The sequence below is a fragment of the Cavia porcellus genome, unplaced genomic scaffold, assembly GCF_034190915.1.
Source record: "Cavia porcellus strain 051 isolate PalLab524CR breed Dunkin Hartley unplaced genomic scaffold, mCavPor4.1 scaffold_3, whole genome shotgun sequence".
Lineage (NCBI taxonomy): Eukaryota > Metazoa > Chordata > Mammalia > Rodentia > Caviidae > Cavia > Cavia porcellus.
In genome coordinates, this window is record NW_026947486.1 from 80,920,710 (window position 1) to 80,991,520 (window position 70,811).

Here is a 70,811-nt window from a genome sequence, read left to right on the forward strand (position 1 = left end):
AAATGCTACATCCCATCCCCTTACAATTTTTTTTACAATTTTGAGACAGAGTTTCACTAAGATACCTAGGCTGGCCTCAAACTTGTGATCCTCCTGCCTCAGCTCCTGAGTAGCTAGGATTAGAGGTGTGTGACACCACACTGAGCTGTGAGGCACTTTTCAATAAAAGCCCGAGGGAAATTCCTGTGAAGAATAAATCCTATGCTATGTTGGTATAAATTTTTTTTGTGGTGGTAGAGATGGAACCTATGACTTGCATATTCAGGCAAACACTCTACTGCTGAGGAATACCATTAACCCTTTATAACCTTTAATGGTTAAGGATTTATTTGACATGTTTGTGTACCCTTTATGTCTCATGCTGCTGGCTATAATACATCTTCCTCCGTCCCATAAGGCTCTTCTGTAATGAAGCCCTAAATCATTGTTTTTGGAATTTGCATGAATCTTGATTCAAAATTAGAGACATATTGTCAGGTGTGGTAGTGCATGCCCGTAAGTACAGCCCTCTGGAGGCTGAGACAGGAGCATCACTGCAAGTTTGAGGCCAACCTGTACTTTATAGTGAGTTCAAGGATATCTGGAACTGCATAGCAAGACCATGTCTCAAAAAAATAGAGACATACTTGTTCTATTTTTTCAGGGCATCATTTAAAAAATAGGCCAGTAATTCTTACTTGTATAAAACTGTGTAAGTCCCTGTCAGAGTAAACTGAGGCACAGTTGAGACCATCAAGACAGGCAGAGTTTAAACAGTGTGTGAGAACTTTATTGCAGACCAGATGTGGCTGGGCCAAGGGTGAAAAGACCATTGGCCCCAAGCAAGGGGCGAAGGCATGTTTTATAGGAGAGTTTAGGTAGGGAAGAGAGTCATTACTGAGGAGGGTACAAGAATTTTGAGTTTCTGAATAAGGGCCCTAGTGCTAGACAGACAGGATGGTGTTGGGTACAGGAGGGTGCTAGCAGGCATAGCATATCTCTTGTGGTTTTTCATGAAATCAGCTCTCTGCAGGTTGAGCTGTGTGGAGTAGCTGCTAGCCAGTTGAGCTGCGTGGGGAAGCTGCTGGCTTCCTGTTGAACACCATGCTGCTGCAGATGTAAATGAGAGGTCTGCTTGGGGAGGTTTTTTCTCTTAACTGGGTGGGGGTCTAGTTCAGAGACCTGACATTCCTGTCTGTTGTGTTATGGGAAACGAAGAAGGGTAAGGGGTGTATTTTCCCAGAACTTCTTCAGGTGTGACTGGGGGTTGTGTGGGCATCCTAAAAAAGAGAGACAGAAAAAAATGAAGGGAGAGAGGGGCTGGGATGGTGGCAACATGACAGGGTATCAAATCTGGGCGAGGGTATAGAGTGCTAGCACCGTGATGATTTTTGGTTCTTGCTACAGGTCGGCTTTGGATTCCTGTGGGACAGCAGTATAATGGGCAGTCAGGAAGAGCTGTAGCTGGGTGTAGTTCGGAGACCTGACAATTTTCCTTTTTGTCTGAACCATTTCTTACCATCTGTTGATTTGTATCTTATTAGGAACTTTCCTCATGCCAGAAAACTGAAGAGATCAATTATATTTGGGCTGGTGAGAATCAGGTAATAAAGTTTACAAGCAAGTATGCAGTTTTGATTATGATCCCAAAAAACTGTAATCCCAAAGGGAACAGACAGAAAGTAAAGAAGACGTTGAAAACAATGAACATCACTTCCCCCAAGAAAACACAAGCATTTTCCACATAGTTGAGAGTTTCTTTGGTATACTGTGTCTTTCCTGCTGTGTGCCACCTGCCTTCACCTCTAAGAATTTAATATATGGATAGAGTTGTTAAGGTCTCCAGGGTAGGGAAACTCAGAAGTTCTCATCCCACGATGTGTCTTTTTTTTTTTTTTTTTTTTTTTGTTACTGAGGATTGAACTCACCTCACACTTGCCAGGCAGGCGCTTATGCCACTGAGCTAAATCTCCAGTCCATTAAAATCTTAATTTTATTTATTTATTTATTGGTGCCGGGGATTGAACTCACAACCTCGCATTTGCCAAGCAGGCACTTAAACTGCTGAGCTAAACCCCTGCCCCCCCATCCCATGCCTATAAGAGCACCCTGCTGTCACTGTGGCTATGGACTGGCCCACAGCCCTTCCAGCATTTGTTATTGGTTGATTTCTTGATAATTACCATTCTTTGTGGTCTGAGAAGGAATCTCAGTATTATTTGAATCTGCATCTCGTGAATGACCAGTGATGTTGAACATTTTTTCATATATTTATTTGCTGTTTGCATTTCTTCATCTGAGAAGTATTTATCTTGTTACAGAAAAACCAATATCAAACTGAATGGAAGACTTTTGCTCCAAGGAGTTAAAAGACAACTGTTCATTATCCTAGTGGATTGGTGGGAATCTCAGTTCCAAATCATTAGCACTGAGGCAGTTTTGGGTTCAGTTTAAATACAGTTTGCAAACAGTAAGTACACGATATTACATGATTGGTTACATAGATTGAATTAAATCAGTGTGTCAGGTAAACAAACTCTAAATACATTTTCTTAAAAAGAATTTTTTGTCATAACATAGGAACATCCTGGAAATGAGGGGAGGGGGTTCAAACAGTTAAAAAGTATCTTTGACTGGGTTACTTAGCCCTCAACCCAAGTCCTTGAAGGCAATTGCAAGCAATATCTTTTCTTAATTAAGGAAAACAAAAGCTGAAAATAGTTATATTGGCCCAGTGCATTATCAGAAGAAAAGCAGCTGGACCCAGATAGTCAAGGCTGACTGAAATTAGTAGGCTAGCTATGTGACAAGGAGCATAGTCACAGCAGGAGATGGGCCTGCAGGTACACACTGGGAGGGTCAGGCTTTTACTATGAAATAGTTGTAAGTTTGCTATTTTGTAAGTGTGCCCTTACATTATAATTGTGCACCTTAGTCCTATTCTCAAGCTCAGATGGAGGTTGTGACCAGCCCCTCCTTCCCCCACTTCCACTCTCCTTTTATCCTCTCTTTTATTAACAGGAGCAGTCGGGAACATGTAGGCTTTGTTCCCCATTGGTTGAAATTGCTGTTGTCCTGGCAGCATTTGTAAACATTCTGTCTGGGAGTCTTGGAGAAAGGCTGCTGAGAGACTTGGAGGCTTCTTCAGCTAGCGCTGCTAGTATTTCAAACAAGGATCTCCTCCTCAGGTATCAGGGTTGCTTAAGGGTTGGGGTGTCCACAAAAGGACCTGTAGTGGTTCTCCCTATTCATCACCTAGACCCCAAACTTGACTATGCCCCCTTCTCCTCACCCAGTGTGCCCTCTTATAAGAAGGGAAGGGAAGAAAATGAACTAGAAGAGACCAGCAGGAGGGACATTCCATGTGAGGATAAGACCTGGGCTTCTTCCTGGGCCCTACTCTCCACCTGGCCCCTCCTACTGGGGCACAGAGCTCCCTAGGGAAGGTCTTACACTGATCATTTCATATGTAAAGCCCCTAGCTCTTTTGCTTGGTGTTGGAGGTTATGGATTTGGCTTCTAGTCAGTTGCTGAAAGCTAACCCACTAAATGATCAAGTCACCAAATGGGCCATTCACCACAAGATCCAGTATGACTAACTCACTGAAGCCTACCCAGCTGAACAGTTTACATAAACCTCTTGTGCAGCTGCCCTTCACTGAGGAGTTGATAGTTTGGCTATGGCTAAATTAACATGGCCAGTTTCCTAATGTTAAGGGTCTTTAGCTCCATTCACCTCCTAGCCTTTAGCTCCTTCCTGCTCTAGAATGGGCAGCCTAGAAAGACTCCATTCCCCATAGCAGATACTCCTGTCTATCCACTAGCTATGGCAAGAGCAAACTGAGGCAGAGGCAGACTGAGCTTAAATAATATCAGGGCCTGAGTGAGTGCTGGTCAATATTAGAGGAATTTTAAAAGCTGTTCCAATTATTCTTGGATCGAAGGCTATGGGAACTGGGCTGCCTTGTGCAGTATCCAACAAACAGCCTTTGGGCCCAGTGATGATGTTGAGAAAGGGAGTGAAAGTTGCCTTTCAGTGAAAGAGGCTCACAGAAATAGGCTGAGTGCATTCCAGACTCCATATGCAAATATGAGAACAGGGCTCCGTTTCCCTTTTTGCATCTTGGACCAGCATTGTAGTTAAGAGCATGAACTATGGGCCAGACTGTCTGGGTGTGTAGCTCCTTATTTTCACACGGTAATAAGAATCTCTCTGTTTGTGACTCCAGGTCCCCAAAGGAAACTGTTTGCACATTAAAAGTAGGCTAGTAGGTAAAGGGAATATGTACAGAGGTGTGGCCAGAGTACAGGAAACAATGCAGAGCCTCCTGGCTCTGGTTACAGTGCAGTCCAGTGGGGGTCAAAGGGCAGGAATGGTTACTCCTCCCAGACTGAGATGTTGTAGGGGACAAGGTCCTGGAAAGAAGCTGGAGCCTTCTCTAAACAGACAGCCACAGGTGACCGTGAAGGTGTGGAGTTAGCAAGCACGCTGTTCTGTCAGCCTGGTCTCCCTGTTGTGTGTAACCTCTTGAAAGCCAGAGGGCACTAGAGAGCCCGTTTGCGTGGCTTATCCAGGCTGGCTTTCCAGCCTTCCAGTGCAGTGACAGAGCTACAAAGGGAGGGAGTGTGGCAGGGTGAACGGAAGGTGTCCAGTAGCAGTCTCATGGAGCTTTGGTAATAGATAAATGAAATGCAGCACAATGGGCACCCCCAAATGAGGAGCTGTTATTTATAGAAAAAAAATAGCTCCCTTTGGAGAGCCATCCACTGTCATAGGACAACCCAGTGCAAGGATTGTCTGTAAAGAATTTACAAGTGTGCTGAAAGTAAAGAGTTTCTCAAAAGTGAAAAGACTTATGAACAGCAGAGAATGAAGTAGAATCCAAGACTCAAGGGAAAAGATGGAAAACAGACTGAAAATGTGCAAAGACTCTTAGTTCTGTGATGCACATGTGTTCACTCTGATTTTCATATTCCCAACAGTTGCTGAAGACATCTGGAAATTTTTTTTTTTTTGTGGTGATACCGGGGATCAAACTCACAACTTCGTGCTTTCAAGGCAGGTGCTTATGCTGCTGAGCTGAATCCTGGGCTACATCTGGAAAATTTTAGCTATAATTTATGATAAGCCTTGCTAGAACTAGAGCACTTAAATTTTTTTTTTTGAGACAGAGTATGTAGCTATGTACTCCAGGCTGGCCTTGAACTCAGCCCAGGCTGGTCTTGAACTCCCAGTGATCCTCCTGTCTCAGCCTCCTGAGTGCTGAGATTATAGACATTCATCACCATGGCTGGTATCAAATGTTTTCTTGATGTGATAAACCTCAAACCATAAAGCAGCAGCATCCTTAATGGTGTAACACCAGAAAGCATGCCTACCAAGGCCAGCCATGAAAGAAAGATGCTCATTCTTTAACTTCTAGCTAGCAATTTCCAGAAATATTACCACAACTAATGCTCATAAGAGTTCTATATTTCAGGACAAGAGATAATAAAACATAATACTTTCCCTCCCTCCCTCTTTCCTCCTTTTCTATTTTTCTCCTTCCCTTCCTCTCTGTTTCTGTTTTCCTTCCTTAAACCCTGGGCTTCTGAACTGAACTTGAACTTAAAAGAAAAACTAACCATTTTAATTTAAATTAATACTGTTTATAGAAGATAAATACAATTGATGGAAAATACAAAAACTTTTACTGTACCAGTTTTACCTAACATTTATAAAAGCAAAATGTGTGCCTTGCAGCTAGAGAAAGCACTAAGTATAGTAATGCTATACTTGAACTTGTAATCTTCCTGTGTCAGCCTCCTACAGTGCTGAGATTACAGCATGTGCCACCACACTTGGCTAAAAATGATAGATTCTTACCCAGAAAACCCAAGAGAAAAACTGAAACACCAACCCTTGCTCTGTTGTATATTTTTACTTTTTGAAAAGTTTTTTGGCACTGACGATTGATCCCAGGGCCTCCTACATCCTGGGAAATAGTCTTGCTTCTTAATTTGCTATTTTTTTCAACCCTGGGGCTGGGGTTCAAGGTCTTTTACATTATAGGCAAGTGCTCTACCACTAAGCCACACCGCCAACCTCTTAATTCAGTATCTCTGTTTGTTTATTTATTTATTTATGTTTGTAGTACTGGGGACTGAACTCAGGGAATACTGAGCTATATCTTGGGTCCTTTTTATGTTTTGAGACAGGGTTTCATTAAGGTGTCTGGGTTGGCCTCACACTTGTGATCATTTCTACCTCAGCCTCCCTAAGTTGCCGGAGTTACAGGTGTGGACCACCATACCTGGTGAGAATATACTATCTTTAAAGAGTCCTGTGTCCCTAGTTGCTCAAAGTAGGGCATGGGGTTCTTTAAAAGACTCACCTAGAAATCAATATTTGGAATTCTAGCTGGAATCCCAGAGAAGTTAGGAATCATCCCACTACATTTTTCTTTAAACCTGCATGATTTCGAGAATGTAAACAGCCTTGATTTTCAGGAAAAGTAGATCTGAGCAGCCAGGTATAAAGGGCCTGCTGTGAGGTCTCCTCCTGGAAGGCAACAACTGTAGCTTGTATCTGATATCAGGAGGCATTCTGGACTTGAGAATATTCCCAAGCATGTAAACATGCATGCAGAGTGACTCATTCTATTTCTTTTTTTTTTATTTAAGAGGAAAAAGAGAAAAACACAAAACAAAACAAAGCGGTGTAAGGGTACACGTAATACAGAACTACAAAAAAAAAACATAACAGTAAGAAATCACCTGTTAGTAGATTACATATTATCATCTTGAAAATAGTTGCTCAAATCACAGTATCAAAGAATACAAGGTGGACATTCAAACAGGGAGACTGCAAACAGCTGTGTTCAATGATCCAAAAACATTGATATAGTCAGCTATTTAACACCCCTAAACACACTTGCTGTTATATCCATTAGAGCTCTTTTTCTTTTTTTTTTCTTTTTTTCCCCCTCTCTTTTTTACAACAAAATTTACACATTTTGGATTTTATTACTCCTTAGTGCTTATTACTTTTTTTGGGGGGGGAGAGAATACAGTCAAATATGGCAAAACAAAGCTGTCAGTCAATACCAAGGATAGACATAGCACATGGTGTAGAACAGAGTACAAGTTTATCAACAATGGTTATCAACGTTGTCCCTTGTTTCCTTAAAAAGAATTGTCTATCTCATTAGATATTATAAAGTTGGACAAAACAGTAGAGAACAAGACCAATAAAACTTAGGCATTGTAAACATTACAGGACTTCCAAAGAAGACAATAGTCAAACCAGTTCATTCTATTTCTTTATCCAGGCCAAAAAAAAAAAAAAATGGATGAGACTACAAAGTCCAAAAGTCAGAGGGTAGTAACTATTGATGAGAGATCTCCACACACGGTGACAACAACGGATACACAAGATGACAGGAATGTGACAGATGCAGAAAAAGACGACGAGACTATGATGAATGCAGCTGTGACTGTAACTGAGGATATCATTAAGCTTGCTGCTCAGTCCTTGGAAGATAGTAAGCCTATTTGTTTGCCTAAAGAATTGTCTCTCTATGTAACACCACACAACTAGGCAACTAACAAATTCACACTTTCTTTGCAGAAATTAAACACTGCACTGAGCAAATCCAGTGGATCACTCACGGTGAATTCACAGCTGAAAACGGCCAGAGACAAATTCAGGAGCTCATTTCTGTAAGTTAGTTGACCACTCCAATTTGGTACATGAGAAGGAGGAAAAATAAAAAGATTGGCCAAAAGTTTGAGGTAGCTTCTGGGTATGGTAGTGCTCACCTGTAATTCTAGCCCAGTAGTCTAAGGCAGGAGGACTGCCACAAATTTGAGGCCAGCCTGGGCTACATAGTGAGTTCAAGGCCGGCCTGAACTATATAGCAAAACCCTGTGTCAAAAAAAAGTTTGAGGTAGTCAGGTATGGTTGCACACAGCTGTAATCCCAGCTTCTTGGGAGGCTGAGGCAGGAGGATCTTAAACTGGAGACTAGCCTATGCAAAAATAAAATTTAAAAAAGAGCTGTGGATGTTGCTCCATGATAGAGTACATGCCTGACATGTGTGAGGTCCTGGTGTACTACAAAAAAATGTTTAAGGTTCAAAACCTCGGGGCTATCAAAGGTGACTTGAATAAGCAAACATTGTCTTTATATGGGTTCCAAACTCAAGGTGGGATAATCTTTGAAGGTGAAAGGCATAATTGTGTTACTCTGTGTTTGTATCATCTTATCCTTACATTTCCTTAGGAAAAACGAATATTTCCGGTTATTTGCTATGCTGATGCGTGCAGTGGGGGCCTCATGGCCTAAAGAGGGAGATGCTTCTCCAAACGAGGAGCTCTTCACTACCAACTTGAGTGTGTTCATGTTGAGAGTGGATGTGGCTGGACCAAGTATCATTGGGTGTGTGTGATGCTGGGGATAGAGCCCAGGGCCTTGCACATGTTAAGCACATGTTCTACCACTGAGCTACGTTCCAACCCTCAGGATCAAAGGTCTTTTAAAATTGAGACAAAATCTGTCACCCTGGCTGACCTGGAACTCATGATCCTCCTGCCTCAGTCTCACTGTGTCACACCTGGCTGGGATTATAGGTATGTGCCACCAGACATGGATGCAAGGGTCTTTTTTATTTAGTGTGGAAATGTAATGCGCAGGAAAGATGTACATACCTATCAGCTCTGTTTCCCCACAATCTGTATCTGGCACTGACCTCTCTGTGTGGTTTATTCTGCCAGATTTGGGGAGAAGACCCTGGGTTGCTCCACATAAATGGCAGGTAGATAAAGAAAAAGGTTGAAATCAGTTGAATTCAATGGAGGAAAATTCTCCCACCCCTCGGACAATTTTCAGCTCTTTCCATTCCTCCCAGGAGCCCTTCAATGCCTACAGGTTCCTGGACACCCTGAGCAGGTGGGGTTTCTGGTAGAAGTTAATCTTGGACCTTCCTGCTCTGGAGCAAGTCTCCATCAGGGGTTGGGGCAAAGGGTCCTGCCAGATGCACCCAAGGTTCCTGAACCGGAACAGAGGAGGACACAGAGATGGGGAACATTGCCCCTGGAAAGCCCACCTGCCATTCTGAGTAAAGGACAATGACAGTAGTCAACAGAGTTCCCTGTCTTCCTTCCAAATTATGGCTCAGGCCATCACTGCCCTCTCCCCACCTGCCACCTTTCCCCAGCCACACTGACTTCTCTGATGTTTTTGAACTGCTGCATGTATCTCTGTCCCAGAACCTTTATGCTTGCTTTTCTCTCTGCTCAGAAGCTGCTCTCCTGACTTTAATTTTCAGGACTCACCATTTCACCTCTCCAGATCTTTGTTAAAATACCATTTGTTAGTAGAGACTTGAGGCCTTTTCTAGAATTGTAGCCTTCCCCCTTTTCTGACTCATTCTTTCCTTTGCAGCTACTAAGACACCAGAGTCTACTGATTTATCCATCTGCCTTCCTGCCACCAGCAGAACATGTGGCCCATGACGGGAAGACACTTTTGCTCAGTGTGCTGTATTTGGCCACATAGGACTATCAGCTATGCTATAGATGCTCAATAAATCTGTTTTGGATATATAAGGAGATTTATTATCTCATTATCATTATTTCCTTACAGATGAAGAGCCAGAATAAAACATTTGTCTCACTCTGTGGGGCTGTTGTGAGGGCAGAGACAATTAGAAAGTAGATGGATAAAAAGCTAAAAGCTCTGTGTAACTCAGGACAGAAAATTACCCTGTTTTCAGCTCTACTAATACACAGCCCTAGAAGTTAGAATTCTACCATCTAAGTGTAAGACATTTCGGATGAAGGCTTCTCTCAAGCTTATTGTCAACTTCTCCAAGTCTACTGCATATCAGAGAATGGTAAATTAGGAGTTGCCATTTGCTGAGCATTGTTATGTGCCAAGTACTGTGAAACATTTTGCCATGCATGATCTCTTTTAATCCTCATAACAAACATAAATATAGGTATATCACTGTACCCATTTTACATATGAGGAGGCTCAAGGATCATAGAGGTTGGATGATTGTCCAAAGTCTCTCTAATTAAACAGTAAGATAAAGGTTTAGTTATTCTGTCTGATACATTCTTTCAACCATTATAGGAAAAGTATTTTTGGATGATAAAAAGGATAGTTTTATTAGTAATGAAAATTATAAAATTCAAATTCAAATGTTGAAAGGTACTGCTATATGAATAAGAATGTTTAAACCTGGGGTGAGAAAACATGTGTATTTGTGAGACAGTAATAGGCTGTAATTTTATATTGCCAATGGACACAATTATTGTTTGTTCTCTTCTGGAACATAGTCTGACAATAGGAATATACAAATGGGCTCGTCAGAAGAAAAAAATTGGAGAATTCTGATTGTCTAATTCACAGTTAAGTTATTTTTATAACAAGAACAAGGCATATCATTATTCAAAAAAAAGTAGTGAGCTAAAAGCAAAAAGTAGAAAAGGAAAGTTCTCCCTACACACCACAATACCCAGTTCTGTATTCTTCCCAGCTAACTTACCACGAGTAACAGTTTTGTGCATGTACTTCCAGGTGCCTGCTGATTTTGAGCAACCATTGTAGAGCAGCATAGAGACACAGTTTCTTGGAAGCGAGTATATGAAGTGATGTCATATAAAAACTATAAAACTCAAAGATAATACACTCTCATTGGTGCTACATAAAAATCTGCTGTGTGTATTGAATTAAAATAAGAAGAGATTGCCCTGATCAAGATAGTTGGATGTAATGTCATACCTAAGGCTGCCTTCATTTACAAAAGGGAAAATAGACCAAGAATCAAGCCAAGAGGCAAAACTCTTAGCAGGAAGGTACAGGATGGGATGAAGAAAACACTGAGCTGGTTGCTTAGAAGTACTAGGTACCAATCCAGGTATGATGCTAGATTGTGTCTACCCACTTCTAGGCCCCAGAAGTCTCATCTGAAAAATGAAGTGCTTTGTTAGATGATCTTTACAGACCATCCTAGTGCTACAAAGCACTGAGTAGACTTGAGAGGGAGATATTTCCTAAGAAATACCATTAGTCTGGTCCAACACATACTACAAATCAGGTTCAGGGATGCATACCTGTAGTCCTGGAATGTCGAGACAGGAGGATCACTGGAGTCTTCAAGTTCAGGGCTAGATTGGGCTACATTGTGAGACTATCCCAAAATAATAAATAATGTACAATAAATATATGTGGAGTAGTGACTAGTTCTAGTTTGATGGGAGTATGAGCTTTCTGCTGGGAAACGTGTGACATGAGGGTAGAAAGTTGTATTATTAGGTGACATAGTGAAACATTTATTCAGTGACACGTATTCAGTGACACAGTGAAACACTTTCACTTTCTTCAGCAGGCAGTGGGGAGCTGCTGAAGGTTTTGGAGTGGAGCTGATGTGATCAAAGCTGTGCTAAAGGACAATAACTGGCTTCAGTGTGGGTGGTAGTGTGGAGAAGCAAGGTTGAAGATGATGAAATCTAGATCGGAGGTTGTTCCCCGAGTCCAGGCAAGAAATACTGACAACTGAAATACAGTACTGGCAATGGGATTGGAGAAGGACAGATAGATGGCAGACATATTTTGGGTACAATAGACAGGACTAAAGTTTGTTAAAATATACATGAATTAAGGAGAGACTGGATGAATACTGATAATATAGTTGACCTGAGTTGTGTATTCTGTTAACTCCAGGAATATGCTCTAGGAACTATTCCTTTGTTTCTTGACTCCACTAATAAGATTCGTGCTTTCAAAGGGAAAAGCTTTTCTAAAGATGCAAACAGAGATTCATTCCTTTCAGAGGGATATGGCTTATCTTATTGCCTGACTCATTGCTCCTCTTATCTTACTAACCAGCCTTGGCTGCAATGAAGTGAGTCCAGTTTTGACAAATGCTTGAAATCAGCCCTATTGCTTTGTAGACACACCTGTGGGTCTCCTATCTTCCTGGAGCAGGATGAACAGAACACGTGTTCTAGTCACTTTCTTTTCCCCTCCACTTTTGTTTTTTTCAGGCAGGGTCTCATCATGTAGTTTTGGCTGGTCTCAAACTCACTATATAGCCTTTACTGGCTTAAAACTGTTGTGATACTCCTGCCTCAGCTTCTGAGGGTGGGGATTACAAGCGTGTACTACCATGCCTATTTTCTAGTCACTTTCTAATTATTTTCCACTTAACCACATTTTGTTTCTAATGTGACTTGTATCTAGATGTCTTCCTCAAAGCCTCATGCATTCTGGGGTTTTGGGAACTGGCTGGATCTCATGTGTGTGATACATGGATTAAGGGTGTGTGATAACTGAATGGGTTTAGCATAGTTCTGGGTGTGGATAATGGAAGCCTTACCCTGGGTGTAGGTGGCACTAATCAATATAGGCTTATAGTTTGTATGGAATGTAAAGGGAGAAAGGGAAAGGCAGGCTAGGTGCTGCTTTTTGCCTTCTGCCTGTTGCACCATGAACTGTTTCTCCTCTGTGATTCTCCTCTTCCATGCCACTCTGCCTTGGAGTCAGCTGACTATGAAGTTGTCTTAGTTACTTTTCTCCTTGCTGGGACAAAATACCCAATACCCAAAGTTAAAGATGAAAATGTTTATTTAGCTTGAAGTTTGTAGAGGTTTTAGTCTATAATCAGTTGGCTCCAAGGTAGAGTGTGGCATGGCAGTGGGGTAACAAACAGGTCATGGTGGCAGAAGATAGCAAAAGCAAAGAGATAGCAGGAGCAGGCTTCTTCTCCTCCCTTATACTGTATGCAGGCTCCCTTCCCCAGGGCAGGTGCAGCACTCACACCACCAATCCTAGCACTGGACAATGAACCAATCACAAAGTCTAGCTTTCGCCACCACCAGAAATCTCCCCCGCCATGACCACATGAGGCTTTGGGGGAACATCCAGACCCAAACCATAACAGGAGTGAAACCTCTACAAACTGAGCTGAAATAAACTTTTCTGCCTTTAAATTGTGAATGTTGGGTATTTTGTCTCATCAACGAGAAAAGTAACCAAGATACTTTCCAAGTAAGGATGTGGAGCACAGTGTGTGTGTATATGGATGATGCGGACGTTCATATACACATCTAAGGGTGTACCACTGAAACCCAAAGTCTGGGCTGAAGTTATGTTTGCATTTACTCTTATTTCATTTCTTTTTCTTCCATTGGGAGGTAATTAATTGGGAATTGACTATAGTTTGAATCCCAATAAAATATGTAGCACTTCAGAACAGGGCTGTAGCCCCCCTTTGCTTTCTTGCTCTGTAAGATTTTTTTCCCTCTCTCTCTTTCTTCTATGACACAGGCTTGTGAGTATCATCTTGGCTGGTCATACAGCACAGAGTTTATGAGGAAGGAAGATGTAGATCATTCCTTCCACTATATCTACCGTGTGAGCTGGAGCCTGTCAACTGCTCAGTTACCCATGGCAAGAGTCTACGCCATTGCCTACTTCACTATCAAGATTAAAAAAAACAAACCTCCGGTAAGCTCTTCCTTTGGGCCCTGTTCCCTCAGTAAGACTTCAATAGAATAGAGATTCTGCAAAACTGAAGAGTCCTATTTCATCCTTATCTGGCCCATCTGCAGCAAGCTACAATTGATTACTCTCTCCTCCATGACACTTTCCATTAGGCTTCCAGAACAATATACTCTCCTGGTTCTCCTCCTGCCTGCCGGCCATCCCTCCTCAAGTCTCTGCTAGCATCTCTGCCTCACACCAATCCCATCATGTTGGAATGTTCCCAACAGGCTTTGGGCCTCTCTGTGCTCACCTCCATGATTATCTTATACATGGTTTTAAATGTCACCTAGAGCCTGTGATTCCCAAATTGATACCTCCAGCCTAGACCACTCTAACCTGGAAACTTAATGAACAATTCACTTATTGTATCTAAAAGAGAATTTTTGATTTTCCCAAATTACTGCACTCTCGATCTCAGTTGACAGCCAAATCCTTGGCATCATCCTTGACTCTCATTTTTTTAAAAACACCCTTCATCTCAGTGCATTAAGAAATCTAGTTAGATAGCGGGACTGTGAATTCAAGCCTTACGGGGCATCTTAGCAAGACCCTGTTTCAAATAAAAATAGATTTAATAAAGGACTGTGTATGTAGCTCAGTGGTAGAATAACCCAGAGTTATTCTCCAGTACTGAAAAACAAATCTGGTTGTCTCTACCCTCAGAAATATGCCCAGAACCCCACGATTTTGTACCATTCCACTTCTATCACCCTGGTCCAAAGGACCATCCTTTCTCATCAAGGTTACTGCAGTAGCCTACCACCCAAGCTCTCTGATTCCATCCTTGCACTCATTATTATCTCTTGCCGATTTAGTAGCCAGAAAGAGTGAGCCTTGTAAAATGAAAGTTTCCCACTTAAAACTTTCCAGAAGTATATTTTAAACTTGAAAGCACATACAGATGAAGTGTGGTTTTTGTTAAAATATTCTGATTCAGCAGGTGTAGGGCAGGGCTTTGGATTCTGCATTTCTAACAAGCTGCCAGACAATGCTGATAGCTCAGGTCCAGAGACTTACATTTGAGTAGCAAAGATATACAAGGGCTATGTGATCTAGTTCTTTGTTATTCTGCTTTTTCACGGCCACTTACCCTCACTTATTCTGCTCCAGCTACTCTGATCTTGCTACTCCTTAAATAGGCCAGGTATAACCTGTTCCAGGGCCTTTGCACTGGCTGTTCTTTCTGACCTGAACACTCTCCCCTATGCATGTGCATTGTCTGCTCCTTAAAATCTTTACTTGCACTGTCTATCCTATCCCCTACTTTTGTCCATAATACTTTACTACTAATATTCTATATAATTTATTTTGCTATTATCTGCTCCCATAACAGAATATAAGCTTGATAAAGGTAGAGATTTTTGTCTTGCTGTGAAACAAGGTCTGGGAAATAGTATGTGTTTAATAAAAATTTGAAAAAATGACTACTTGTAGCCCAGGAATAAGGAATATATTGATTTGATGACTAGTGTCAAAGGAACCAAAATAATATCTGTGAATTAAGGGGGAGGGGTCCTTAGAGAAGCGGAGATGATACCAATCATAATGCTTAGACCATAACAGGCATACAAATGTTATTTTCTGTTTTCTTTCCATCATTTCACAAAAGTTATTTGCACTTTGGTCTGATTCTAAGGCTGTACCTAGGGAGCACAAAGTCAGTGAGGCCATCATGTCCACTATTCCTCCTATCTTAGAACAAACTCTCTGCTGAAACATCTAACGAGGTACAGAAGGTGCAGAGTTCAATTCTGGCCGTATACTCTTCCATCAGCTATCTTGCTGACTGGCAAGGTCACACACTGTGAAATAAGGCTGCTAAAAGTGAGCATAAACTGACTGTAGTAGAGACCATATACAGTACACACAGGTTTTGGAAGAATGGCTCTTGCTCAAAATTCCAAGCATAATTTTGGAAGTGAGAATGGGTAGGGACCACCAAGATAGTATTATAGTCAATTTTTTTATGCTGCCATAAAAATGTTTTCCAAGCTATTCATCTCTATAATTTCCTTCTGGTGCCATTCTTGAAGACATAGAGATTATTGGCTAAGTAAGGGAGAGTGTGTAAAGAAGCTCAATAACTTACTTGTGCTATTAATGAGAAGTATGAACCTCTGCTACCATATTCCAAGTTTTTTAGTGATTCCCAAGGTATTTGCTGTTAAAAAGATCTTTTGCAGTACAGTTTTTAAGTGACAAAGAACTTTGACCTATAGACTCCCAATTCATAAGGAAGATGCATTCTGGAAATTGAAGAGTATGAATATGAGAGCCGGGCAAGCACAAGATTGAGTTCAATTCCCAGTACCCCTCATGCCCCCCCGCCAAAAGTATACATGTGGGCAAGTGCAGGGAGGGAAGAAATGAAAAGTTGGCATGATTAGTCTAGGCTGATGGTTGTGTTTTTCTCTTAGGATGCACCTATTGATGTCTCTTATGTATTCGAAGACCAAGCATTAGTTCAAAGGTAATAAATATTTGGAGATTTATTTTATTATTTTGTTTGTTTTTGAGGCAGAGTCTTGCTATGTAGTTTAGGTTGGTTTTGAATTCACATATATTGAATTCATATATACATATATATGCCCATATAGCCTCAAACTCACGGGGATCCTCCTGCCTCAGCTTCCTGCATGCTAGGATTAAAGATGTGTGCCATCATGCCTGACTCTTGGGAGATTTATTTTATATTTTGGGGAGATTTGTATCAAAAGAGTGGAGGAAAGGTCATCATACTCCAAGAATACAGCAAGTACACAGGCACAGATAATTCATATAATGGTCACTTATCTTTTTTGGACCACCTGCCCCATTAGAATGGGCTGAAAGTATGATTTTGCCATTGTTTTACAAAGTTTTTTTTTTTACTTAGTACCTGTTTCTCCAGTAATCATAAGCTTGAGGATTAGTTGTTGGAGTAGAGTAGGGGGTAAAGTGGCTCATGTTTGTTGTTTCTGCATGAAACTTCAATATTATGTATAAAAATCCCTCTTATTTGGCTAGAATCTCTCTTTTTAAATCTCTCTCTTTTAAAGAGCCTCTTAGACTCTTTAAATGCAAGCTCATTAATCCTTTATTGATTAGGCCTAAGGCATGAAAAAGAATAGCTAGACCCCAGGCCATCTCTTCTCAGTCAATACTCCATCCTCTACCTTTTCTGCTTACTAGGGATGTAACAGAGTAAGGAAGGAATTCCCTGACTAAATGTTTTGAACAATTTCCAGAAATTTTTAGTATATTTGTGTATTTCCTTTATAGACCAGAATCGATCTTCTTTCAAGAAGGAATGCTGATGAACATAATTGAGGCCAAACATATTTTACTAAATTCAGTCAAAACCTATTTAAATACCTGATATCTACAGGATATTTTCGGGTTGTTTTTCTAATAAGAACATGTTAAAAATACAATATAGCACATCAAACCACAGAATATTTATTGAATAAACTTGTGGCATATAACCCAACTGTATTTTTCGCATTCATTCATTTTCCATTCTGCAACTTCTATCACATTAGCAGAGTCATTTTCTATTTTCTAAAAGGTTTTTCCCATCACTGTGCATCATTTTTTAAGTCTTATAAATACAGAGCTCAGTTTATAGAGTTGCTAAAATTCACCTGTCAGACCAAACCATGCTTGGTTCTTGGCTGACTGTTCCCCAATCTATGCCTAAGACTCCACTCCAGACAGACCCTATGAGCACAACTGGGGAACAAAAAAATGACAAAAGTTCTACAGCTCATAATATAACCAGTCTGAAGGGCTGCCCATGTCACAGATCACTTTATTTACTGTGAGTTGGCCTTACTGCTAAACAGTATATTCTAATACTCTGATACCTGGCATGCCACCTTCTATAACACACCATGACACTTGTGATGGAAGCAGGGATGCTTGAGGACTGGGGGCAATGAAACAGCAATGATTCAATCAGTACCTTTCCTTATTTCTAGTCTTTCCATCCTCAGTTTCAGACCATCACTTGTTTCTATCTTTCCTAGAGTCCTTTACCTAGCTGAAAAATTTAAAAACACTAAAGACAAATTTACATTACACTCAAAGTGGTTACTTACAAGTACATTAGAATACATATTTACTTAGACAAACACCGTAAACAAACCACAGAATATTAGCGATTTATATGGCAGGACTGTAATTTTCTTTTTAAAAACTCATATATGTGCAATAAATTAAAAGGAAGCAAAAAATCCTATTGGTGTGATAGGCAAGGAGGTGATAAACTAGGTAAGTTTAGAAGTACAGAAAAATATCTTTGAAACACAATAACCCTAACCCTACCATTTGACTTATGGTTCAGGTGACAAAACATGGTTTTGAAGTAGTCTCATAAGCTGAAATAAAACACTTTAAATCTTTTTATTCTCCCTTCCTCTTTCCTAAAGAATATGCTACTGATGCAATTGTTTCATAGATATTTCCCAAACAAACCCTGATGAAAAAAATGGTAAGTCTCAAATAATTTAATACATTTTATTTCATTTACTCAATAAACATCTGTTGAATATTCATATATGTATTGCAGAATTGCTGCATTTACAGTACCTTGCCTACTAAAAATAAAAGGATATACTATTTTAGTCTCTAGGAACCAGCAACAAAAATTCCCTTAGAGAAAAAAATTTTTATAAGTGCAGACTATAAACTTTAGGTTTTATTACACACAGAAGTAGATGGACTAAGACTCACAAGTCTCATTGTGACCTTTGGAAACTACAGGTTTAGTAGGCTAGACGGGATAAATCACCTCTAGTTCAAGGGTCACAAATGTTGCTACATGTTGACTACTGTTTAGTAGTTGTAGATTAAAGGTAGACATTTTCCAAGAATATATGTTGAGTAGAAACATTTGTGCTCAGTACTTGAAATATGAGTGCCTTATTTAAAAACTGAACAAATACCACTTCAAACTGTAAGAAGGACATTTTAGAATTTTCCTGTCACTGAGTAATTATGTATGTAACAATAATGGAGACTGAAACAACATTCCAACCTTAACAAAAACAGCCAAAACTTCAACTGTCCCCCTCTGCCTTCATTTTTGTGACGTAATTAAAGTGAACAAAAATAAGAAAAGGAAAAAGACTATGATCTCACAGTTCTACCATTTGCACTTTCCAAAAATTTGATAATGTGAGGGGGTTTTGTACAAAGTTAACAAACTGAATGAGAGATATAAAAAATGAAAGATTTAACAGTGTTTATAACTAGATCCTTTTATTATATATAGGACAAAGTTTAAAAATGTTTAATATCAAGGCTGAGATGAGAGGATCACAAGTTGAAGCACAGCCTGAGCAACTTTGTGACTTAGAAAGACCCTGTCTCAAAAAAATAGAAAGGGCTGGGGATGTAGCTCAGTGTAGAGCTCCAGGGTTTAATCCCTAGTGCTGCAAAAAAAAGGTTAATAATATTTTTATTTGATCTTATGAAACAACTAAAATACTAACTCATCATATTTTCCCTATCAGCACTCTTGACTATAGTTGATGCTCACTCTTTTTTCAGATATTATCCTATTATTAAAGTATAGGTTAAATAGAAATAAGGTACTTTACACTGGTGCAGCAACACCTAAGACTATTTTTCAAAGTACTTTTTTTCTTGAGGTGTATCCCCAGCCCCTGAGTGATCTTTAAGTGAATTATTATCAATTTAAAACACCATCTGTTTACATTTTCGGTTCAACAATTTCATGGATTAATTTACTTTTTGTCTTGTTGGTTGGTTTTAGAGGACAGGTAGGAACTGAAAGCAAAATATATATTGAAAAGTCAGCTTTCAAATCCAGACTTGCTTTTTTTAAGCAAAGATTTCATTTTAACATTAACCTCCTATGTAGTTTCTATCAAGTCCATTCATAACACTTTCAACAAAAAGGGATGATAATTTCCCTCAAGCTTAGTTGGGGTGGGGTTGGCATTGTGTAGAGTGAATTGGAGCACTGAACCTCAGCGTAAGATTAAGTTTCTGATCTTTCTTACTGACACTTTCTCCCCATGCCACCTCCCCTAATACAGTAGGATTTCATTCATAATTTGAATTTTAAAACCAGAATGTTAGGTCAATCCAAATTAACCCAAGTAATTTACTAAAGTTATTATCAATAAGCAGCTTTTTTATTGAAGGCCTAAAATAATTAAATAGAAGGCACAGTGCACTGTAAAGCTTTTTCAGAGCACAATAATCTTTGTATATGTGTAGAACCAGACTGCTTTTTGTTATGAAAAATGTCTGCTGAATGATTAGAAAATGCTTATTTGTCATCCTTCCCTTTGGTCTTTCGGTATACCATCTCTCGAAAACTGGCCAAGATCTTGTTCTCTCTCTTTCGTCTCTCTTCTTGGTTGAAGGATGCAAGTGCTCTCTTCTCATCAGCACTATAGATCTGGTTCTCTTTTCGCAGTCGTACAGCCTCCATTCGACGATGCCTGGAGATAATGTCATTTTTAGCTTAATTTCTCAGTAATTATTCTCATAGATTGTCCTCATTAATCATTTCTTAATACAGGATGGTCAGCTTAAAAGCTGACGCATAGAAGCTCTTTGAAATGAGCTAAGTTATCAAAAGATTGATTCATTCCTAGTATTCAAACATGATCTCTTAAACTCTGTCAACATACTGAATGTTATGAATTTCAAATGCTAAGGCATAAGAGCAGTTTGATTATTTCCAGTAAAGCAATCAGAAGTCAAGTTATTAAACTTCCTAGGCAATATGTCCACTTGTTTATGTGGAGCTGACAGCAGGACAGGTGAGAGATTTAATTTTCCATCAATCAATCAAGTGGCATTTCTTTAAGGTTCTGCTTTACCAATCCAACCAAAAGAACCAAGTCTTAATCCATAACTGAAGAGGAGTCTAGGGTTAGGTTTAACTTCTTTAGAATCCAGTAGGGGTTCAAAGAAAAGTCAGAAAGGATTTCATACAAGGGTCAAATTACTAAAGCATAACAGTAGAGACAGAGGGAAACTAGATTACGTTCTAAAGGTCTGTTTAGGGGTAAATCCTGTCTTTCTTGTATACATGTACTGAGTCCTACAGAATCAATTCAAGAAGCTTGAGCTATTTCGAGAAAAACAGAAAAATCTGGGTAAGGAAAAGAGGGGAGAATCAATTCAAATTAGTGTGAAGGCAAGGAAGTCAAGATGGGAGACACAAAATGAATATATAACTACATATGTATGTATTTATTTAGGTTTTGGCTAAGACAAGGTCTCTCTATGTAGCCCAGGCTGTCTTCAAACTTACAGTGATCCTCTTGCCTCAGTCTCAGCCTCATGAGTGCTGAGATTACAGGTGTGTGCTACCAACCTGGCTAAAATCATGATATATTTAGGTTGCTCTGGGGAAGTGAGTATTGTAAACAGTTTACCTGGCACAGAAAGGGCCACATGAATCTTCAGTCCTACAACCCTGATCGTGTCCTGGCTCGCCTGATCTTGGAAGCTAATCAGGGTTGGGCCTTAGTGCTTGGGAGAAAGTGCTACATGAAAGATACTATTACAAACTTCCATACCTGTGTCTCCTGGTATATGTGAAAGTTTTTTCTCTTGGGTACTCTGATATGAAGCTGCCGAATTATTTTCCAAAGTGTACCAATGTATACCATTACTAGCACTATTTAAGAGAGCTTGTGTATCCATACCGCTTCAGCTTGGCACTATATGAAATTTCCCTATCAAATGGGTATAAAATGGTATCTTACTAAGTTCTTGATTTCTATTCTTAATAATAAAGAATATTTCTTATGTATGTATAGGCCATATGTATTTATTCTTCTGAAAAATGCCTGTTTGATCATTTCTCCATTTTCTTTTGTGTCACTTATAGATATGCTTTAAATATATTCAGTATTAACTCTATCGGTTGTGTGTATTTCGAGGTCTTATCACACCATGGAACTTGTCTTTTTTTTAATGTGTCTTTTGATAAACATGAGTTCTTATTTTTAGCCTAGGCAAACTTCTCAATACTTTATTATTTTTTGAGAGAAGGTCTCACTATGTAATTCAGGCTGGCCTTGAACCCTATGTGGTCCAGGTTGGCCTTAAACTCACAGCAATCTTCCTGCCTCAGCCTCTTGAGTGTTAGATTACAGGCATGTGCCACATGCCTGGCAATACTTTATTTTATGGTTAGGGTAGTTTTTTGTTTTCTTTGGCAAACCCTTACTCCAAGGTCTAAAGATAGCTGCTCCTACAGCTCTTAATTTAGCTGCACAGCCTCATATATGGTGAGTTTGGGTCCTACTTTCATCTTTTTCTACATGGATAACCATTTGCCCTTCACTCAATGGCTTCTTTTTTCTCCACTGTTCTAATATCCTATCTCATTCATACAATTGAAGTTTCATAATGATCTAGCTGTCCTTGACTTCAAACTGAACTATATCCCCCAGTGCTTTAAAACCAAAATGCCACATTCTTTGTGGGATTAAGATAAAGAAATGACTTTGTTTCAGTGGACAAAATGTCTGTGCCAAAATATGAGCTGAGAAAGTACACAGGAAGTATTTTACTTCATTGAGTAATTTGGTTGTTTATGCTTCCTAAAATGCTGTAAGCTTTGTAAGTTCTTATCTGTGGTAAGGCAAATCTCACCTTCCTTACTCTTCTTCAGAAATGACCTTGCTAAACTGAGCGACACTTGGGTGGCACCTGGGCAACTTAGTGAGACCCTGTCTCAAAAAAAAAAAAAAAAAAAAGACCTGGAGACTTAGCTTGGTGCAAAGACCATGAGTTCAATCCCCATTACTGCAAATAAATAAATAAATAAACCAACTACCCAAAAAACCCTGACTATTCTTGGTCTTTTGTAACAAATACATTTTAGAACCAGCTTATTGAGTTTTATGAAACACTGGATTTTTATTGAATCTATGGATCATTCTGGAAAGAATTGACAGCTTTATAGTATTGTCTTTTTCCTATGAATATATTATCTCTCTACTTATTTAGGTCTTTAATGTCTTTCAATAATGTCTTACATTTTTCACTGTATGAAAGTACAAAGAAATACTGATTCCTTGAAGTTGGGGATATCATTAACTTTGAAGCTAAATTTCATATATACTTGAGATTTTAGCCATATATGTTTATATCAAAAAATCAAAATCAAACAAGTATTCATTTTCTACTTTTCATTATAAATAGTGACTTAATGAAAGTCAATCACCAAAATAGAATTCTGATAGGAAGAAGGAAAAGTCTAATCATAGAACTGAGCCCCATGCCAAGAACATACCTGCTACCACTCATTACGTAACCCGAACACTCAAATGATGCAATTTCTTCACTTGTCAACCCGATTTCACCTCTTCGTGGAATACGTTTTCCAGCTTTTACGTATTCAGCCATAGCTGCACCTTCACCCGGTAACAGAGCATGGCCATAACTACAAAGTAATTCAGAATTCAGAAAAGGTCCATTAAACTACAACACAGAAAGCTCATCATCTAAAGACTGCACAAACCATTTTCTTTCTGATAAAAAGAGGAATACTAGTACTGGGCAGTAGTGTTCCACTGTAGGAAATCCATTGTGAATCATTTTAAATAGCAAACATTGCACTATGACCTACATTACTAACTGAGAAATGCAAAAATAATTTGGAAGAACTGACATTAGTGTGTGTAGATATATAGCTTATAACAGATGGTTAATTCATCCCTGGGTACTGCCATTACTGCTTCTGCCTCCATTTCATTTCTTTTCTCCTTTTCTCTTAAAAAAACCCCTAAAGAAGTAAGATATCTCAAATTGACATATCTTTTACTTATAGCCAATAAGAATTCTATACAGTAACAATTATCTACTACCTTTGATTCAAAGAGACTTTAAAAGCTATTATCCCTTTATACAATTCAATGAACGTTTGTTACTTACTTGTTAAACTCAGAATTTGTAATATAAAAATAATCTGTTGTGGAGTTTTATTAGTAATAAGATATAGATGCAGTATAAGCTAAAACATACATTGCATAGAATCAATATACAGTGCTGAGGATTAAAGAGGAGTAGAAATCATGAGGGGTAGTACTAGGAATTAGTGTATCTCTCTCCTTTTGAAAAGGGCTTTGAAGGCTACTGAACAATTTTAACAGGAAGAAACTGAGGGTAGAGCACACAGGGCAGGAACAGGCAAGGCATGCTGGGGTAAGAAACAAGCTTAACAAGGAAGAAGAATGGGAAAGTGCACAGCAAGCACTGTTAGTGTTCTGGCTCATTAGGAAGCCAGGGTACCAATAAGGAAGCAGAGGGAGATAAGCTTGGCAAGGCAAGTTAGGGCCACCGTTTTGGAAGTTACTTTAGATATTATAAGTACAGTTCTACTTACTTTAAAGGTTTATCATCTTGAGACGCAAGTGTTTTTGGAGCCTCTGGGCCAATTAAATCTGACGGTTCTTCAATCTCTGCGTGAAAAATGTTCAGAAACACATAAAGATTTAATCATTTAATTACTTGTCTGTTTTAAGTTAAAGGTTATCAGGTGAACTTACTTGATCGATCCTTCCAGAGATTTTCCAGAAATTCTTCTTGGGAATCTTTAGAACTTGAATCACTGGACTCTTTTCTGGTCTTCTTAGTCTTCTTTTTCTTGTATTTCTTCCTGTAGGGATTATAAATTGATACAAATTCACTTAATATCCTCTTGTTAAGGAGTATCTTAATTTTTTTAAGGCAATGAAAATAATCTGAATTCCCATCTTATTGAAACTTGCTAGGGAAGCATTTTTTTTAAACTTTTTTTTTTTTTTGTTTTTTGGTACCAGGGATCGAACTCACGACCACGTGCTTGCAAGGCAGGCGCTTATGCCGTTGAGCTAAATCCCCGGCCCTTAGAGAAGAATTTTAACTAAAAGATCTAACACTTAAAATCATGCTTCACAATTAAAAAAATCCCTAAACAATGAAATACAATTCTTATAGTGTAGAATGACAACAGAAATAAAAGGATTAAAGCAGCTCTTACCAACTTGTACATTAATAATTTTGAGTGTAAGGGAGTAAAACATGTCAAATATGTTTAAGTCCTCAAGCTTCTAATACTAAAAAATACAATTCATTACTTTGAAACTCATAAAACTGAAAAATTAAGTAATACTCATTTCTTGCTTTGCCTTTTTAAAGAATTTTAATTTTATTACTATTAAATTTTTTGTAGTGCTGAGGATGAAGCCCAGGGTTTCATGTATATTAGATAAACATCACCACTGAACTATACTCCTAACCTTCTTGCTCTTCCTGTACAAACAGTATTTCTAGGTATTTAAATCATTGATGAGTTTCTCTTATAGAATTATTCTATCTAATTAATGAAGAAGGCAAACTAGAGTTAGAGTATCACCATTTTGCAATCCCTCATGAAATAACATCAATGGCTGTTAAAATGGCAAAAAGAAATACCCAGACATTGTCTGTCTTCTGATGGAGGTATACAGTACCACCTATGCGGTGTTGCTGCCCAAAACTCGAATCTGGATTGGCAAGCCTTGAGACTTATCACTCTATGGGAAATACAGAGAATGGAACATGCTAAAGACAATCATTGCAATTTAGGGACATGATAAGGATCCTCATTTGAATGAGCTGTAGAAAAGCTACTGAGAATTGAATAATTATTATTAAATATTTTAGGCATGACAGCAGCATAAGGGTTATTTTTTGGTTTGCTTTTAAAGAATGCCGAGCAGAGAATAGTGCTAAATTGCTTATGGATGGAATGCTATCTGGGATTGGTTTCAAAATAACTACCAGAGTACAACCCACGAGTTGATAATTACTCAAAGTGGGTGGTGGGTACAGAGGGCATTATACTATTTAATGTAATTTTATACACATTTTAACTTTTCCATAAAATAACAAAAAAACTGACGATCTGTGTTTCTTCTTCTTTTCCTTTTTCTTAGCTTTCTTTGCTCTCCTTTTTGTATCTTCATCTGCAATTAAAGCACATTATAATTGAAAAATAATTTAAAATTTTTTTCTAGAAGTCACCAACAGGGAAATAATTTAAAATTCTAAAACCTCAATATTTTTGAATAGATAAAAATCCTATGGATATCCCAATTGTCACAGAAAAATGAATTCATTCTAATATTTATGGCAAGTTGGCAGAAACTGCACTAGGCTTAAAGTCACATAAGTTATTAGATGATATAGTATTATTAATGTCACTGCATAGGATAATAGTACTGTCTTTAAGTAGGAGTATGTCTTTAATTTTTAAAGATACAGAAATACTTAAGATCAAAACATACTTGCAATTTAGACTGTCTCACCAAAAAACCCACACTTGGAGCAAATATGTCAAAAGTACTGTTAAATCTGAGTAAGTATATAGTATTAAATATAATAACTGTTATTTTCATTACTTTGCTGAATGTTTGAACACTTTTATTTTAAAAAGGGGAAACATGTTGAGGTATGGGGGAGAATGTTTTCCAGCTCAGCTTAGCCAAGGACAGAGACTGGTAAAGAGACACATACTATCCAGAGTGACAGAGGGGTGCATGGAACTCTGTGGGCAAACACAAGAGTCTCAAAACCAGGCTGATTTGAGGTGGATGGGATGGGTGGGGAATGGCTGATCAAGAAAAGGTGACACTTGAGCTAGTTCTGTTTAAAGTCACTTTATTACAAAAGCAATGCATGCCCATTGCTACAGTGAGGAAGCCGTGCTGGATGCCGGGAGAGGCTGGCAGTGAGGGCAAGGCCCTCTGACCAAAGGACAGGGCCAGGGGAAAGCACATGGAGTCCTGAGGAGACCCAGAGTAGTCGAGGACAGTGCAAGGGAGAGGGGCAGGGAGTATGTAACTAGAGAGGGGTCATGGAGGGTCTGAACTCCACTCTGCAGGCTATGGAGGCCTGTTGAAGAACTGAAATAAGAAGGGACTGACACCCCTGGATTTATGCTTTAAGAGAGGTCAGTCTCCCATCGATGAGGAAGGAAAGTGACAGCAGGGGGACCAGGAAACCTAGGAGACATCAGAGAAGGAGGCACCTTTGTATCCCGCGTCAACCGCAGAGGAGGCACCCTCTGGTCAGCCATCAGTCAGGAGGGTGCATAAAACATGAGTTTTGCAAGTACAATTGGAGAAATATGAAAATAATACTGTAAGAAGAGAAATAAAAGTGGGGCTTGTTGGAATACATCTCCCCAAATTCGGCGCCTTGAGTCAGGTGGTGGTCAGCCTGCAGGGGGCCCTTTAGGTTCCCTTGAAGCATTATCCAGAGGTGCCTGCTGGGCATGAGAGTCGCACACAGGAGCCCCAGCCTGGGGCTGTGCTCTGTCGCCATGTCCCGCAGCCCACGCCCGAGCTGGTCTGGGGCCAGGTTCCCCGCATGACCACACAGAGCCAGTCTGCAGTCACTTTGCTTCGCTCCGAAGCCCAACTGGGACCTCAGGTGTGGACTGATGGGCTGCTCTGTGCCTCTGTGTCCTATGCGTGAGATGCTTTTGTGTGGATGAAAGAGCAATAATGAGCAGGAGGCACTTAGCAGGGTCCCTGGCACAAAGTCAACAAGCGTCTGGAAACTTCAGGCCACTCCTGTTCTAAGAACGCTCTTCTATAATAACTTCCACAAAGTAAAATAGAGCTGAGGCAGGCTTGCAGAGGACACTGGCTTTCTTACCACTGGAGTCTGTTTCAGAATCAGAGTCACTGTCACTATCGTCAGAATATTTCTTGTGTTTTCTTTTAGATGATTTCTTTTTTCGCCTTTTCTTGGACCTTTCTTTTGAATGAGTAGACCTTTTCTTCTTTTCATCTGTAAATATACAGATATATATATATATACATACATACATATATATATATATATATATATATATCCCTAACTTCTAAAGAAGTATTTGTGAACATCAACTGTATTGTATTTGAAATATGGAAGAACAGATGATTGAGAACTTGAGTAGAAGCAAAGCCTACTGTTCAACTATTTATAAACTTAATTTTTTTACATAGGGTCTCACTAGGTAGTTTAGGTTGACCTTGAACTCTCCATGGAGCCCAGGCTGGCCTCGAATATGCAGCAATCCTTTTGCCTTAGCTTTCTAAATGCTGGGAAGATAAACTTACCTTTTAAACTCATCAATTAGAAAGTTGTATATTTAAAAATACCTTCTGAACTAGATGCTGAAGTAGTGCTTTTCTTTGGTTCGTCATCCTCTACTGGTGTATGTTCATCAGAGCTGAATTTAAAGAAAATGGTTGTAACAATTAGAAAAGTGGTGAAATATGAAGCACTGAATATGGACATGGCCTTAAAATTTTTCAGTTACAGTCTTGATTGTCCAAGAACAGAGCAAGCAATGAATCAGTTTTCTAAGAGTATATATCAAGGTTTTATATCTTCATAATAATATAACTTACATTTGCATAATGCTATAGCAGCACGGATGATTTATATTTTCATAAGAAATCACAGGCAAAAATAGACAAATCAGAATCATAAGGGAAGATGCAAGAAACTGAAAGGTGAAGAAACTGGATGATGTCAGGATTTTACTCATTTTTTGGGCAGCAACGGGGATCAAACCCAGTGCCTTGTCCCTGCTAGCAAGCCCTCTATCACTGAGTTACATCCTCAACCCCATGAGTTTATTCTAAGTTTGTAAAAGACAAATGACAGAGCAGCAACTGTTTAGTCTCACCAGAACATGGAGACTCAAACAAACTACAGTCTAAATAGATTGCATTCTTTTTCAGAGAATTCCGAAACTGGATTTTATTAAGAATCTATAATAGACCCAAAGGGAAGTTAGCATACAGTTGTTTACCCTGAAACTCACAGATGGAATAATTTAGAGACTGTTGAGAAAATTCATTTTAGGGTTTATTCCAACTCTAATTCTATGGGTTCATGTTTTTCAAGGCTTTTCCAAAGGTATTGTTTTTCTTCCCCCCAAAAGTGTTTCTAAGAACAAGTTTTGGATGATACTATTTTATTATCCTATAATAAATTAGTAATATATGGTAAGCATACTGTTTCAACTTAAAGGAGACACAGAAATTCAGGGAAGGGAAGCAGAAATTTAGGAGTAGCATAAACGATAACCAACTAAGCAGCTAGGAGTGTGCCTCTGTGGCACAGCACTTGCCTAGCATGTGTGAAGCTCTGAGTTGAATCCTTATCACTATAAAAACCAAAGCAAAGCAAACCAATAACAAAAGAAGAGGAAAAAAGCATTCCACTTCAGATAGTATAGGACATAGGAAAATGAACTAAATTAAATCATATTGTATACTCATTTACAAAAGTCTTTTTGTGCAATCTGTTCTTGAGCTGAGAAAAAAATTCAAAATAATATAAACATACTACTTGAACATTGGATATTTCTTTTTTCTTTTTTTTTTGGGGGGGGAACCAGGGATTGAACTCATGACCTCGTGCTTGTCAAGAAGGGCTTATACCACTGAGCTAAATCCCCAGCCCATTGATATTTCTACAAGTAGCAAATTAGTACCCCATGAGTTACAATTTAAAGAGAATAATAAGTGTACTAAAATTCACTAGCAACATTTTATTAATTTTTAATTAAAATTTCTATTCGTGTATGTTTGCAATATGTAGTGATTACATTCATCATGAGGAGTTGGTACTTGTACGTAACACATCTTAATTCTTTTTAGTTCTCTTTCCAGCAACATGTTTAATCCTTAGCTATGTTCCAGATTTCTTAAAATTTCAGAATTAGAACAGCATAATTCACATGAAAGAAGAAAAACAATGAGATGTAAAGTTCCTTTTGTAACAAAAATTTTCACAGTACATTCAGGTGTTAAAATTATTGTTCTAACATGTTTTTTTTTGAGAAAAGGGCTTGCTATGTATTTCAGGCTGGCCTTAAACCAACTACTTGTAGCCCTGGCTTGTCTTGAACTCACAGCGATCCTCTTGCCTCAGTGTTTGGAGTGCTGGCATTACAGGTGTCCACCACGGTGCCTGGCTTGTAACATATTTTTATAAGATATTTTGAAACCACTTACTCTGGTTCAGGATTCTTTGGAGAAAGTCCCCATACTTCAGGAGCTCCCAATTCACCAATCCTTTCTCTTTCACTTAATCTCCTAGAAGATATAAATATTTAAATTATAAATCTACCGAACATCTCCTAAATATTATATATATATTCAAATTCAGCAGGATTCCAGTTAAGTCTATTTTTCCTATAGTTTTCCTTTTCTTTCTTTTTTTTTTTTGAGGTGGGTTTTTCCTGTTTTTCAGGCTTCACTCAAATTCCTGAAGAGATCCTTCTGCCTCAGCTTCCTGGTTTTCCTTGTACATTTTAAAAGTTAACAAAAACTTGCTTTAAATAGAATCTCATTGCTTAGGATTTGATGCTCTGAGAATACCATCAAATGGTACAAACTATACACAGCCTCAATGATGAGGTCAGAAATGACAGCCTGGGAGACTGTCAAGGGCATCCCTTGTACCAACTGCATGACACAGATTCTAACTGCTCATTTCATTGTCTGTAATAAGTGACAGAAAACCGCTTTACATTTGGAAATAATTTCATTTGTTTATACAAGATTAGAAAAGAAGTCTTTTTTGATGTTGTCAAGCCTTCAGTTTTTAGGAATCTAGGAATAAAATAGAAAGGTAGCTTTAGAAGTAGAAAAGAGAGTTCTGAAAATGAAAGAAAAATTCATTTGATAAAAATTGTATTCAGCCTGATATGAGGTTTGTTCTCTCCTTTTAAGAAAAGGAATACATTTTTACTCTTTGGAGGATAGTAATTTTGTTTTTCTTTTACAATGTTTGTAGTTCCTCATTTTAAATTTTGCTATTGTTTATAAAGTAAAACAAGACAAACCCCAAATCCCTAAGGTTTGGTTAACATTTGGCTGCTTGTGACTCTATTTGTCTTTAAAAAGCCTTACAAAATAAATATAATTGGTTTGACATTTTTATTTTATTCAGGAGAACTTTCCCACTTAGAAGAAATAGATTATCTAAAAAGGACACACTTATAACTATATTTGCAATAAAGGCATATGGGAGAAGAATAGCAACTGTAAAATTTACAGTCCTATACTACCTGCTGCCATCTGGTTTTATCTGTAAAGATAAATTATCCTCTGAATTCTAACTGCAAATTTCATCCAAGCAGTTCTGATGTTTTTTGGTGATGATTCAGTTGTAAGCCATTGGCTTTTTCATGAATATACTCTGTGAGTACCTTTCTGAATTTTACTTGGAAAGATAGTTGTTTTGCAAACTGGGTCTCGAGATGTAGTACAGGTTGGTTTCAAACTCGGTTATATAGCCCAGTCTGGTCTCAAACTGGCAGTTATCCTCCTGCCTCAGCCTCCTGAGTGCTGGGATTACAGGTGTGTGCCACCACACCCATCTGAAAGGTAAGTAAAACCTTATGGGTTTGTTACTGTTCTTGGTCTTATTCATGAAGCAATGCCAGCTAAAATTTATGGAATCTTTATATTCTAGGCACTAAATTATTACAACTCTAAAAGCCTAAAATACTAATTTTACCCCTCCCTTTTTTGTTGCTGGGCATGGAATCCAGCTCTGAGGACTTTGAGTATGTTAGATGAGCACTTTACTACTGAGCTACACCCCCAGATCCCATTTCCTTTTTTTTTTTTTTTTATCGGTACTGGGGATTGAACTCACGACCACCTGCTTGCAAGGCAGGTGCTTATGCTGCTGAGCTAAATCCCCAGCCCCTCTATTTCCTTTTTAATGGCGAAGAAATGAAGTTTGGAAGCCAGGTGTGATGGCTCCCAAGAACTCAGGAGGCTGAGGCAGGAGGGTCTCTGAGAGTTAGAGGCCAGCCTGGGTTACATAGTGAGTTCAAGGCACAGTGTGGATTACACAGCAAGACCTTGTCTCAAAAAACCAAAACCAAAAACTAAAAACAAACAAAACAAAAAGAAATGAAGCTCAGAGAAGTTAAGTAACTTGCCCAAGGCAACAAAGCAAATAAAGTGGCCAATAAAGGATTTAAACTCAGTCTAATTGTGGGACCTGCCCTTCTCATCACCATAATTTATTATTTCCCACAGCTGCAAGAAAAAGAATCACAAAATCATCTCTTTGTTGGAACTTTAACCTGTCTCTCAATACCTATAATACTTGTTAACTTTTCTTGTTTTTAAAACATATATTGCATGGCTTAGTACAATGCCTAACACTTAGTGAAATTAGATATGACTCATATAGCAATAATTACAAGCCTCTTCCTTTTTCCTTAAACTATGCACGTTCCTGCTCCAATATTCACTTTCAGAGAAGATCTGTAACCTGTCTCTCAATACCTATAATACTTGTTAACTTTTCTTGTTTTTAAAACATATATTGCATGGCTTAGTACAATGCCTAACACTTAGTGAAATTAGATATGACTCATATAGCAATAATTACAAGCCTCTTCCTTTTTCCTTAAACTATGCACGTTCCTGCTCCAATATTCACTTTCAGAGAAGATCTGATCTCACGCTGGCATCATTTTTCAAGGTTGAGATTGCGACCACATAACAGGACCTTTGTCAGGAAACTTCATCTATAGCTCAGCTGATCACTTCCCACATTCATCTAATGATCTTGTGAGATGGGACCGTTTTTCCCTCCTCACCAATTCAAACCTTTAATTTCAACCTTTCCCAATTTCCTACAATAGGTACTACGAATTCTGTGATCCATAAATCTCTCCTTTTTAGTTCAGCTTAGTGAGGAATAAAACGATGCACACAAATGACAGTAACCGACCAAGTAATGTACATGGTACAATTCTGATACAGCTGGGCTCCTAGCGATTATCTGCTAACCCGGGGGTAGGGGTGGGGGTGCGGGTGGGGATGGGAAAGGGGTGTCGGGAAGCCAGAATATGTAGGAAGAGCCCCGTGGCGTAATGAAAATTTAAAGGAAGAAAAAGATGAATGTAAGGTGGTCGTGGGTGGGCTGAAGAAAGGGATGAAAATGGGTTGGAGGCAAGGTAGAGTGGGCGAAATGCCAAGAGAATCGTCAAAGACAGAATGAACCGTCAGACAGAATGAATCGTCAAAGACAGAATAAAACCGACAGCGCGGACAGGTGGGATCCCACATAGGAAGGCGTGGCTCCCTCACTCACTTCTGCCGCAGGCTCTCCTCCCTCTCCTTGTCCAGGAGGCTGGGCCACGGCTTGTCACTCCCGTAGGGGCGCGAGTAGGCGCCATAATAGGCGGATGAAGCAGAGGCAAAGGGGGGACTTCGCAGCGCAGAGGGTCGCTCTCGGGAGCGCGATCGCGAGCGGGAGCGGTACGACTGTTTTCGAGAGCTTTGGCTGAAGCCACCTAGCTGATGGCTGAAGCCATTCCGATCCCCAGAGCGAGAACAAGAGCGAGAGCGAGACCGGCGGCCTCGCGGGGAGCGGGAGGATTTGCTGGGTTTGGGGCTCTTCGACACACTGCGGCGTTTTCCCCCGGAGCCCGAGGCCTCGCCATCAGGGCTGCGCGATCGGGGCACCCGAGCCATTGCTACAGCTGTGTCCCCGAAGCGGCGGGACAAGGGGGCGCTCTGGCGACTCTTTGAAGACCTCCGTTGCCTTGCCTCCCTGAATCCGCCAGCCAGTAATATTCCAGACCTGTAGAAACCTTGGAAACAGTTCCGGGTACGTTGTCAAAGTCTTCCCTAGACAGAGGTGCTCATCCAGCCGAAGCAAAGGGCTGTGTGTTACTACATAAATTAGCCGGCTAGGGAACTAAGTACGCTCATCACTTCGGTTCCGAGGGAGGTTCCTGAGTTCCGAGCCCGGCCGGAGAATGTCTTTTCTAAACCTCGATCGAATTCGATCGAATTTGGAGTGCTCCAAGGGACGGAGGAAGGGATACAGGTTAGCCTTATGACTAACAGCCGATTCTGCATGTATTTTGAATGCTTTCGATGTATAATTATATGTGTGTGTGAATATGTTCGTAGGCGTGACTGTGCGCATGTAGTTAGCTTACAAGGCACACATTCTCTCTCTCTCTCTCTCTCTCTCTCTCTCTCTCTCTCTCTCTCTCTCTCTCTCTCTCATTTTTGGTCTTTTTGTGAGACAGGATCTCGTTGTGCAGTTCAGGCTGGCCTTGAGCTCACTTTGTAGCCTAGGCTGGTCTGTTACTTGTAAAGATCCTCCAGCCTCAGCCTCCGGAGTGCTGGGATTACAGGCGTGAGCTACCACTTAAAGACTGCAGCCTGATGGCCTCCAGGGAAATTCAAAGCCCAGAGAAATACTGCATCCTTAGCGCCCCGCGCTGCCACCAACTAGATCCAACAGTTTGCTCCCGGAAAAGGCTTTTGGAATCCCCTCATCGCCCAGTCCCTTCAATTAGTCCCTCTTAAGAGGGCCCAGCAATTTATGGTGAATGATCACTGTGTATATTAATTATATATTATATTTAAAGAGCACTCTAATGCTGAGTCTATTGATTTGAATTTTTAAAGGCATACAGGGTTGTTTGGAAATTTTGACTCCAGTCTACCACTAGCTTGATGGCCTCTGAGATTTTCCTAAGAAATAATTCATTAAACCGTGGAAACTTGTTTTTTTTTTAAGTTAAGGGAAGTTGTGTGAAATAATGTTAAATGGAAAAAGTGGACAACAGGGATTTATTTTATGTACAACCAATGCCATTGCTGAGGTCAAGAGCCAAACTGATTCAGAAAAATTATATAATTTGTGATGAGAATTTTAGAAAATTTCTTCCTTTTTTTAAGATAAGGTATCACTATGTATTTCAGGCTGGCCTTGCTCTTGAGGTGATCCTCCTGCCTAAGCCTCTTGAGTGCTGAGATTACTAGTGTGCACTATCATGCCGGGCTTTTGGGAAAATTTCTAATGACAAAGTTTTTGATGGAAAACCTACTGTCTGTAGTTCCATATACTTGGGAGGTTCAGGCAGGAGGACTACCTGTTTCAAAAAAGAAAAGGAAGCTTCAGAATCATTTAGGTGAATAGCAGATTGCCTTCCTAATTTGAAAACTAAAGGAGTTAGTAGGGTACAAATATACAATGCACCTTGTGAAAGTGAAAGGGGAGGCATTGTCTAAAAAGGGAAAGCAGTGGCCCTTGTTAATCTTGTAGCATGATTTGAAAACCATATTGTTTTACTTTTTTTTTTTTTTTATCAGTACCGGGGATTGAACTCACGACTGCCTGCTTGCAAGGCAGGGGCTTATGGTGCTGAGCTAAATCCCCAGCCCCAAACCATATTGTTTTCATCCCTCTGTTTAGTTTGGTTATATTCTGTTCCAGTTTGTCTTCTTGTATTAGATTTGATGGCATGGACAGCTATTCCAAAGATAGCAGGATATACTATGGTAACCATTTTTGATTTCTTATTAACTTAATTTGAAGTCTTGTATTGCTTTCACTGTCTTGTTTTGACTGATGTTATTCGAATGTTTTGTTTGATCACTGTCTTGTTTTGACTGATTTTATTCAAATCTGTTTTGTTTGATAGCATCAAGTCTGAGAGTATAGGCAACTACTTTGAAGACAATAAAATTCACTATGATACCCATTCTGACTTGACTATTATCTTCTTTTGAAGCCCTGTAATGTCTACAATGTTTTGTTTTTATTGGTTTTGTTCTGTACTGTTTTGTTCAATTTTATTATACCTGATGATATGGGCAATTCTATTGAAGATGACAAGAGACATTATGGTAACCATTGTTGATCATCTTGCATTTTGGGTTTAAGTCATGTACTATGTCCATCCTTTTGTTTTGACTGACTCCATTTTGTTTTGTCTCATTTGGTTTTATTCTCTTCAAAATAAATAAAAGAAAAGGAACAAGAGAGGGAAGGAGGGGAAGAGAGAAAGAGCAACAGAGAGAGAAAGAACACTTTTGTATTAGTTGCATTTAAAAGCCAATTTTGGGGCCCGGCATGGTGGCACATGCCTGTAATCCCAGCACTCAGGAGGCTGAGGCAGGAGGATCACCCTGAGTTCAAGGCCAGCTTGAACTACAGAACAAAACCCAGCTTTGAAAAAAAAGCCAATTTTGCAACATGATTGCTATATCTGCCCCATGGATGGTGGCTCTGTGCTTTAGTTCTAAAGAAAAAAAAACTCCAGTCCTGCACTGCACCCCTGATTGGCACAATGCTCTTTTTGCTTGGTTTCTTCAGAGTGCCCCGAGTTTTTTGAGTTGAAGTCAAGAAAAGCTGGGAAACAGGCTGGTACAAGCAGTCAGTGGAGCTGGGCTTGCAGAATTTGAGTGTTGATGAACATAATGGTTTTTTCCAAGATTTAGCTATTATGAATTGTGCTGTTATATGCAAGGGCATACACATATCACTGTAATATAATGTCTTTAACTCCTTTGGGAAGTCAGCTGGAAAGGAAATTGCTAGGTTGAATGGAATTTCTAGTTTCAGTTTTTTTGAGCAATCTCCATACTGATTTTCACAGTGGTTGTACTGCAGTTTTTATGTAGGTCTGTGACCCATTTTGAGTTAAGTTTTGTGTCAGATCTTGAGGTTCAGTTTTTACTTAGCATGTAGAGCCCAGGTTTTTCAGCATCATTTACTGATGAAACTATCCTTTCTCCTTTATACACCTTTGATTCTTTATCAAAGATTAGATAATTTTATTTGTATGTGTCAGGTTCTGAGCTTTCTGTTCTGAGTCACTGATCTCTTTGTTTCAGGACCACCCTGACTTGATTATTATAGTTTAAGTCTTCAAATTGAGTAGTGTAAGTTGGCTCTTCTGGGTATTTTGCTTTTCCATATACACTTTAGAATCAGTTTGCTGATTATCACAAGGTAATTTACTGAAATTTTGATTGGAATTGCAATCTACAGACCAATTAACAATATTGATACTTCCTAGCCACGTAGAATATCTCCATTTATTTAGATATTTGATTTCTTTGATCAGAAGTTTTTTTTTTCTCATGTAGTTACGACACACATTTTTTAGGCTTATGCAAAAGAATTTAATTCTGTGGTGAATACATAAGTGGTTTATGGTATTTATTTATTTTATTTTATTTTTGAGAGAGAATTTCACTGTGCAGTCCAGGCTGACCTTGAACTCACTATGTTGCCCAGGATGGTCTTGAACTTGCAGTGATCCTCCTGCCCTGTCTCCTCAGTGCTGAGATTATAGATGCATGACACCATGCCCATCTCTAATGGTGGGAACAAACTGAGGCCTTTCCACATCACACATATATACTCTACACTGAGCTACACTCCAGCATCTACATTTGTTTTGAAACTAAGACTAGTCTTCTCTCCTTTGGAAGGATATTGACTACTGATTCAATTTTTAAAATTTAAAATATATCTACTGTTTATTTTTGACTTTTTTATAGTTTTAATTTTATTAGTATATGTTAGTATTGCATGCTGAAGGCAGATAAAAGATATACAGGCCTCTTTGGATTGCCTCTTTCTTGCTGTATGAATTTTAGTAGATTGTATCTTTCAAAGAATTGATAATCAAATTTGTGGCCATATAGTTGTTCATAATATTCCTTTTATGTCCATAGGATCATCAATGATGTCTTCCTGATATTGGGAATGAAATTCCCAACCTATTGTTTGTCCAGTATGAGTTCATGTTCTCTAAAATCAAAGAATGAAGTTTAGGAACAATGGAGGATAAGAGCAGAAATATTTATTGAGAGAAAGAAAGCTTCTGTCTGAGAGAGAGAGATACAAGGGGTCCTGAGTGGGTTGCCAAAGATTCTGTCTTTTCTAGGGATTTTTATAGAGTAAAACCATGAGGTGAGGTGGGTCTAAGGTGGGGAAAACTGGGACCTCTCCAGGCAGATGGGCATGAAGTGGGACAGAACTATCATCAACCAATAAGATTAATAGTTCCAGTAGAAATGACCAAATTAGGGATGAATGGGGAAGTGAGTCAGGTAACAGTTGAGCATTCTTAGGGATCAATGACTCATCTGGTAGAGAGTTGGGATGGTGACTCCTGGCTTCTCAAGGTTATCCATACCTAATCCCTAATGTTTATACTTATGGTAGGGTTACATTTGTTTTGTCTTCTGTCTTGAGATCTGGCCCACATCAGGAGGTGTGTGTCTCTTCCAAGGTCATAAGACATCTGGTCCCCTGTGCCAGCTTCTTCTAGGCCCTAGCCCTGTCTGACTGCCTATAATATTTCTAACTAGCTCAGCTACCTATAACACTGCCCCGTCTTTTTGAGACAGGATCTTGATGTGTTGCTCAGGTTGTCCTTGAACTCACTATGTAGTCTAGGCTGTCCTGGAATTTATGGGCATCTTCCTGTCTCAGCCTCCTGAGTACTGGGATTATAGATTGTGCCACCATATTCGGCACTCTTTCATTTTTTAATGTGGGAACTTTTGCCTTTCTTTTGGTATTGTGGTTTGAAACTAAGGCTTTGCGCTCCAAGCACTCTACTGTTGAGAAACATCCCAGATTTTCTTATTTTTTGTTTTGAGATGGGATCTTGCTAAGTTGCCTAGGCTGGCCTTGAACTCTGTATCCTCTTGCCTCTACCTCCCAAGTAACTGGAATCTCAGGCATGTGCTATCGTGCTCCACTAACATTTATTTATGTCCTCTCTGTTTTTTCTTGGTTAGCCTGCCCGAATATTTTTAAATGTTGATATTTGTTCTACATTTGGTATGTCTTTCCTTCTTCCTACTTTGGATTCAGTTTGCTTTTCTTTCTTTAGTTTCTTAAGGTGAAAGCTTGGAGTATTAGTATTAAATTTTCCCTGTGTTCCAATATATGCATTCAGTTGTCTAAATTTCCCTGTATGAGTTGCTACTGTTACTGGCAACAGAGTTTGACATGTTATATTTTCATTTTCATTTAGGTCTAGATATTTTTCAAGTTTTCTTGAGATTTCTTCTTGGACCTACATGTTATTTTATTTTACGTATGTTTTTAGTACTGGGGTCAAGCTCATGACCTTGAGCTTGCCAGGCAGGCACTTACACCACTGAGCTAAATCCCTGGCCACTACATGTTATTTTAAAGTATGGTATTTGGCCAAAATGTGGTATATCCCGATGAATTTTGCATGTAAGTTTAAGAAGAATGGGTATTGTTCTGTTCTTGGGTAAAGTATTCTATAAATATGTTAGATAAAGTGTACTGATGGAATTCTTAGTCCAGCTGTATCTTTACTGATTTTTTAACCTACTGAATTTACTCAGTTACTCCCAGAGAAGTGTGGAGTCTTCAGGTACAAGGTCTGTCCATTTGTGCCTCATGCATTGGGATGCTCTGTCATTAGGAAATCCATATTTAGAATTATAATGAATTCTGGAGAACCAACTCCTTTATCATTATGTAATGACCTCTTTATCCCTGATAAGTTTCCCTAAAAGTCAGATTGATGTGAAACTAACATTGTTACTCTAGCTTCCTTGCCTGCCTGTTCTTCTTTTCTTTTTCCTTTTTATGGTACTGGAGATTGAGCCCAAGGTCTTTACACAGAGCTAAATCCCCAGCTGATTTTCTTTATTTAGAGAGAGTCTCACTAAGTTGCTCAGGTTGGTCTAGAGCTTATGATCCTCCCAACTCAGCCTCCTAGAGTGCTGCCAGGACATGTGGCTCTCACATTTCAGGGTTTCATTCATGCTAGGTAACCACTGTAGTGCAGTACTGGGCTATATCCCCACCCCTTTTAACCAATTTTATTTTTGAGTCATGGTCTTGCTAAGTTGCCTACGCAGCTCTCAAAATTTTGATCTTTCTGCCTCAGTTTCCCAGGATGCTGGGATTACATGCCTGTGCCACTCTAGCCAGCTCTGTTGTGGCTTTTACTGAGCTTTTAGGTATGTTCCATTTTTGTAGCATTACATAGCATAGTAGTTACACTTCTTTAAAAAGATTTTTAGTGTTTTCTGTAGTGTTTGTGGTGTACCCTTTTAACTAATCTAGGACCACTTTTCAAATAATAATATCACATTACCAGTAGCCCAAGTACCTTATGACACAGTTTCTCCGATTCTTGTCTTCCAACCTTGTTGTTCCTAACAACACTGCAGTCATTCATTTAACTTACCTCTACGCTGTAATCACTGAATAAATTGTGAACATTATATTGTAAACAAACTTATCTGCTAACTCAGTAAAGAATAAGATAAATATTCTTGTTTTTTAATTTTCATTGACATTCTTCAGTATTTATGTAAATCTGTTCCTGGTCTATATAGCTTTTTTCCCTGAAGAGTTTTTTATAACATTTATTGCAAAGCAGTTGTCTGATGACCAGTTCCCTCAATTATCTCTGTCTGACAAAATCTTTATTTCTGCTCTTTGAAAGGACAATTTCACTGGATACAGAAATCTAGGTTGATGCTATTTTTTTGTCTCAGTACTTTAAATATTTTATTTTATTCTCTACCACCCATTGTCTTTAATTGGTTTCTTTCAGGATTTTCTCTTTGCCTTTGATCTTCTATAGTTTGAATATGATATACATCCATATAGAATTTTTTTGATGAAGCCAGTGAGGTTTATTTTGCTCAAGCAAATTGGAGTTAACTTAGGTCACTCATGGGCCGCAGAAATCAGACAAAACCATAGCTCTTGCTCCATCCATCCCGATGTCAGACATGCCGCAGGTCACAGGATGAATGTTTGTTGACCAAATGTCTGTGTGGGGGAATAGATGAGACATCTTGGTGATGTATAAACAAACACCATCAGTGAATCTTCTAAGAGTTCGGATGAAGCAGTAGTTCTGGAAATTTCCTAAATAAAAATAAGGGGGAAATGTAATATAATTATTATGTACAATTTTTAAAAATATAAAGTAAAAATGGACTTTTAAAAAAATTCCTTTTTTCTTTTCTGTTTCTTACCCCTGATACTGGCAGTTAAATTCAGAATCTTTGCCCTGAGCTACATCCCAGTCCTTTTTTTTACTTTTTATTTTGAGACAGGGTCTCACTGAGTTGCCCAGACTGGGCTTGAATTTAAGATCTTCCTGCCTCAGCCTCCCAGAGTGCTGGGTTTACAATGTGTGCTACTATGCCCAGCTCCTGAATTCAAATTCTAAGTCCCAATGTGCTGTAAACTCACTCATTTCTGCTCAGTTTTATCCCTTTGTGTTCAGACAGTCAGAGCATCCTCAATAGACTATGGGGCGACAGCAGGACCCAGCCACATTTCCCTGACAGGAAACAGGGCGGCACCACCCATTGTCCCTGCCACCACCTTCTGTAGGGGCTCACGTCTTATTTTTAATGAAGGCAGCATTGACATAAACTCTGAGAAGTCATGGGAGTGACAGTATTATTAATCTGTCCATCTGACAGCAATTTAAAGTAAACATACAATTCGTTTTATCTTTGTAGCATAAAAAATAATAAACACAGGGGCTGGGGATTTAGCTCAGCGGCATAAGCGCCTGCCTTGCAAGCAGGCAGTCGTGAGTTCAATCCCTGGTACCGATAAAAAAAAAAGAAAAAGACAAAAAAATAATAAACACATTTGATTTGTTGTTTTTGAAACAGACCCTTGCTGTGTCGTGCAGGTTGACTTTGAGTTTGCAATCTTCCTGACTCAGCCTCTTGAATGCTTGGATTATGGGCAGGCACCACCACACCCAGTTTTGTTTTTCCTTCTTTTTTTTTAACCCAGGAATCAAACTGAAGACTTTGTGTTTTCCAGGCAGGTGCTATGCCACTGAGCTGTATCTCTGGCTGTATTTTTCTTTTTTACTTTTTTTTTTATTGTTTGCTTGAGGCAGGGTTTTGCTATGTGTTCAGGCTGGACTTGAACTCACTATGTATCCCAGCCTGCCCTCCAACTTGTGCTGATCCTCCTGCCTCAGCCTTGTAGAGTACTGGGATTGTACGCATGTGCCACCACAGCTGGCAAAAATTAAATTTTGAACAAGCAGTGGATGACTGTTTTGCCTCTGCTGCAGCACTGTGGAAGGGGAAATGCCAGCTGCCAACTGCCGAGGGGCCATCAGGATCCCATGGAGCTTTGGTCCCTCTGCTGCCCTCAGTGGGCTCTGGGTGGCCTGGGGTTAATTCCTGCCCCTCCCCCCCCCGACCACTCGGAGTAGGGGTCTCTGCTCAGGCAGGCAGCCAGTTTGTTTTTATCACCGTAATTTAAGCTTTTCACTTTTCCAACTCATTAATCCTGGAGTACCAACTCTCAAGGAGCCTCGGAACGGTTTACACTGGGGAAAGGGCTTTGGAATGACTGAGCAGCAAAGATGTGTGAAGGTAATCAGGACCACACCTGGAATTCCAGCACCCTGGGAAGCTGAGGCAAGAGGATTGCAAGTTTGAGCCCAATCTGGCCAATTTAGCAATTTTGCAATATCCTATCGCAAAATTAAGAAATAAGGGCAGCACAGTGCCTGCCTAGCAAGTGTGAGGTCACGAGTTTAATTCCAGGTACCAAAAAAAAAAAAAAAGAAATAAAAGAAATAAAAAATAAAAAGAGAAATGAAGCTCAGAGCAAAGGCCCTGGGTTCAATTCCCAGTACCACACACATACAGACCTAGGTGCACACTGTGGGCACACATAAATATGCACACACACACGATTTTTTATATTTTCTCCCCAAACAAGGAATCTGGAGGTAAAGTGTCTCCTGCCACCTTTGCGTGTGGGACAATAAGAGAGCTGGATACTCTGTGATCCTCTTGGTGCAGCAAGGTGGCTGCTGTAGCTCCAGGTATTGCATCAGCATTCAACACAGGAAGAGGCAGAGGTGGGGAAAGCACGGGGTCACTGGTGACTATCCTTTTTTTTAAAATCAGGAATGTACACACTTCCTGAAATCCAACAGCATAGTTGGCAACCAACTGCAAAGGAACCTGGGAAAACAAGTGTGAAGCTTTCCAATTTCTAAAATAGGAGGAGGAAGTCAGAGATTGGGCACAGTAGAGTAGTTGGCTGGGCCAGTGTGCGGGATCTGTCACCGGAAGAACCAGAACCACTGCAGTGGCCTAGGGCATCACCCTCTCCTGCTCTTTCCACTGTTGGACGTGAATAAAGCATTACTGTTTGCAGTAATGCCATTACTGTTTGCATCCGCGGACGTCCACATTTGATGAATGCACCGAGCTGCATGAACGAGAAGGCTTGGTGCAGTGCGGGTTCCTGAGCTAATCTGAGGCATAGACACATACACTTGGATATACGTAGGTGTCTGCAAGTATTCAAACTTACACTCACTGGATGTGGGAGTGTTGGAAGCACAGAAGCCCGCGGCCCTCCTTTTTTCTTCTGGTCTCATTGAACAGAATCACACAGAAATTCTTCTAAAGAAAGCCGGTCCCATTAATTCTACCCAGAACTGTCTAGAAATCACCCTGATCCCAGAAACTCACACTCTAGAGCCAGCACCTCAGCCCTGAGAGTCACTAATCAAAATGCTCTCTGACACTGCCTCAGAAGGGTCTCCGTCTCTCCTTCTGTGTCTCTCTCTCTGTCTTTCCCTCCCTCTCTCTCTCCCTATTTTGATGGTTCTGAGAATTGAACCCAGGGCTTTCACTGAGCTACATTACAAGACCTTTTTAAATTTTTTATTGAGATCAGGGTCTCTGAGGAACTAAGATGCCCAGAGAGGGGTTGAATCTGCAATCCTCCTGTCTCAGCCTCCTACCTAAAATTAGTCACCTTCTCCGGGCCTGGGTTCTGCCAAGTCCATCTGGTCACCACTTCATGCTCCAGGGCTATATCCCCTGACCTGCAATTCCTAGAAATCTTGCAGAGTTTCCAGGGACGGTGTTACTGACTGGTGTCACCGAATACTCGGTGTTGTCTGTGGATGTGGTCATTGTGCCTCGGACTTCTTTGTCTCTCAGATTCATGGAACAGCCACGAAGGGCAGGATTCTTGGGTTCTGTTCTTTTCTGGATTGTTCTTTCTTTCCTTTACCTGCCAATCCCTGTCTGCAGTTCCAAGAACACAAGGATGAATCCAAGTGAATGCATGGTAGGAACAGGGGCTGGCCCTCCCTCCCTCCCTGCCTCCTGGGCTGGTAGAAGGCATGAATTTCAGCAGGGTAGCCCTGCGGGTCACTCCAGTTCTGAGCCTTCTTTGGGCCATGTGACTAGGCAGAAAGATGGGTGGGTGCTCTTCCTGGGTCAGACCGTTAGTAAGAACCAATGTGTCCCCCTTTGCCCTATCTCCTGGGATGCAAGTATGATGGCAGGAGCTAAAGCAGGTATCATGGGCCAGAGAATGAACCTACATGTCAGGGTTACCACTACCTCCTACTCCCCTACAACCACTCAAGGATTGAACCAAGGCCTCTCACTGAGCTACATCCCCAACCTGATATTATTTTGTATTTTGAAACTGGTTCTCACCACGTTAATAGACTGCTCATGCTGGGTTCAAACTCAGAACCTCCTGCTTCAGCCTCCCAGAATGCTGGGATTATTATTACAGCCACCACTCTCAGACTAAACTTGTAATATTTTAAGCCACTAAACTTTTAGGCATTTTCCCCCTAGTGCTAGGATCAACCTTAAGTACTCAATCTCCTTACAAACACAGGATCCCACAAAAGCTTGCACGACATAATTGGTGTTTTGTAGCACTAGGGATTGAACCCAGGGCCTTCTTACTGAGCCGCCTCCCAGCACCCTCAGTGGAATTACAGGAATGCACCACCACACCCAGCTTGCAATCCTTTATTTTGAGACATGGTCTCACTAAATTAGCCAGGCTGGGCTCAGATTTGGGATCCTCCTGTTTTGGCCTCCTAATATGTGCCACTGTTACCGCTGAATGAGCTAAAACAGCCCAGGCTCCTTGTATGATGGGAAAGCACACACTCTACAGGGAGATAAGGACCTGTGTTTATTGGAGATCACAGGACAGTAGTGGCAGGAACAGGCAGAAAGCAAAAAGAAAGAGGAAGAGGAACTGGCAGTGGAGTTCTCAGCAAAAGAGCTGATGGTGGTGGTTTTATTTTTAGTTTGTATGTTTGTTTTGAGGCAGGGTCTTGCTATATAGTTCAGGTTGGTCTTGCACTCACTGTGTGGCCTAGGATGGCTTCGAACTCACTGCCTCAGCCTCTCCAGAGTGCAGGATCACATGCGTGTGCTGCCACAGACCTGCACAGGTGGTGGTGCTGAGTAGTTCTGGGGTGTGCCCTTCCCCTCCCCAGGAGGAACAGGATCCTCCCACGAGGGCCAGGAACCACCTCAGGCCCCCTGGTGTTTAAAGGGTCAGACACCTGTGACCCGGGCCTCCTCTTCTGGCTCTTATCGAAGTGGTGGAGCTGAGTTAAACCCAGGTGGTCAGTCGGGCGGCCCAGCCCACAGCTAAACAAAGGGGAGGGGAAGCTCCCTCAGCTCCTGCGTTTTGAACCACGCTTGGCTCCTGGCCATTGGCTATCGTGGCCCCAAGCTGAGACCGCCTGAAATCGATGAGTGGTCCCATGGCGATGGTCTACGAATGTCAGGATCTGAGGGCCCTGGACCCGCCCAGTGGGCTGCTCCCAACAGTGTGGTGCTTGCTGAATTTAAAATTGAGTAGACAGCTGGATGGGTTGGCGCTTGCCTGTAATCCCAGCACTCCGGAGGCTGAGGCAGGAGGATCATTGCCAGTTCCACACCAGCCTGGGCTACAGAGTGAGCTCAAGGCCAGCCTGAACCGCATAGTGAGACCCTGTCTCCAAAAGACTAAATAAATAGATAAAATAAACTTGAATAAACAACCTCGCCAACCCTATGATTACGGAAGTATTTCCAGAAGCAAGGTTTTTGGGGCCAAGAGAAAAGGAAAGGGGGCCTCCAGGGGGCGTGAGCACAAGGCCCAAATCTCCCACTGCCCGGAGCACAGAGGCTGCAGCTGCCCCCCCCCCCCCCCCCCCCCCCCCCCCGGCTTACCATGCACCCAACAGCGCACGTTTCTTCCAAGTCCCCACCCGGCGACATGCGTGGCTGCCGTAGGCACGCACCTGGTCACTTCCTGCCCCATCTTTTGGGCCGGGTCCTCCAGGGCCTGCTGCCCAAGGCCTCACTCATTGCTGGGTTAGTTTCGTGGCTCTGCAGCCTGGCTTCCGCTTGCTTCACTTTCTTCTTTTGTTTCTCTGGCATGCCTGGCATCTTTAGTTCATTTTTGTAGTGTCCTTTCTTTTTCAGTACCGGGGATCGAACTCACGACCTCGCACTTGCCAGGCAGGCGTTTACATCACTCCGCGTGGAATTTTTGTGTTTTATCCTGAACAATGTTCTTTGACTATCCCACATCACTGGTTTTGAGTGTGCCACTGATTTTGGGAAATTCTCTGCCATTATTATTCCATTATTATTTTTAAAAATACTTAATTCAGCATACTGCATTAGCTATGGGGTAATTTTGGCTAATGGAACATTATGATGAATGAACCTGCAACTTATATTTTTGTTAATTAGCATTTTTCTCTTGAAAGAAATGTGGAGACATGCATTAGCAGTATGTTTCCTTCTTAAATTCAAAGAGTTGCCTTGAATATTTGACTCAGTGAATTCCATTGTGGCCAATTGTTAGCTGTGTGATCTTGAATGTGTAATTTTACTTCTCTGTGTCAGTTTCATCAAATGCAAAATAGCAATAGTGATAATTCATGCATATTTCTTAGCATAGTACTTGGTTCAAAGTAAAACCTCAGAATATTAGACTTGTGATTATGATCTTGATTCATTGTTGTTACAGGAAAAGCACCACTCTGCTGTACTGGGGAAAACAAAAATTTAGAAACTCCTTGGGAGATTTCAGGTACTGCTCAGATAAGAGACTAAGAACTATATCATGAAGAGTGAAGTTTAGTGGGAGAACTCTGGGTATGAACTTTCTTGCCAAATGATCAATATTTCAGGGCAGGAAGACGACAGCTGGAATAGAACAGGTTGGTTGAAAAGGAAAGGAAAATAAATGAGGTAGACAGGACTAAGAAAGATGAGAGGTAAATAGATAAGACTTGATCACTTGGCTAGCTGAAGAAGAATAAATGAAGAACAAAACAGATTAGGGAACAGAATAAGCAAAGGTGTAGGATGAGAAGTTAACGTTTTATGTTCTGGGGATTATGTGTGTTCCATCTCATCTTGATTGGGACCTTGACTAGATTAAAACACATCGGAGATTTTTAAAGCACGCTTTTGCATGCACCTAGGTGGGCCTATATATAGTCCCTGGACTCTTCCTTCTGGTGCCCTTTCCCTGCCTTCTGATTCCCAGCCACCATGAAGTAAACTGCTTCACTGCACCATGCCCTTCTGTCATGACCTTCTTTTTTTTTTTTTTTTTTTTTTTTTGAGACAGGGTCCACTATGTGGTTCAGGCTGGCCTTGAGCTCACCAGCCCAGGCTGGTCTCAAACTCGCAATAATCCTCCCATCTCAGCCCCCTGAGGGCTGGGATTACAGGCGTGAGCCACCACGCCCGGCTTGACATGACATTCTTGTTTTCAAGTCAGCTGACCATCAACTGAAACTGTGAGCCAAATAAACCATTTTTTCCTGTAAGCAGTGGGTGGCAGCCATTTTGATGCCGACTAGAAAAGCTGACCAATATTCTCTGTGAGGCTGTAGAGTTTCTGTAGAGAAGCTGCATCTTATCCTGGACACATCTGGTTGACAATGTCTTGGTAGAAAATGCAGTTCTTGAAACATCCCCTCAAGATAAGAGCATGAGATCTCATAAGGACAAGAATCAAACAAGTTATATAACCTAAGCATGTGCAATATGAGTCTATTTGTTATTTATCTCAATAAAAAGCGGCCTGCTTATGCTAGTCAGGTGGCAGTCATTTTGCTGACCCTTGGTGTTTGTGTCCCTTTATTTTCCTTTTGCTTGCAGAACCCCTACAAGTGTCAAGAGTCATCATTCTGGAGATGAAATTTATTGGAGGTGATAGTAGCAAGAAATGTCAATGATAATTTGCTGAACTGTCTGGCCCCTGGCATTTTCTTTAAATGGTTATACAAATTGTGACAGAATGAAAACTGTAGAGATATGGTCTGAATATTTGTGTTTCCTGAAAATTTGTATGTTAAAACCTAATCTGCAATATCATAGCTTGAAGATAATGTAGCTCAGGGATAGAGTGCTTAGCTAGCATGTGTGAAACCCTGGGTATTGTTTCAGAAGATGATAAATAAGAAAACTTGTTCGCCTTTTGGTCATATGAGGCTGTGTGGAGGATGCCATCTAGAGGAATAGGTCCACAGGAGACACTGAAGCTGTTGATGCCTCGATCTTGAATTTATAGCCTCCAGATGAGAGGAGAATACATTTTTGTTGTTTATAAAGCATCCTATTTAAAGGGTTTTGTTATAACAACCTGAACAGTGTAAGATAAGCGTCAAATATATAAAACATAAAGACTGAACAAAATAAAAAGACTTTGGCATTTTGCCTTTTCTTGTACTAAAAATATGCAACCCTGTGAATTCCCTTCTACTTTTTTTCAGGTACCTCTATTTTGTTTTCCTAATTGCATGTACTAATTTACATTCCCAGCAGCAGTGTGTAAGAGATCCCTTTTGTTACACTGGTTATTTTTGTCTTTTTTGATGATAACCATTTTAACCGAGGTGAAGTGATACCTCATTGTGATTTTGATTTGTCTTTCCTTCAAAGAACTAAAAATAGAACTAGAGTAAGATCTGGCAATTCAACTATTGGGTATTTATCTATTTTTTTTTTTTTTTGTATTGGAGATTGAACTCATGACCTCACATTTGCCAGGTAGGCACTTGTGCTGCCGAGCTATCCTTGGGTATTTATCTAAAGGAAGTAAAATCAGTATATTGAAGTGATACCCATGTTGATTGAAGCACTATTCACCTTAGCCAAAATATGTAATCAACCAAGGTGTCCATAAATAGATAAATGGATAGAGAAAATGTGATATATATATATATATATATATATATATATATATACATATACATACACACACACACACACACACACACACACAATGGAATTTTTTTTTTGTCTTTTTCCTTTTTTTTATCGGTACCAGGGATTGAACTCACTCATGACTGCCTGCTTGCAAGGCAGGCGCTTATGCCGCTGAGCTAAATCCCCAGCCCCAACAATGGAATATTTTTTGGCCACAAAAATAAAGAAGTCTTTTCATATGTGACAGCCTGGTGGAGGAACTGGAGGACCTCAAGTTGAATGAAAGAAGATTGGCACAGGAAGAGGAATACTGCAGGTTGTCACTCATTTAGAAAATCTAAAACATGGATCTCAGAAGATTGGAATAGTGGTCACTGAACACTAGGAATGTTACAGGGAGAGGGGATGGAAAGAGTATAGATAATGGGAAGTGAAATGTTGTCAGATATGTGAAATTCTTTCTGCTGTTCTGTAGCACAGCAGAACTATACGCTATCATAGTGATGGCAAACCTTTTAGAGTTTTCCATGATACAAAGAGTCTACCTTGGCGCATGAGTCATAGGTGGTACAATTTATGGTACATTTCAAAATAACTATAAGAGTTCAAATTTTCCTAAAACATTGAAATAATAAATATTTGAAGAAATGGAAATGTTAGTTAATCTGATCAAGTGATCACACAGCGTACATGTGTACCAAACTATAGTATTGTTCCCACGAATATGTATAAATGTTGTGTGTTGATTTAACAAAATGATCTAGAGCTTAACAGGTAAACAAAATTAAAGACATTCATTTGAAAAATCTCTCCCAGTATAATTCTATCTAGATGAGATATTCACGTGTGGTATTTTAAGACTACCCACCATCAGGAAGAACAAGTATTTTGGTACAAAGGGACCTGAGATTTTGAGGGGGATATTAAAAATATTCAAAATACCACCTAGCTGTACCCAGGGATTAGCGTCTCCTCAGGGTTCTGGGAAGAAGGAATGATAAGAGGGATAAAGATAAGTGAATAGATTGTGATTTCTGGCCTCAACCCACTTCAGGGTTATGTCTTCTCCTGATCTCCCTAAACCCCCATCTCAGCCAGCATCCAAGCTCCTGTGCGGCCTTCTTGCTTCTTGTTTGTAATTAATGGACTGCACACTGTTTTAAGATGATGGTTAAGTAGAGTTTGAACTTTAGAGACAATAGAATGCATTCACCTAATAGAAGGACACCAGAAGCCAAAGGCTGTTTGTCAAATATATCTCCGAAGAACCAATTTCACCTTTGAATTTCTCTGACTCCCTGCTTGGGCCAAGATTATGGTGTGTGGGCTGGGCCTATAGAATTCACTGGACATTCTTGGAAACATTTTCTGATTAGAATAAAGAAATTGAACCATCTTTCATTTTTCTTGATGTGCTTGGCTTGAGGACCTGGGCCGGGGCTAGGTGCACTGTGAGATGTGCCTATGGATCCTGACTTTCCCTCCTTCATAGTGGGTGTTTCTACTGTGTTGTAATTCCTCCAGCTGATCAGTTAAGAGGAAGAGAGGCGGTACAGAAAAAAAAAAGCCCTTTTGCTTGATTTTGTGATAGGGCTGTCGATCATGTTAGAAACACACTGGCACAGAACTCTGGGTTCTGTTTGTCTCCTCTTAGAAAGCCCAGCTGAGGAGAGCCACCTCCTTGAGCACCCTTGGCTGACAGGCACAGTAAGTTTCCAGCTGCCAGGCCCCACCCCCACCCAACTGCTCCCTACACCTGATCACTACTCTGGGGTCAGCCTTTGCCAGGGGTTTCTTTTTTATTTTAGAAAGGATAAAGCTAAACATAACAAAACAGAACAAAGAAGATTAGAAGAAAACAATGTAAGTGACACAGAATTCAAAGCAAGACAATAGTAGATGTATAGTGGCTACCATAATGTCTCTTGTTTTCTTCTAAGTGGTTGTCTCTGTCTTCACACACAACAAATTCATACGGCAGAGGCTGTCCACATAGGTTTTTCTAAACTTTAGTCTATGCCCTGTGCTGGGAGAAGTTAAATGAGACCACATTGGGCTTAATCACCAGGAAGACCAGTGGAGGGTTCTCTTAAGTCCTATTGTTCCTCTTCCAGGAATCTAGCATTTCTTGAGAGAGGCACGTGAGCAGTGCATGGCGAACAGCACAGCTGCTCCCACACTCGGAGGGTTCTGAATTGCAGGCACAGTACCGGATTGTACCTCTGGCAAATGTATTTCCTGTTGCTTTGAAAACAGCTCACAGTGAGCTCCATTCCCCTAGCTTGCATACATTTACAGTAATCTTTCTCTTATTAAAACACTGGATTTTACTCCTGTCTTGAGGAGACTATGTGCTTTGATAGGAAACAAACTTTAGATTATGGAATGCTAAGACTACTACACTCATCCTATGACTGTTGTAACCTTTCAACTGGGGTGAACATGTACAGAGACCACCTGTCTCAGGCCCTGCAATTTGCTGGTAGCCAGTGGTAAAGGTTTTTTTGTTTTATTTTTTATTTTATTTTATGGCCGTGCCTAGCTGTAACTCAGGGCCTCACCCAGGACAAGCAGAAGCTCTACCACGGAGCTATGCTCCCTAGCCAGAGAGATTTCCTAAAAAATCAGCTTCTCACATGCATTAATTCCTAACCTTGCCTTTGAAATATTTGAAAGATACATTTTGAGAGTAATGCTTTGTGTGGCTTTAGAAGGAGTCTCTCTTTTGAAACTTCAGACGGTGGAAATTACCTTCTGCCGCAATGGAACATTCCCTGTGCCATCGTCACCACCGCGTGTTAATTTTCCTGCAACCCAGAAGCAGAGCTGCGTGAAGCATATGTTTGTTAGAGACACTGCCTGTTATGGGAGAGGGTAGCCACGGTTCTTCCAGGCAGCCTGAATGGTCACAAGAGTGTTCATTGTTAGTGTGTGTCCAAAGGATGTGAGTGCGATGTGCAGGAATTGTGCTTCGGGAATACTCTGGCTTTCAGTCTCAAGGTGGCAAAGAGACTAGAAAGGGTCAGATCAGTCTGGTAGTATCCTGTGGCCTTTAATTGTGGAGATCCCGCAGCTTTGTTTTGGGGATCCTTAAAAGCATCGAGGAAGCGAATGTTTTAAAATGGGGGTGGACTGGAGATTTAGTTCAGCAGCATTAGCACCTGCCTGGCAAGTGCAAGGTTGTGAGTTCGAACCCCAGTACCAAAAAAAAAAAAAAAAAAAAAAAAAAGACAGGATTGCCAGGTGTGCTGGCAGGCAGATGCAAACCCAGCCACATGGTAAGCTGAGGCAGGAGAGAGCTTGAGCCCAAGAGTTTGCAGTCAGCCTGGGCAACAGCTAAACCTTGTCTCTGAAAAATAAAGACATGAAATAAAAGGACATGGTCAACATGGGGAGATAAGAAATTTAGGTTTTAAAATCCTCCGTAAGGATAGTTTTGGACATGCAAGTTGTGTTGTTAGATGTTCCTCAGTGCCTCAAAGGCCTCTGGGTAGCAGTCCTCTCTGTGCAGAAGCCCCAAGTTCTACACAAGCGCTTTGCTGACCTTTGATACCTGCAGATACCAAGGCTGGAGAACAGAGAGGACAGGTGTGAAAATAGTGGTCAACACAGCAGAAGATGTTTTCCCAAAAACAGAGAGCACTCCTTACCCCGGGAAATTGTGTGATGACATTAGAGGTTGATGAGCCAAGGAAATTTGAATGTAACCGTGATACCTCACATTAGCAATCATTGCATAGTACAAGTTGGTGTTCACTGTTAACCACTTCTGACAGCTGACTACCTTAGAGTCCATGAATTGCTAGGGATTCCTCAAAAGCAAACAATATAGCGAAACATTTCATGGTTTTAAAAAAAGTGGACATTTTGTTGTTATTTTCCACTGTGGCAATTTCACGTGAAAGAGCTGGGTGTGCTGGGTAGGCCTGTAATCCCAGCACTCAGGAGGCTGAGGCAGGAGGATTGCCAATTTGAGCCCAGTGGCCCAGTGTGGGCAACTTAATGACTTAGCAAGAGAACCCAGTCTCACAACAGTAATCAGAAGGTTTGGTTACATATGTACCTGAGCAAGAAGGCCCTGGTTTCTGTCCTCAGGACCACAAAGAATAAAAAAAAAAATAGTAATACTTGCTTCTTTTCAGTGAATGTTATGGTTCTTTGCTTGGGGTCCTCCTCCTTGCTTTGAGCGACACTAATCAGAAAGATTTTCATCCATGTTTAAATAGCAATAGTCAGGGTTTGCTCAAGGATGATCAAAGAACATCTGAAGGTATGATTAGGTTTTAGTTTAGGGGTGCAGGAGCATCCTCTATGGCTTAGGGGTGGAGGAGAAAGGAAGAATCTTCACTCTGGCTGTGATACAGTCTTCTGTTATTTCTGTGAAGCAGGAGGACCCCTGGGCCTGATAACTCCAGTGCCTTTCCATGGGCCACAGAGAGGGGGTACAGTGAGCAGAACTTGAGGCACATTGGAAAGAGGATTGCTGCCACCTTCCCAGAAAGCCCTCTGAGGAGGACCTCAGGAAGACTCCCCACACTGGGCCTGCACATTGCTATTGCTATCGATGTGCTCTGCCCTGCCTGGCAACTTGCCTCGCCCCACCTCACATGTGCATGTAAGCCCAGATCCACAGCAAGGACGGGGTGACCCATAGCAGAGGAGACAATGTGTGGGTCAGGCTAAAAACACCATGGGTATCTGGCAAACTTTTGTGAGGTGCATAGGCCTAGGAACAGTGCTTCAAAGATGTCACCTCCAGGAAAGGGATCTTCCCTGCCATTCTTTTTAAAGGATATTGCCTTAGAAATTCCTGCTCATAGGTCATTGTATGCACAAAAACAATAATGCTAATAAGGAAAGGAAAGGAAAAGAAAAACAAAATGAACAAGCAAACTAAAAACAAGATAGTGTGCTGGGGATTTAGCTCAGCAGCATAAGCGGCTGCCTTGCAGGCATGCAGTTGTGAGTTCGATCCCCAGTACCAAAAAAACAAAACAAAACCCAAGAGTTAGGATATAGCAGAAAATGCCCTCTAGCCAGTGTTAGTTTCCCACATAATAGTTCCTATTACAAGTTCCTAGTACTACTGTCGCCTAGAAAAGGCTGATCACTGTGATGCACATTGTAAGAACTAATCACAAGAGCTGGGGATTTAGCTCAGTGGTATAAGCACCTCCCTTGCAAGTGCGTGGTCTTAGTTTGATCCCCGGTACCGATAAAAAAAAAAAAAGAACAAATCAAAGCCAGCCAAGTACTCTACCTCTGCCTCCCTTTTGCAATTCCATAAAAACGTGCCTTCCTGGGCCTTTGAGGCCTGACACTTTGAGGGACAACTGATTCCCTATCAGTACCCATCTATGTAAAATAAATCTGCCTCCAAATCCTGGGTGTAGTTTCAGTGTTTCTGTTGCCCTAGCAAAGGCAGTTATACTACTAGTTTCTCTTAGTTCATTAAAAAGAAAGTTTTGTGCTAATGTTGTTCGGACAGTTTTACATGCCTGTATCTTGTACTCTGAGTAAACAGTTTGAAGATAACAATATGCAATGTATTAATTATTGTTATTCTCCTATTATATTTTTTGAGTTTTATGTATTTATTTATTCATTGGTAGTATCAGAGATCAAACTCATGACCTTGCACTTGCCAGGCAGGCACTTATGCCACTGAGCTAAATTCCCAGCCCCAGTTTTGTTTTATTTTTTCCATAAAATAAAAAAGAGAAAAAACTGAACCTATAGCAATGTAGGAATACTTGTAATAGTAGAAGGATGAACCAAGCTATAGGAATAGAAATCAGCTTCTGGCTACCAAGAGGCAGAGATAGAGTGATGCAGACTTTGAAAGTGGCACAAAAAGTATTTTGGGAAGTGGACTGAGGTTAGGCAGTTATTTTGTGAAACCTTGCCAAATTATACACATCAAATTTGTATCTTTTAGTGTATGTAAACTATACTGTGATAAAAACTGACTTAAAAACCAAAAAACAAAAGAATTTGATAGTTAGTGAAAAATAAAGAATTCATGATCTACCAAAAGGAAAAACTAAAACCAATCTACAGGAACAAATATACCAAAGAAAGCAAAAGGGGGTGCAGACTTTGTTAGGGTTATTTAATTCATGTATCAAGTATCTGGGGAACTGCTTTTGATGTCACATTATGCCCAAGCTGAATATGGCAGAGTAAAACTTTGGAATAACTGCCTTGAAGAACTTAGCTTACAAAAGGAGGGTTGCAGAGGTTGCAACAGAGTCCCATTCCAGGCCAGCTGAGAAAGGCAGGTGGCAAACGAAGGCTCAGGCACAGGAGGCATGGGTGACAGTGGCTCCAGAAGAACCTACCTGCAGTTAGGCTTCAGAACGGGGTGGCATTATAGAGTGCACTGGAGGTGACATCCACAGGTGGCCCAAGACACTGGGGGACAAATTTCTGGACAGTGCTGGCTCTGACATCACCTCTGCTTGACCTACAGTTACTTAAACCAAATCTTCAATCAGATGGAAAAAGGCATTGGTTTGGTAACAAAAAGATAACTGCATGATAAAAGCGCTCCGTGACATGCAATCCTATGCCTCTGAGGACTGTGGGCGCAGCTAGGAGAAGCCCCTTCCTTGCAAGTCAATTTTCCGAGGGAAATTAACATTGCACGCCCCTTCCTTCAGCTTAGTTGTGGACTTTGTCTTTGTCCTCCCATCTTTCTTATTCTTTTGAGTTTTTGCCCCACTCTTGGACATAAGTATCGCTGACAAAACTGTCTGTCCCTGCTGTTTCAGGTATGCTTGGAAAAGGATGCTGAAAAGCTTGCCTCCTTGACAGCTGCCAATCAGTGTACAGCTGCCTCCACTCCCACCTCATTCCAGATACAGGAAGCCAAGCAAGGGATAAGGTGGGCACTACTTAAAACTCTCACTGAGGGGAACAGCTTCTATTAAAAAACCCTTCTTCTGTCTGGAGTAACAGGTGGAGCAGGGTGGCTTTTAAAACTGGCTTTCTTAAGGGTGTCTTGGGGCCCTGAGTTAAACAGTTTTGAAGAGGATGGTTTGGTAATGGGCAAGCACTTGTGGCTTGCCCTGCTGAGACAGAGATGTGGATGCTTCCCCACCTGACTGATTTGGTGTTTCAGTTTACGGAGTCAAGGAAAGTTTAGCTGAACCAGGTCGGAAGTCACTAAAACCACCAGCAAATGTGCATCTCCTTCCCTTCCCTGTGCTCACATGTGCACTGTTGAGGAAAGCTAATAAACATCTAGGAGTGTATGGTGCTTCAGTGTTCTCAGTACTACTCATGGCCATGTATACTCTCCAATGCCAGCCAATACTTTGATCCCAAAACCTGCAATCAGTATCACTGCCGGACCAATGAAAAGTATCTAAAGCACACGGTATCTAAAGAATCTGATCTGGATCATGATCCTCTACTCTGCTCCACCAAACAAGTTTCACAAAAGCCAGTATTGAAAAATCCTACTACCAAAATCTGAAAATCCTTGGAAGTTGGAAACACTTTGAAAGAATATGCTCTCACACAACTCAATTTGTGCCATACCTTCAAGCTGTATATTTGAGAGTACTCGATTTACCTTTAACCTTATTGTACCCAGGCTCAGCAGATCTGTATTTTAGATTGGTGTTTGTTCCCGTTTTAGCAGTCTGTAGATGTTTTCCCCAGCATCCACCTTAACAGTGAGGATCTGAGCAATGTTTGCTATTTTCTGACACACCACACCCACCAGAGAATTGAAGGTGAGAGCTTTAGGCCAGACTCAAAAAATCGACAGCAAACAGCTCTTGGACTTCTAAACTATCTCCTCCCTACCCTACAGGCAACATAAGAATCAATCAGTAAATAAGAGAGCATGTGCCTTGTGTGTGAATGATTCATTTCCTTTCTCAAATGCCTATACCTTTATACATTTATTCATTTAGCTGCATCTTTACATGGTTTAAATATTTTTAATAATTGAAGAGCTGAACTCTCGCATCATGTAGGTCATGACTTCAGGCTTCCTGGGGCAGACTGAACCCAATACGACTCCCCAGAGAAGTGTCCCCCCGCAAAAAAAAAAACACATCACTGTTAGAAAGAGATAAACTGTACTTATATTTAATTTGGTAAAAGGAATCAGAGTAGCAATCTGGTTCTTTAAGTTTTTTCCATTAGTAAGTCATGTCGCTTTTGGTACTGACAAATTTCCATATGCTGGGGTTTACTAATCCCATCCCTGCTTTCTAAAACCTCCAAATTCAAAACTTATTTAACAAAGGTGCTAAAGGTAATGAGAACACAGCAGCCAGAGAGTGACCAGGAGGAAAGCATGGATGTTCTGCAGCTTTCCAGGTGAATCCTTGTCTAGAGTGGTTTTTCCGAAGAATCCTTGTCAAGGCTACTAACGGACACTGAGGCTTCAATAACACACGTGGGTATTGAAATCTCCTTTCTGAGGGGCAGAAAACAGTAAGTGTTTGGCCAGTGTGGAAGTTTAGGTGACAGGAAACATCTGGACGCACAGGTGATGCGTCTAAGTTCCCCCTGCCCTGCTTCTCTGCCCATTTTCTGTACTACCTGCTTACATGCTTATGTCAGGGATGAGGTTTCTTCATGTGCAGAGTTTAAGGAGGTACTAAAAGAGAGCCTTGGGTTTTAAGATTACTTTTTCTTCCAGTATTGAGGGTTGAGTCTGGGACTCAGCCATACCAGGCAAAGGCTCTAACACTGGGCAATGCCACTAGGCAGCCCTTTTCAAAATCTGAGACAAGGTATCAATAAATTACAAAAGCTGGCCTTAATATTGGGGTCCTTCTGCCTCAACCTAGAGAAGTACAAGGATTATAGGGGTGTGTCACTATATTCAGCAAGGTGAATACTTTTTAATGCAGTATGATTATCATTATTTTTTTTATTAGTGATTCAGTGTTTTGCTGTGTACTTCAGGCAGGCCTTGAACTCAGTATATAGTACAAATTGGCTGTGATCATGTGAGGATCCTCCTGCTTCAGCCTCCAGAAGAACTAGGATTTATACATGTGTGCCACTATAGTCAGCGAGATGAATATTTTTTAATGTAGCATTTATTTTTGGTTCAAGGTTTTTTTTTATGTATTTCAGGCAGGCCTTGAACTCAGTAGAGTATCTAGCACATGCTGGCCTTGAATACATGGGGATTCTCATGCCTCAACCTTGAGTGTTGGGATTGTAGAGATTTGGCACCACAGTGAGAAAAAAAACTTCTATGATGATGAAATCATCAGAATTTTAAAGAAAGGCAAAATGTGATCCTGTATGCCTCATTCTCCTCACCCTGATGTCAATCCTGACTCCAAAAAATGTTGGGTCCATTGGGTGTGGTGGCCCACACCTGTAATGCCAGCTACTCAGGATGCTGAGGAAGGAGGATGGCAAGCTTTAGGTCAGCATGGGTAACTCAGAGGGGCACGATGTGGAGAAATAAAAATAAAAAGGCCTGAGGTAGAGCACCCCTGGGTTTAATCCTTACTATAGAAAATAAGAGATGTCTCCTAATGATATTTAAAAACTGGGTGTGTGGCTATCTTCTCATTTGATTCACTTACTCTAGTGGTAGTGAACCTTTGGCACACATGCTTCATAAGGCTGTCTGAATCAGTGAAAGCTCTAGAAGATTGGGCACTGCTGATTTATACACTGCTGGAAAATATTGACCTTGATGCCCAGCAGGCATCATCCCCACCCTGGTACAGGCACTGGGCTTTTCACCCTGGAGCACAGGGGCAGGTCTGGGAGACACCAAAGCTTCTCCAGGAGGAAGGAGATCCTGTCCTGGGGACCCAGGGGCCTCTAGGGCCAGCTGCTCACCTTGCAAACACATCTGGGTACTGAGCTCGCTGGAAGATGCGCTCCACTTGCTGCAGCTGCAGCCTGCTGGACACATCATAGAAGAGGCAAGGCTCTCCCAGTTGCTGCTGCCCTGGCTCCTGCTCATAGCCCCGGTCCTCCTTGCTGGGCCAGGCATCTCCTGCATCCAAGCAGAGCCCTTCTCCTGCTGTTGCTTCCTGCTCAGGAATGTTCTCCAGGTTCTTCTTAGTGTCTTTCTCCTCCTCTTCTCTAGGGACAACGAGGGAGGTCACCACTGGCTCCACATCTGGAAAGAAGAAACTCAGAGGGAAGGGGATGGAGTGAAGAGGGAGAAAGGGAAGGCAAGGGAAGAGGGGAAGAGATGGGGAGGTGCGCAAGGGAGAGGCAGGAATAGGGAAAAGGTGCAGAGAGCTCAGGAGAGCAGAGGGAACAGAGAGGGAGAGGAGGAAGGGGGAGATGTGAGGGCAGGGATGGAAGACAGGAAGAGGAAAGGGGACAGAGGCAGGGGACAGGGAAGACAGGAAAGGGGAGGGAGATGCAGAGGGTGACAAATTGGGAGAGAGTTGGGAGGGAGTAAAGGTGGGGAAATAGATGGGGAGGGGAAACACAGATGGAAAATGGGGGAGAAGGGAGATAGGGGAGAGGAGAGAGAGAGAGAGAGAAATCAGGCAGCTATCTGGGCTTTCAAGTAAGGGGTGTGAGGAAATGACCAGCAGTCCTGTCAAGCACATTGTAATATCACAGGTACGGGCAGCCTAGGCAAAGAATTCCAAGAACTCTAAGAGAGCAGCACCTAAAGAAACTCACTAGTTTCACCCAAGAACAGATGGGCAGACTACCACAGATGGAGCCACAGGTAAGATGGGAGGAGAGTGCACCACAAACTACATGAAGAGAGGCACCTGTCAGCTGCAAACCAGGCAAGATCTCCAAGGAAAGGCCAAGCTGCTCCTGAGCCAGTACTCTACCTCAAGGGTCACAGACCCTGCAGATGTCCTTCTGAAGGGAATGCTCTCCCAGCCTGCCTCAAATTGGTCCAGACCCTCTGTTCAGTGAGTGAACTTCCTGGATTTAGTCTCATGCACCTATGAGTAACCAGTACTGGGCCTCACACCTGTTTGTGTGTGTGCTTTATAGTATTTGATGTGTGAGTAAATCGTGTAAAGACTTGAGCTGTTGTCTGATCTGTTCCTGTCCCTTACTCTTCTGTAAGGTGCCACAGAGAGAGAGAAGGGACCAAGGAGAGCCACCCAAGGAGCCAGAGCTTGGCAGGCTGAGGAGATAGTAGGACACTGGCCTTCCACCCACTGGTCCTCCGAGAGTTTGTTTTCTGGGACTTCACTCCATAGTGTGTATCCCAGGCCAAGCACTGACCCTGAAGTTTACCACTCTCCTGATTTTCCTTGTCTTCATTGTCAGGGCCAGGAGCTGCCAGGCTTGTTACACAGTCCCCTTCTCCTTTCAAGGCTCTCTGCTCAGGGACTTTCTTCCCATCATCCCCTCTGGATCCAACCACAGAGGTCACTCCTGGTTTCTCATCTGGAAAAGACGGAAACCAGAGAAAGGAAGAGGAGGCAAAGGAAGGGGAAGAAAGGCAGAGGAGGAAGAGAGAGGGGAACGGGGAAGAGGGAGCAGGGAGATGGAGGATGAGGAGAGGACATTGGAAGGGGGAGACAGGCAGGGAAAAGGGGGATGGGGGCACAATGGAAGATAGGAAGGGAAGGAGGGAGGCCAGGGAGGTGGGGAAGGAACGGGAATATATGGGAGGCCAAGAGCAGAGAGGAAAAGAGGCAGGAAAGTGGAAGGAAAGGGAGGGCAGCTGAGAGTGTGGGGCAAGGGGGGCAGGGGAGACGAGATAGGAAGAGAGAGAGGGAGGACAGAGGGAGGCCAGAGGAGAGAGGGATAGAAATCAGCACCTGGGGTCATTCAAGCCCAGGGCAGGGGCAGAAAAAGCAAGGGGTTGCCGCCCCGGGAGCCTCAGTGTTGGCACAGGCCAGCGGCAGGAGTGGCTATGGCACAGCGGCCTCTCATTCACAGGCCTCTCTGAGAAAAGTTTTGTTTTCCTGTGCCGTATCTGGCCACAGCCGTACCAACTAGGTACTGACCCTGCACTTCCCTGCGGAGCTTCAGGACTCCCAGGCTCTGGGGAGCCACATCCTTCTGGCTGAGTTTTGGGCCTTCCATGTCTGGAGCGCCCTTCAGTCAGCTCTTTAGTCAGCCGTTGAGGCAGCTGTGCGCATGCGCAGTCCCTGCTCCTGCGCTGTTTTTCGCGCCTAGTGTGGGCCACAGAGGTTCCAGTATCCTGTCCTCTGTCCAGGGTTCCAGCCCGGGGTCGCACCACTCAGCGTGGTGGTGGTGGCGAGGGCTGTGCACTGGAGCAGCCAGGAAGTGGCCCCCAAACAGCAAAGAAGATGGAAGGCTGTCCCCCAGAACACTGCTGGGCAGTGAGGAACAGTGGGGCAAATGGGGGACACACTTTCTGCCCAGGGAGTTCCTTCTCAAAGGGGCAAGTGAAGTAATCGCCCCGAGGAGGGGGCACAGCTGGATGTGTGAATACGCGGGCAGGGGGAGCAGACTTCGCCCTAGTCCCAGGGACCCTGGGGAACTGTTCCGTTTCCACCCCCCACCTTATGCCACCCAGCCCTTGAGGCCAACGGCCAGCTCTGGGCACAGGGAAGACAGAGGTGGGGCTACAGCACTTGGAGAGCAGAGCAGCGCTAGAGCAGCGGAACTGACCCTGTGCCCTGCTCCGTGCTGGCTCTGGGCAGGCAGCAGGTTTCCCTCAGGGAAGGTGGCAGCTAGAGGGTGGGACTCTCCAGGTCCATTCCCTTCTGTCCCTAAATTAGGCTGATAAAGGGAACTACAGGTTCCCAGACTCCTTGCTGAGATTTGCCAGCCAAGCCCTGAAAGCTGAGTGCCTCCTGCTCCCCAAGGCGGGGGAGGGGGGGCAGCGCTTGGGGTTGTGTTTGCAGAGCAAGCTGCAGGTGCGTGAGAAATGAATTTACTTCAAGACCGAAAAATGAGATTAGATTCCAGAGGCTTGAAAGCAGGGTTGAATCCACACTCTTGGAAGAGGGGAGATTGCACACAGGGACAGGGAGCTCCACTTTCAAAGCTGTGTGTTTTTATTCCTAACTTGTGGGCGTCCCTCCCTGCACCTCTCCTGGGCTGGGATCTGGGGTTCACAGTCTATCTCCAGCAATCTATTTCATCCCATATCTGTTGTGCCCTGCCCACCACTTTCCCTTATCTTTTTCTCCCCCTGTGTTTCTCTTTCCACTTACTTTTTAGCCTTTTGGCTTCCTGGATTCCAGAAGACTTGTTTTGCAATGACCTCTTTATCTCAGAACCTTATCATGACCTGGTGTGAGTCATCTGTACAGCCTGTGGGGCCTTGTCGACCATTGCCTCTGCTAAGTCTAAGAACAAGGGGCTATTAGAGTGTTTAATGAAATATGGACTAATCATACATATTTTCAGGCCTAGCATGGTGGCACATGCCTGTAATCCCAGCCCTTAGGAGGCTGAGGCAGGAGGATCATTGCAAGTTTGAGACCAGCCTGGGCTGCATAGAGAGTTCAAGGCCAGACTGAACTGTCTAGTGAGACTGTCTTACAAAGACCAACAAAGTAAAGCAAAAAAACAAAACAAAACAAAACAAAAAGCCCCCCCCCCCAAAAAAAACCCCAAAAACCAAACATATTTTCACCTCTTACTAGATGCAAGCCCGAGGAAACCCCTTGGAAAGCACCAGTGGACCTGGTCTACTGCAGCTCAGAGCAAGTAGAAGCCTGCTATATGCACCCATGGCTCTGGACACCAAAGTGCCCTCCCTGTCTGTGTCTCTGGCCCCAGGTGGCGCGCTGTGGCCTGCTCAGCTCTGCTCTGCTGCAGCCCCCCTGACTGTGGGTGCCCTGCACAAGCCCTTAGTTCCCTGTGCTCCCTGTGGGGCCTGTACTGGCACATGGGCTCCTGGTGCCCTTCCCCTCTTCTGCTCTCCCTCTTCTCCCCTCCTCTTCCTCTTCAGTTCCTTTCCTCTGCTACCCTTGCTCTTTAGTCGTCTTCCCAACTCTGGCTTCCCACCAAAAAATGTTGAATAAGAAGAGCCACGGCTGGCTCTGTTCAAGAGGTGTTTTGCAGGTACCCCAGGCCTATGGGGCCCCAAATCTTCAGAAGAGCCCTTCCTGATGGACTCTGTACCTGACAGTGTATATCCTTTATCCTATTTTTACTCTTCTAACCACTATGTTATCAGACACATCTTATAGAATAAACTAACCCACTGAATGTGGTAACACATGCCTGGGCATGTGACTTCAGCTACCTGGGAGGCTGGGGTGGGAGGATACCATGCTGAAGGCCAACCTGGGCACTTTAGATAAATATTGTCTAAGAATGAAGTTTCATATAGGGGCTGGGGAATAGTTTGGTGGAAGAATTTTTCCCAGCATACCTGTGGCCTTGGTCTCAATTTGCAGCACAGAAGGAAAAACAGGAAAAGGAAAAAAAATTACTTTTATTTAGTTTTTATTTTGAGGAGAATAAAACCAAATGTGACAAAACAAAATAGAGTCAGTTAAAACAAAAGGATGGACATAGTATAGTACATGATGTAAAAACAGAATACAAGGTGATCAACAGTGATTATCATAATGCCTCTTTTTTTTTGATTTTTTTTTATTTAAAGAAAAGGAAACAAAAAAAATACATGGAAATTTAAAAAAAAGGGTAGAAATAATTCTAAATTACAGACAAACAAAAGGTAAGAAATTGCCAGTTGATAAGTTACAAATTGTCATCTTCGAAATGGCTGTTCAGGTTATAGAATTAAAGTATATAGAATGACATTCAAAAAAAAACGACCCTACAAACCATTCTGCTCTATGGCCGAACAAAAGCTCTGTAATATGATTATCAGTCCCACCTATTTGTTTTACATCTCTAAGAGGATAAGGTTAACCATATCAAAAGAGAACATAACATTTAAAAAAAAATAAAAAAACAATTTAAAGAAATACAGATTTCAAAGCAAGTCCACTGGAGATCTACCTTATCTATCTAGCTTCTTACAAATAGTTGTCCCTAACTTCACCCACTTTCTATACTTATTGCATATTATAGAACTAATCAAATCATTACAGGATGATGGAGTCTTTTTAGGTCCTCAAGTTCCAAATTAGGGAAGACAATACCAACTACCATCGCATCTCTCATTCTCTTTGTGATAGCCGTCCCCATCTCTGCATATGCTGAAGTTGAGCTGAAGAAACCAGTCCAGAGTCATTTTAATCAGCAAGCAATAGATTGCTAGAATTTATATTATAATGCTACAAAATAAGCCTCGGGTTTTTCAGGTTTCTTCCTCAGAGTATTTGTTCCTATCCTCTCTGTATTATAGGGAAAACCAAGTCATAACAAGACAACGAAACAATTTCCTAGATAATCATGCAATGGATAGGACTTATAAAACTATAATATAAATGATCTTCCGTAGCTACTATGTTTTCTCTTGTTATTTTCAATAGATTTGTCGACAACACTGGCTTATTATAGTTAAACATACTATCACCTATTTTTATAAAAACTTATCTTTGACTGCATTGTAGTATTTGAGAGCTGTTACTGATTCATACCAGTATGGATATCCTTTACATCTTGTCATGCTCAGAGTAGTTTCCTCTACTTTTAGGGTTGATTCTAACACGCATACCGATTTCTAATAGGATCAGTCAAGGCCAACCAATAGTCTTATGATTCAGATACAATTAAGATCAGTCATAGTAAGACAATGTAAGTAATACAGAATTTCAGCCTAAGTCAATAGGAAAGTAAGGATAGTTGCCGTGGTATAACCTGCTATTTTTGGTTCTAGAGGTCTGTGTCCTCAAATCTGATATGAGTGGACAGACCAGAACAAATTTAATTCAATCTAAATATGTCACTAGGACTACTGTGTCTTTTAAATCGTTATACACCATTAGCAATGACCTCTGCTTTTTTTTTTTTTAAATATAGTTTCAGAGCTGTCTCTACTAAAGACTAGCTTACCGTCTCTGCCTCATGTCTGCTACTCCACTTTTCTGCTGTAATTTGTCCACCTTATTCCCTCATTCCATGGTCTGCCCCGTTCACTGAGGCTTCTCTGCCACTGTAGCTGTAATCCTGATATCTCTTCCTCTCTTTCTCTGTAATGTCCTTCAGCGCTCTCTGTAGGGTTGGATTGGTGGCCACGAACTCCCACAGTTCCTCCTTGTCTTGAAAGTATCTTATTTCTTCATTAATTTTTAGAGAGAGTTTTGACGGATATATGAACTTAGGTTGCATATTTTTTTCCTTCAGGACTTGGAATATTTCTCCCCACTCCCTTCTTGACTTACGAGTTTGTGATGATAAGTCTGCTGTTATTTTGATAGATTTCCCGTTATAGGTAACCTGCATCCTTTCTCTGGCTGCTTTTAATATTCTGTTTTTTTGGTGGATTTCTGGGATCTCGATTATTATATGCCTAGGCGTAGATCTGTTTTGGTTGTAGGTAGCTGGCGTTCTGTATGCTTCTTTTATCTGGATATCATTTCTTTTTGCTATACGTGGGAAATTTTGCTTTAATATCTCTGTGAATATTTTTTGTATTTCATTTTTGGATGTTCCTGCTTCCTCACTCACATTCTTTATCCTTAGGTTATGTATCTTTTTATCATCTTCCAGTTTTAGAATTGCTTCTTTCTGGTTCCTTGTTATTTTTAAGAGGCTTTTTCTTTCACGTTCATACGCCCTAAATCTCTCTTCAAGTTTCAGAAGGTTGTCTTTAGTTTCTGTCAAGGCATTTTGCCAATATTCAATGGAGTTCTGAGTTTCCTGATATTCTCTTTGGATCTGTTTCATGTATTCTAAGTTATGCTTAAATTCTTCTTCAGATGCTTCTCTTTCTTTTCTGATTTCCTCAGTTCTTCCATCTGTGTTCTCTTGGGCGGGGCTTGTCATTTCTTTAATTAATCTCTTTATATCTTGCCTCACTTGGATCAGGAGTACATCTTTAAATTCCTCTATGAGATCATGTAAGTACTTTTTAATTTCGGCTGATGCTGTGTCGAGTAGAGGATGGTTACTGTGCTTGTTCTCTTCAGTGTTTAGTTCTCTTGGGTTTAATTTCTCCTGTTGAACAGCTGGAGTTTTTTTTTTATTTTTATCTCTTGTCATGTTTCTGGTTTCTTTCAGACTGTCCTGGAGTTCTCTGGCCCTCTCCGAATTGCTTAGGGCCTTTCAGAAGCGTGCTGGCTTGAGTTTTTGCTGTCCTCCCCAATTTGCTGTTATCTGGGGAAGGCTGGGATGTAGGGGCGGTACAGTCTAGACTCTAGCCTCTGTGTCAGTTAGTTCATAAATTAGGCTGTACTTTCTGGTTGTCACTGAGTTGTGACTATTTTGTATCTGCTTATTGGGCCCCAAGCAGAGGCTTGGTTTAGCCCCAGTAGCTCCTGCCAGTTCTCTTTGAATCAGAAGCAGCTGGGTAATGGCACAGGATTCTGCCCAGGTCCCAGCCGTTCTCTTCCAAACCTCTCTGTGATAGGTGCACCAGAAAAGCCGATCTGCCCAAAACAAAGATGGCTCCCACTAAGTTCTCTGTGTGGAGCTGAAGCCAACAAGTAATCAGGCTCTGCCAGGACTTAAGATGTCTTCCACCAGCCCTCCCTACAGGGCGACCTGGTGATGTCACTAAGCTGCGATTTCTGCCGCCAGGCTAATATGTCTGCACCAGATTCTGTGTTATTGATTTCCCCGTGGTGGCGGGCCAGCTGTTCTCTGGTCAAACCCAGCAGCGGCGGGGTTTTCTGTACTCACCAGGGTCCGGTGCAAGTCCTCGTTCCGGGACCGCCGCACACCAAGCTGTCCACTTTTCCCCCACTCGCGGCTCAGCGCTGACCGGTCAGATTTCTGTGCACCGTTTAGATTTGAATAGCCAGAGCTTTGTACATCCGCTCTGGTGCAGCGGTGCAGAACTGGCTGCTACTTGGAGTCTCAATCTGGGTCTCAGTTTCCCGCGGTCTCCAAAAGCAACTCAGCTTTTCGTGCTGGGTCCACGAGTCTGTTTGTTGATTTAAGGGCGCGGGATTTGTAGCCTCCGGTCTCAGCACGACTTTAAATCCTCCAGTTGTACTGTCTTGGTTAATAAGAATCGCTATCGATTTGTCTGGTCCTCTCCATGCTGTCTTTTTTTATCTTTGAGTTTGAATTCTCTGGAGAGATTCTTCGCTCGATCCCCTAGCTCGCCGCCATTTTCCAATCTCCCCATAATGCCTCTTGTTATCTTCAAAAGAATTGCCTATATCATCAGGTATCATAAAATTGAACAAAACAGTACAGAACAAAACCAATAAAGAAAAAAACATTGGATACATTACAGGGCTTCAAAAGAAGATAATAGTCAAGTCACAATGGGTATCATAGTGAATCTTATTGTCTTCAGAATTGTTGCCTATACTCTCAGACTTGATACTTATCAGATGTAACAGATTTGAATAAAATCAGTTAAGACAGGGATCAAACAAAACAGATTCAAATAAAGTCAAAACAAGACAGTGAAAGCAACACAGTGCTTCAAATCAAGTTAATAGGAAATAAAAAATTGTTACCATAGTATATCCTGCTATCTTTGGAATAGCTATTCACGCCATCAAATCTAATACAAGAAGACATACTGGAACAGAATAAAACTAAACTAAACAGAATGATGAAAACAATATAGGGTTCAAATCATGATAAAAGATTAACAATGGCCACTGCCTTCCCTTTTTAGACAGTTCCTCCCCTTTCACTTTCACAGGGTGCATTGTACATTTTGTATCCCACTAACTCCTTTAGTTTTTAGATTAGGGAAGCAACGTGTTATTCACCTAAGTGATTCTGAACCTTTTTACCCCTGAGCATGGTCTCAAGTTGTATCCGTTTACCTACAAGATCTTCAAGGTTTTCTTTCTTTATAGCTGAGTAGTTTTACATTGTGTAAAAGTATTAAGGCTTTCAAGCCAATCTGCAGCTGATGGATGAGCTACCCCAAATTTTATCTGGTTCCCTGTCACACAGAGCATTGTTTTCTCGTCTTTGACTTTCTGCCTATAAAACCTCTTTTGGCTTAATTGTATTTCTTATATAGAACATAATGATGGACCCTACCTCCTTATCCACTCTGCCTGTGTTTCTTTTTATTGGTGAATCAAGGCCATCGATGTTAGTGATTATAGCCAACCTTCTCTGCCATGTTATTTTTGACCGTTGGTGTGTACTTTTCCCCTTCATTTCACTGTCTGCTCTGTTCAGTGAGCCCCCTCTGCCACTGTTCCTGAAACCATGGTCTTTTTTTCTCTCTCTCTAGAAATGTCCTTCAGTACTTTGTGTAGGGTTGGGTTTGGTGGTCATGAATCCCCCAGTTCCTCTTTGTCTTGAAAGCATCTTGTTTCCCCATTAATTTTGAGAGAGTTTTTCAGGATACATTTGTGTGTGTTGGAAATCATTTTCCTTTAGTATCTGAAATATTTCACTCCATGCTCTTGACTTCATTGTTTGTGTTGAGAAGTCTGCTGTGATTCTGATATTTTTTTCTTTATAGGTGATCAGTTTCTTTTCTCTGACAGCTTTTAATATTCTGTTCTTGTGTTCAATTTCTGGGATCTTGATTATGATATGTCTGGGTGTAGATCTATTTTAGTTATAGGTGGCTGGCATTCTGTATGCCTCATATATATGAATATCATTTCCTTTTCCTATGCCTGGAAAGTTCTCTTTAATTATATATGTAAATAGCCTTTATATTTAATTTGTGTTTACCCCTGCTTCTTCACTCACATTTTTTATTTTTAAGTTATAGATCCTCTTGCCATCTTCTAGCCTTTGTATTGTTAATTCCCAGTTCCTTGTTATTTTTAAGAGATCTTTCCTTTCACAATCACAACCTGCAAACCTGTCTTCAAAGACTGATAGTCTATCTTTAGTTTCTTTCAAGCAATTTTTCCACCTTTCAATGGAAATTTTAATTTCCTGATAATCTCTTTGACTCTGTTTCATGTGTTCTAAATTTTTATATATTCTTCTTTGAAGGTTTCCCTCATTTTTCTATGCTCCTCTTTTCTTTCATCTGTGTCTTCTTTAGAGGTGCTTAGCAATTCTTTTATTATATTTTTCATATCTTCTTTTACCTGTAATAGTATTTCTGTTTTAAGTTCTTTTATAGCTCATGGAGTTGTTTCTTTATTTCAGTTGCTGTTGCTTCTAACACTGCAGGTGTGCAACTCCCAGCCTCTTCTGTGTTTACATCTTCTGGAGTTGTACTGCTTGGTTTGGGGGCCAGAGACTGTCTTTTGCTTCTTCCTCTTGTCATGTTCCTGGTTTCTTCCGGATAAGTGGGTAGTGGGGTCCCCCACACTTCCTGTATTGGTTATAATTACTCTGAAGTGTGTTGGCTAGGTGTTTCTGCTGTTTGCTGCTTTCCCCAGTCTGCTGGTGGCTAGTGCAGTGTAAGCAGGGGCAGGACAGGCTGGCCCCTCCCTTCTGAGCTGGTTAACCACAGGGAGTCTTCATCATTTTAGTGTGTGCCAGGTGGGTGGTGTTTGTTAGGGATAGCTTTAGGGAAACCTCAGCAGTGTCTATTGGACCACAGAGGGGTGAGACTCAGTCCAAGCAATTTCCACCAGTTTGCTCTGAGCTAGGAGTGGCTGAATGAAGCCAGCTGAAGTTCTGTCTCCAGGCTTATCCTGCCCAACTCCAAAATGACACTCAGTCAATCTCCCACTTCTGTGGGAGAACTGAGTCCCACACACTCAACATCAGCCAGTGCAGTTTTCTGGTTTGCTGCTCCCTTCTGCCACCATGTCTCCCTGCTAAGGCCTTCAGGCTTGTTAGGCACCATCTTCACTGTGCCCATGTGTCTCTGGGTTCTAACAGGCTTCTGGCATGGTGGTTCCGGCTCCAGTGAAAGGGCCACCCCTACCACTTTGTTCTATCTAAGTTTTACTTTTGTTTTTTTAATTCTCTCAATGGGCTTCAGTTCTCATTTTAGTTTCTTCCTGGGTCCAGGAGACTCACTTCTTTCCTTCTTGTCTTCTCCAGAATGCTATATTCCAGCATCTGGACCATTTCTCTCAGAGAGGCTATTTACTCTACTGCTTACTGTTCCACCATCTTCCCAGACTCATCAAAAGAAAAAAATTTGGGTCAAGGGTTTAGCTCAGTGGCACAGTGCTTGCCTAGGAAGCATGAGGTCATGAACTTTATCCTTGGTGCAAAAAAAGGAAGTAAAAAGAAATGAAATGAACCACTTTGTAGACCCCAAAATGCACTGGCAGACCAACACTCACCTTATCTGCTGTGCCTGGCAGAGAAGGAGAAGCCAGGCCTGCTTTCTGGTGGTGTTCCCAGAGGGTGGTCAGGAAGCATGGACAGGATGGCTGCAAGACCAATTCATTCTGAAAACACTGCCGGAGAAGTTCATCCCACAGACCTTCCTTGCCTTTAATCGTCATCCTCTGGCTGCTGCTGCCAGGACCTGCTGGCCTCCCCTCTCAGGGACAGATGGCCTGCAGTGCATTTTGGCTCGGCTTCCACTGGTGCAAGAGAGGAGCCATTAAACAATTTCCATTAAACATGGTGAGCCTCAGCCCAGCTGCGCTATCTGCAGAAGTTTGAGTCCCATGGAGCTGGATGTAGGGGCAGAAGCCTGTAAACTCAGTGCTTAGGAGGATGGGGCAGGAGGCTTGCCAGGAGTTCCAGTGCAGCCTGGGCTGCAGAGCAAGCTGCTGTCTCAAAAAACACACAGCTAACTGGAGTCCTGAGGTACCTCCCATCAGAGGCTTCCTAATCTTCAGTCATTCACATGTCCCTTTGGGGACTGGTGCCTATTGTGTGCCGGCCAAGGGCGCAGTTCCTGAAATTTTGTTATCAAGCAATAGTGGCAACTAGGTACATTGCTAACTATAGGTAGCTGAGGATAAATACAAATTATCATCCTTTCCAGAGGGTGGTTTACTACCACACATAATTGCACTTTGGTGATTAATTTGAGATGTGTAGACACAAAAGTAAATTTTCAAGGCAAAATTCTCTCTGCTTCTTTGACTGATGAATCTGCCATTGGTCTCTTGTGGTACCTATAGCCATACTGTAAATAACTTAGAGATAGTGGGGAAAAGCAGACTAATGAGTTTAAGCTAGGATGCTGCAGAAGGGTGAATAAATAACTGTCCACCTCAGGGCTATATGTTTTTTTCCCCGTCTTTTTCCTTTTTATCGGTATCGGGGATCGAACTCACAACTGCCTGCTTGCAAGGCAGGCGCTTTATGCTGCTGAGCTAAACCTCCAGCCCCAGGGCTATATTCTTATCTATTGTTAAAAATAAGTTAAAACTGTAGATAACTACCAATATCTGAATTAGTAAGAACCCTTAAGATAACAGGAATTTCTTTGAATCCAAAAGCTGCAAGTCATGCTCTGCTGGCCAATTTGTATGCCCTGAGGCATAAACATTGAGTACTACAGATAAAAACTGATTGCTGGGTGACTGACTGCAGGCAATGACAGGGAAGATAAGCAGCTATGCTTGGAATGTCAGACACAGCACTTGGAAGTTGGTCCT

At 41.4% G+C, this 70,811-nt stretch overlaps 3 protein-coding genes across 7 annotated transcripts; 1 reads left to right on the forward strand and 2 right to left on the reverse strand.

The window, feature by feature from the left end:
- Positions 1-2,913: 2,913 nt before the first annotated feature.
- Positions 2,914-58,740, forward strand: Akap14 (A-kinase anchoring protein 14). Of its 5 annotated transcripts, XR_010046638.1 has the most exons (7): positions 2,914-3,167; positions 7,290-7,502; positions 7,589-7,680; positions 13,295-13,474; positions 15,931-15,983; positions 55,134-55,246; positions 58,445-58,740. XR_010046638.1 is itself a non-coding variant. In XM_063246339.1 (6 exons), the coding sequence occupies exons 2-6, from the start codon at positions 7,307-7,309 to the stop codon at positions 55,171-55,173; spliced, it is 561 nt and encodes a 186-aa protein (XP_063102409.1). In that variant the 5' UTR covers positions 2,914-3,167; positions 7,290-7,306; the 3' UTR covers positions 55,174-56,221. The 5 variants fall into 5 exon arrangements, 2 of the variants coding, with proteins under 2 accessions (XP_063102409.1, XP_063102408.1); XM_063246339.1 differs by lacking the exon at positions 58,445-58,740 and having other exon boundaries at positions 55,134-56,221; XM_063246338.1 differs by lacking the exons at positions 55,134-55,246; positions 58,445-58,740 and adding an exon at positions 16,775-16,982.
- On the reverse strand, positions 16,929-33,156 carry Nkap (NFKB activating protein). The gene is made up of 9 exons (XM_063246336.1): positions 32,642-33,156; positions 29,533-29,613; positions 27,664-27,734; positions 27,176-27,310; positions 25,416-25,479; positions 24,040-24,149; positions 23,877-23,952; positions 22,785-22,934; positions 16,929-19,968 (listed from the first exon to the last, which is right to left on the reverse strand). The coding sequence occupies exons 1-9, from the start codon at positions 33,022-33,024 to the stop codon at positions 19,794-19,796; spliced, it is 1,245 nt and encodes a 414-aa protein (XP_063102406.1). The 5' UTR covers positions 33,025-33,156; the 3' UTR covers positions 16,929-19,793.
- Positions 56,437-60,454, reverse strand: LOC134475495 (homeobox protein ESX1-like). The gene is made up of 4 exons (XM_063246337.1): positions 60,297-60,454; positions 59,566-59,730; positions 58,192-58,477; positions 56,437-56,797 (listed from the first exon to the last, which is right to left on the reverse strand). Exons 1-4 carry the CDS (start codon positions 60,373-60,375, stop codon positions 56,710-56,712), a joined length of 618 nt encoding a protein of 205 aa, XP_063102407.1. The 5' UTR covers positions 60,376-60,454; the 3' UTR covers positions 56,437-56,709.
- Between the last annotated feature and the right edge of the window lie 10,357 nt (positions 60,455-70,811).

What these genes read in the sequence shown, in the direction of transcription:
- Akap14 (XM_063246338.1), top strand. Translation starts at nt 7,307, where the DNA reads ATGGATGAGACTACAAAGTCCAAAAGTCAGAGGGTAGTAACTATTGAT. An exon ending in TGCTCAGTCCTTGGAAGATA is followed by an intron (nt 7,503 to 7,588) that starts GTAAGCCTATTT and finishes CTTTCTTTGCAG; the next exon opens with AAATTAAACACTGCACTGAG. An exon ending in TTAAAAAAAACAAACCTCCG is followed by an intron (nt 13,475 to 15,930) that starts GTAAGCTCTTCC and finishes TTTTTCTCTTAG; the next exon opens with GATGCACCTATTGATGTCTC.
- Nkap (XM_063246336.1), bottom strand. Translation starts at nt 33,024, where the DNA reads ATGGCTCGGGTGCCCCGATCGCGCAGCCCTGATGGCGAGGCCTCGGGC. An exon ending in TTCAGCATCTAGTTCAGAAG is followed by an intron (nt 27,311 to 27,663) that starts GTATTTTTAAAT and finishes GTATATTTACAG; the next exon opens with ATGAAAAGAAGAAAAGGTCT. An exon ending in TCTCTGGAAGGATCGATCAA is followed by an intron (nt 23,953 to 24,039) that starts GTAAGTTCACCT and finishes TTTTTCACGCAG; the next exon opens with AGATTGAAGAACCGTCAGAT.
- LOC134475495 (XM_063246337.1), bottom strand. Translation starts at nt 60,375, where the DNA reads ATGGAAGGCCCAAAACTCAGCCAGAAGGATGTGGCTCCCCAGAGCCTG. An exon ending in GCTCCGCAGGGAAGTGCAGG is followed by an intron (nt 59,731 to 60,296) that starts GTCAGTACCTAG and finishes CGTCTTTTCCAG; the next exon opens with ATGAGAAACCAGGAGTGACC. An exon ending in GGAGAGTGGTAAACTTCAGG is followed by an intron (nt 58,478 to 59,565) that starts GTCAGTGCTTGG and finishes TCTTCTTTCCAG; the next exon opens with ATGTGGAGCCAGTGGTGACC.